The sequence below is a fragment of the Bactrocera neohumeralis genome, unplaced genomic scaffold (genome assembly GCF_024586455.1).
Source record: "Bactrocera neohumeralis isolate Rockhampton unplaced genomic scaffold, APGP_CSIRO_Bneo_wtdbg2-racon-allhic-juicebox.fasta_v2 ctg752, whole genome shotgun sequence".
NCBI lineage: Eukaryota > Metazoa > Arthropoda > Insecta > Diptera > Tephritidae > Bactrocera > Bactrocera neohumeralis.
In genome coordinates this window covers 812-72,900 of record NW_026094306.1, presented here as the reverse complement: position 1 = coordinate 72,900, position 72,089 = coordinate 812, and the positions used below count along the sequence as shown (strand labels likewise).

General features: G+C 38.0%; 1 protein-coding gene across 1 annotated transcript; it reads left to right on the top strand.

Annotated features, from left to right (window-relative positions):
- Positions 1 to 34,846: 34,846 nt before the first annotated feature.
- On the top strand, positions 34,847 to 36,834 carry LOC126767526 (uncharacterized). The gene is made up of 2 exons (XM_050484999.1): positions 34,847 to 34,961; positions 35,391 to 36,834. The coding sequence occupies exons 1-2, from the start codon at positions 34,847 to 34,849 to the stop codon at positions 36,725 to 36,727; spliced, it is 1,452 nt and encodes a 483-aa protein (XP_050340956.1). The 3' UTR covers positions 36,728 to 36,834.
- The last annotated feature ends 35,255 nt before the right edge of the window (positions 36,835 to 72,089 follow it).

The window sequence follows — 72,089 nt, the reverse complement described above, 5'->3', positions numbered from 1 at the left end:
ATCGTAACAAAATACCAGATTTAATTGATTTTGCTGTAATCAAAAATATAGATAAATTGCACATAACAGTTGATACATGTACTGACATATCTTCTGATCACTCTCCTGTACTAATAAAGTTATTTGAATAACCCATATTCGTTGATCCAAAAGTGGGTCTAACATCTTATAAAACAAATTGGCTAAAGTATAAAAAATACGTGAGTAGCTACATTAATGTTGAGTACAAAATAAATACAGGAAGAGATATTGACGAAAACATAAGAAAAGTCAATGATATAATAACTAGCGCAGCTGCCTTAGCAAAACCAACCAAAAACTATAAGACAAGTTGGTCCCAGAAAAATCACTAATAAAGAAATAGAAAAGCTTGTAAATGAAAAAAAGCGTGCAAAACGTGAATGGCATATAAATTGCTTCCTTTCCACTCAGCTTCAATTGAAATCTCCTGTACGTAAATTAAAAAAAGCCTTAAACACGAGGAAGAATTCAACACTGAAATATATATACGAGTAATGATACTGTGTACAAATTCAAACAAGCAAAATTCTCTTAGGAAAGCCCAAAAAGTGCATTAAGTCACCAACTGACTGCAACATGCCTATACGAGACATGGGTGTAAATGGGGCTCGAAGTGACGAGGAAAAGGAAAGTCATGGAAAAAGTCGCAGATTATCTTAATAGATAAACCTGGGAAAGACTTAACACAGCGTCTTCATATAGACTAATTGGAGTCTTATATAAAAAATAGACAATTTATGGTAAAAGTGGGAGATTTGGTGTACCACAGGGCAATGCAATAAGCCCACCTCTAATTAGGGAAATGCTCCATAGGTTCGATATCTCTGCGGGCATATATGTCTCATACTGTACAATTAGTACTATTGAGTATAAAAACATTCGACGCATGGTGACGTTTCATTTAAATCCGTTTATCTCGCCAAAAACGCCTCAACTTGACTGTCCAATAGAACCACGCTATGCCCAGCTGAGCGGAATCATCTATATAGTAACTATAAGTTGCCCAAGTTACCCATTTCATTTTCGTCAATTTCTGTGAAGTTATACCTTATTCTGGAAAATAAAGTGTCCAAATTTGAATATCTAAAATAGTAAGTATCGATGTTGTTTCGATTTTACCGTGGGTAGAGAGGCACAATGCTGTCCTTCAATGTGTTGCGAAGTTACCGTTGATCATCGAAGCTCTGTCAAAAAACAGTGAGTGGAAGCAGCAGGCAAAGCAACAATTCTCATATCGGCTTGGTGCAAGTTCGAATTTATCGTCGGGCTCTTCTGTCTCAGCGACGTTCTATCGCTCACCCATTCGCTCAGCGTAGTTCTTCAAAAGGAAGCAATTGATTTGGCGAAGGCATCAAAAATGATTGGGACGTTGCTTGCCACGTTGGAAAAAAAGAGGAAAAAAGTTGATGAAATATTCCGATTGATTTATTCAGAAGCCAAGAAAATGGCGGAAAAACTCGATGTTGACGAAGCGAAACCGAGAACATGTGGTCGACAAACGAAACGCGAAAATTACGACGGGAAAACTTGCCAAGATTACTACAGGGTCTCTGTCTACATACCTCTGCTGGATACCATCAAAGAAGATTTGGAAGCTCGTTTTTCACAAGAAGTTTTGGATGGTTATCAATTGAGTGTGTTGCTCCCAGAAAAAGCAAGTCTTTTAAAAGAAAACGAAATCGATGATCTAATCGGATACTTGATAGAAAATTTCGGGAATCTTCTGGATGATGAAAAAAGCGTAAAAACATGCTTCAAGAAAGACTAGTTGGATTAGCGTTGCTTCGTACGCATCATAACATCGAAATCACCGCCGAAGAAGTCATCGAAAGATTCGCAAAACTTGGCAGTCATCGTTTTGCGTTATGAAACACACAATGTAAAAGGATTTTTCTGTTTGAATTTTTAATAAAATGAGCCACTATGTAATATATGCATATGGTTGACTTTTCGATTATAACCACTTTGTTTACCTAAAAATTGGAATTGATAATTTTTGATTCATAATTTGTACTGTATTTCTCTCGCAATAATAAGTTTGAAACCCAAATCCAAAAATAAATCCAATTTCCCCCCCCCCCCCATGAGTCGTCTCTGGATCCGCCGCTGTATATAACATATAATATATTTAGTAAAATAACTTGCATGAAGATAAGAGCTGCAAATTTAAATTGGCTTTTAAATAAAAACTCCAAACTTAGCCTAGACAACAAAGTGCTTTTTTTTAGTGCGGTCATACAGCCGATTTGGATGTATGGCATTCAACTGTGGGGTACGACCGGTGCAACTAATATTGGTATAATACAAAGGTTCTAAACGAAAATGCTTAGAACAATCACGTGTTCACCATGGTACATGCATGAAAATATCCATAAGGACCTTGGGATTCCTATGGTAAAGAAAGAAGTAGAAGATAGTAGAATTAAATACATATCTAACTCCAAGATCACCCAAACCTTTTGGCTAATGCTTTGGTACATTCCAGCGATCAAACACGCCTTAAAAGAAGAGATATGCCTGCGTACCAAAGAGCAAGGTATCACCAAAACAGCTCAATCACTTGCTTGAGCCTGTCTAGATTTTAATTAGATTTAAGATTTTATAAGATATTGTTAGGCTTTTAAAACAAAAAGTAGATTCAATAAATAAAAAGACATTGCAAAAAAAGGAGCATTTACAATGCCTCTTAGCACCTTGGTTTCAAAATGTTGTACTATATAATATTCATACTTCTATTATTGGCACATCCCCACAGTTGCATACTTAATGACTGGCTTGATTATTTGTTTTTAAAGAAGTAATTTGTTGTGTATGGACAGGTTTGACCTTACGCTATTACAGTAGAATCGCGTAAAAATTAAAAAAGTTGACTGTTTGTTAACTCTTCTGAGCTTATCTATTTTTTTAGAATTCAACCGTTTGTTTGGCAAGAAAAACAATTAAATTTTTGTGTAAAAGATTATTGTCGGAGTGTCGGAATATCTCGTTATTGAAGCAAGGTTGCATAAATGGTTATTAAGCCAAAGACAACGTAAATGTGCAATGAGTGGCCCAATTTTATAGGCAAGAGCCAAGCTTGAATTTGCCAATTGCATTATGGAAAATAATTTCATGCAAGTGATGAATGACTACTAAATTTCAAGAAACGATTCGGTATTCACTGCCTCAAAATTTGTGGAGAATTCCTCTCAAGCAACAAGTCAGAAATAACACCGTTCAAAATAAATGAAATGGAAATTTACAATTTTCTTCCCGATAAAACATTTGTCGAGGCAAAAAAAAAGATGGCACCTGGTCAAAAAAGATCTAGGATAAATTCCCATTTATGTTACGAGTGAACGCAGATGGTTCGAATAAGTTGAATTGGTAAATCCGCAAACCGCCGTGGCATCGAAGGGTTTGAAAACCTACTGGAATATGCTAACTCGCAAAAGTCTTGGATAAATTCAGAGCTATTCTTTCGCTGGTTCCATAATTCGTCAATATATCTCATACAGCTCGTCGTTCCATCGAATGCGATATTCGCCGTGGCCAAGTCGCAATGGACCATAAATCTTTCACAGATCCTTTCTCTCGAAAACTCGTAGCAAAAGTTATTCTGCGTTGGATTTCGAGGCTGACGTTGTTGTTTGTGTTGATGCATTCAGCAGGCTTCATCAGTCACTAGCTGCGACACGGCACTTCTCGACGTACCAGCTGTTCTATGTCTTTTCCGAAAATCAACGATTTCGTTGCTGTACGTAAGGATTTTGAAATGCTGTCTCACAGTTCCCTTATACCGAGTTGCTGACGAGTGCTCTCAGAAAGCAGGACTGCAAGTCTAGTAGAAAATCTTTCACCTGTTTGTTGTGGTTGTAGCTTCTCAACATTTATATTTGTAGACATTCATTTTTTCTGCACAGAGCTCTTCGTACTCAAGCATTCGCTCTCTCTTTTTTCTTTGCAAATGCGTCCCACTTCCCTCTTCAAATCTCGGTGTCTATCCCATCTCGTACGTGGTCGATTGTAACATTGCGAGATAGGCAGTCTATTTTCTCTCCATTGCGACGCATAGCTGGTACAATGTGTCACAATGAATAGAACATAGACTGCCTACCTACACCGTGACATTTCATTGATTCGAAGTGAAGTTATTGCGTTTTAAGTGTCAGTATGTTTGTGTTATCGGTCCGAAAATGAGCTTCGAACAAAGAGCCAACATTAAATTTTGTTTTAAAATTGGTAAAGCTTTTACCGAAACGTTTCAATTGATGAAACAAGTTTATGGCGATGATTGCCTATCCCGTAACAGAGTGCACGAGTGGTTTCAACGTTTTCAAGGTGGTCCTCAGGACATAAATGACGACGAACATGTGGGCCATTCCAAATCCGTTATCAGTGGAAATTCCATCGAAACTGTGCGTGAATTCATCAAAAATCAGCCGGAATTATCAAATAAATTAATGGAAATGGAATTAAACATCTCCAAAGCATCGATTTACCGCATTTTGACCGAACATTTGGGATTACGAAAGATGTGGACACTGTTTGTTTCGCACAAACTGACTGACGACCAAAAATTGCTCAGCTGTGACCGATTATTTGACCAAAAATCACATTTTAACTATTAACCACTCTCCGTATTCACCTGATATGGCACCGTGCGACTTCTTCCTTTTCGGAAAAATGCATGCGCCCATGAAAGGAAAGTGTTATGCAGACGTAACGGCCGTTCAAAAGGCTTGTACCGGCATACTGGTGGCCATACCGGCCAACTCGCCCGACATGCTTTTGGGCCGTGCAAAAACGTAGTGAAGCAGAAAGAGACTGTTTTGAAAAAAATAAATCAGTTTATTTTGGCGAAATAGCCATCTGTTCTGTTTTTTTTAAGTCCTGTTTACTTTGCTCCTTGTACAGTAGGTTAATTTTTTTCGTCACTTTTTTAGAGTATAAATTTTAGACGCGTTTTTCTCAAAATTACAAAGTCCGCGTTCACTGTCATTTCAAAACTACTTGACCGATACATTTCAAACTTAGAACACATTTTTGACATATAAAATTCCTCTCCTCATCATTTAGTAAATTGTTTTTTCTTTATATTAAGGGTGTTTTTCTCCCACAAAATGGCGGAATTTTGTAGTGGAAAATAGCAGTTTTCACTATAAATGGCCGTCAAAAATTTTTAAATGAAGAAACAAATTATCAGAGATCGATTATAATTTGACTAAGTTTTCTAGGCTTTTTATTTTCGGATAACTTCCGGCCAAGTTATTGTGAACACCGCAAAGTGTTTTTTTCTCAGGACGTGCTGATTGTCAAAAGTATACTCAATAATGTACAAAAGGTCCGAATAAAATTTCTTAATCCATATTTAAAAAACAAATTCGCAAAAAAAAGCATTTTTTTACCTTAAAATATTAGAAACTAGCTGACCCTGTGTAGAAGTTCACGCAAGTGAGGAAAGTTCTCTGATCGCCATTCACTTGGGAGTGGCCAGAAACGATTCTTTTACATATGACTCAAGCAGCTCACGACTTCCGGTCTTTGACCAAGTATCCTCTGGGTAGCCTAAGAACATCCGTTCGAAGGTGAGCTAAAGTGAGAAGGCGAAACACCCCTGCAAAGGGTTGTGCGCTGGGTTTGGGACCCGCCACGTAAAAGCTCACCCCAATGAAAAACCAACAGCAGCCTCGGATGAGAGACCCCCCTTTTGATGACGACCATGGCAAACGAAAGAAGGACTACGAATTAAGGGCATGCACCTGGAATGTCCGGTCCCTTAATTGGGAAGGTGCCGCTGCCCAGCTGGTTGATGTCCTCGTAAAAACAAAGGCTGACATCACCGCCGTCCAAGAAATGCGATGGACGGGACAAGGACAGAGACGAGTAGGTCCTTGTGACATTTACTAGTTTGGAGTGGGATTCGTGGTGGGAGAGAGACTCCGTCGCCGAGTACTATCATTCACTCCGGTGAATGAACGTCTAGCCACAATCCGCATCAAAGCGAGGTTCTTCAACATATCGCTGATCTGCGCCCACGCTCGGACGGATGAGAAGGACGATGTGACCAAAGATGCCTTTTATGAGTGCTTGGAACGCACTTATGAGAGATGCCCCCGCCACGATGTCAAAATCGTGCTTGGCGACTTCAACGCCAGGGTGGGCAAAGAAGGTATCTTTGGCACTACGGTCGGTAAATTCAGCCTCCACGAGGAAACATCCCCAAATGGGTTGAGGCTGATCGACTTCGCCGGGGCCCGAAATATGGTTATCTGTAGTACTAGATTCCAGCACAAAAAAATTCATCAAGCTACCTGGCTGTCTCCGGATCGAAAAACTACCAACCAGATCGATCATGTTGTGATAGACGGAAGACACGTCTCCAGTGTTTTAGATGTGCGTGCGCTCCGAGGTCCTAACATCGACTCGGACCACTACCTTGTTGCAGCCAAGATTCGCACCCGCCTCTGTGCAGCAAAAAACGCACGCCAACAAACACAAGGAAGGTTCGACGTCGAAAAGCTGCAATCACAACAGACTGCCGAACGATTTTCTACTCGGCTTGCACTCCTGCTCTCTGAGAGCACTCATCAACAACTCGGTATAAGGGAACTGTGGGACGGCATTTCAAACTCCTTACGTACAGCTGCATCCGAAACCATTGGTTTTCGGAAAGTGCAAAAGAACAACTGGTACGACGAGGAGTGCCGCGCCGCAGCGGAGAGAAAACAGGCTGCCTACCTCGCAACGTTACGATCGACCACAACACGTGCGGGATGGGATAGATACCGAGAATTGAAGAAGGAAGCGAGACGCATCTGCAGACAGAAAAAAAAGAGACCGAAATGCGTGAGTATGAAGAGCTTGATAAGCTGGCCGACAGGGGTAATGCTCGAAAATTCTACGAAAAAATGCGGCGGCTTACAGAAGGTTTCAAGACCGGAGCATACTCTTGTAGAACCCCCAAAGGTGATCTAGTCACTGATGCCCAGAGTATACTTAAATTATGGAGGGAACACTTCTCCAGCCTGCTGAATGGCAGTGAACGCACAACACCAGGAGAAGGAGAACCCGATTCCCCAATCGATGACGATGGAGCAGACGTACCATTACCCGACCATGAAGAAGTTCGAATAGCAATTGCCCGCCTGAAGAACAACAAAGCGGCAGGGGCCGACGGATTGCCGGCCGAGCTATTCAAACATGGCGGCGAAGAACTGATAAGGAGCATGCATCAGCTTCTTTGTAAAATATGGTCGGACGAAAGCATGCCCAACGATTGGAATTTAAGTGTGCTATGCTCAATCCATAAAAAAGGAGACCCCACAATCTGCGCCAACTACCGTGGGATTAGCCTCCTCAACATCGCATATAAGGTTCTATCGAGCGTATTGTGTGAAAGATTAAAGCCCACCGTCAACAAACTGATTGGACCTTATCAGTGTGGCTTCAGACCTGGAAAATCAACAACCGACCAGATATTCACCATGCGCCAAATCTTGGAAAAGACCCGTGAAAGGAGAATCGACACACACCACCTCTTCGTCGATTTCAAAGCTGCTTTCGACAGCACGAAAAGGAGCTGCCTTTATGCCGCGATGTCTGAATTTGGTATCCCCGCAAAACTAATACGGCTGTGTAAACTGACGTTGAGCAACACCAAAAGCTCCGTATTGATATCTCGGCCGTTCGATACCAAACCGCGCCGTTTCAGTTATCGTGCTTTCTGCTTCTGGAGGCTGGAACTAAACAGAGAAGCACCATCATCTATAAGAGTGTAAATGGGTCTGGCGTAGCCGACGATATTGAATCATCGGCAAACACCGCGCCGTTAGTTCTGCTTTCTCCAGGCTGGACAAGGAAGCACAGAAAATGGGTCATCAAACAAAAATATCATCAAACAAACAGTCGTCGCACTCGCGACTTGGCTCTCACGTCACTATTGACAGTCATAACTTTGAAGTCGTAGATAATTTCGTCTATCTTGGAACCAGCGTAAACACCACCAACAATGTCAGCCTAGAAATCCAACGCAGGATAACTCTTGCCAACAGGTGCTACTTCGGACTGAGTAGGCAATTGAAAAGTAAAGTCCTCTCTCGACGAACAAAAGCCAAACTCTATAAGTCGCTCATAATTCCCGTCCTGCTATATGGTGCAGAGGCTTGGACGTTGTCAACAACTGATGAGTCGACGTTGCGAGTTTTCGAGAGAAAAGTTCTGCGAAAGATTTATGGTCCTTTGCGCGTTGGCCACGGCGAATATCGCATTCGATGGAACGATGAGCTGTACGAGATATACGACGACATTGACATAGTTCAGCGAATTAAAAGACAGCGGCTACGCTGGCTAGGTCATGTTGTCCGAATGGACGAAAACACTCCAGCTCTGAAAGTATTCGACGCTGTACCCGCCGGGGGAAGCAGAGGAAGAGGAAGACCTCCACTCCGTTGGAAGGACCAAGTGGAGAAGGACCTGGCTACGCTTGGAATATCCAATTGGCGCCACGTAGCGAAAGAAGAAACGACTGGCGCGCTGTTGTTAGCTCGGCTATAATCGCGTAAGCGGTGTCTACGCCAATTAAGAAGAAGAAGAAGCTGACCCCGCAGCCGTTACCCTGCGTGAAATTATGTGTTTTGAAATGAAAAAAAGTTGAAATTATATTCTGTCGAAAATGATTTATTTACGATTTTTCTACATTTTTTTTATGTAGCGCAACTTAATAAACATAATTTTTTGATTTCTGTTCTGGTGCGTAAATATATAGAGAAGATGGGTTTCCAACTCGTCAACACACCACATATATCTGGCCGTGTGAAAAACATAGCATTTCCCGATTTCCTTGTGTCCTGTTGATTGTCAACGCAAAGGCAATTTTCCCTGGAAATTGAATACGTTTGAACTGAAATGGCTGTCCCTTGTATTCGATAACTACGTCATAATCATTCGGGTTCCATTACACAGTTTCGGCGCATGAAGAGTGTTAAACATAATAATGACAGATCCAACTTTAAGACGCAAATGATGCTGGGGCAGGCTTGGTATGGTATTTGGAAATTCCACTGGATAATTTACGGTTTCGTCTTCCATGTCAAGACGATCGATCGATTTATATGAGCGCAAACCTCCCGGAACTTGACTTTGAATCTTCCAGTTTAAATCACTAACATCGGTAATTTTGGCAGCTGAAATTACTCGTGCACTCAAGCTATCGCAGTTACGATAATTTGGCCAATGTTCGGATAAACATTCGTGATGAGTTCATCTTCCGTTGAAGTGAATTGACAAAAGGGAGGTGAAATTGATATCAAACCACTGGAAGTATCAACCGAAATTTGCCCATTTCCAATTCTTAGCGAATACAATGTAAAATGTCATCGGCAATGTCATTTTTTCGTATCCCATAATTAACGCGAATTTAAAGGCTGATATGTCGAAATGATCTTCGCGAAAAGTATGCGATCTTCAGTGGCATGCGAACTACTATCGCATTGTCCTTCGTCTGTTTCCAGTGATTATCATGTTCCAGCAAATGCTACTGCTGGCATGCTTCTCGAAATGTTGCACACACTGTACCATTCACAATACGCGATGACTTAAATGAAGTTGAACCGCGAGACGCAAAACAGTCGGAAAACTTTCATGGATTGCAAAAGTAAATATCCTATAAAGCGCTTTATTGCAGTTCACATATCGACCCATTTGATACTGCTGATCTCATATCGTTCAAGGCCAATAACCGCTATGTTGCTTTCTTTGGTGACGTACTTGCAAACGTATTTGATCGATTACACCAATCTGCAATATTCAACATTGACATGAGTTTTGAATGTGAATTAAACAAAAGGGGCGAATATGGTACGACCCATGTGTTGTCAACTTCGATGTGTTGTTAACGTCGATATTCACGCCTCTAAATGCTAAATGTTCTGCCATTGTTGTCTGGTGAGTGACGCCGATACAGTTAATATCCATCATTTCCCATTCCCGTTTCCGAAAGAAAAGCACATGAGTAGTGTTTCGTGCATTTATTGTCAAACATACAAACCAAAGTGGGATTGTAAGGTTCGCAAGGTCCATGAATCATATTGGTTTTCACCACTTCGTATAATTCTGGATCTATCTATGAATCAGGATTTTCCGCAGAAATGATTTCATCAATTTGATCTGGTGTAATCACCATCTGCATCCAAAGAAGAATGTGTGCGTGCGGCAAACCTCTTTTTTGCTACTCAACAGAACACATTCAGCATCTAACAGCATCATACATACCATAGGTTGCTTCAAGATAAAGACCATCAAACATCGCAGCTATTGTTTAAAAAGTCGTGCTGTGATATCGTTACGATCGCTAGCTTATTGACCGCGATCCATAATTCCGCACGTATGTCATCGCATTTTGGGAGTACTTCTTGCCTTTCTTTGGGCTGCCATACGTTGATGGCAAAAAGAACGCCGACCAATATTAGCGCCACCTCTTCGTGGCTTCGTAACAAATTTCAATCTGTAATTGATCACATCGTCTCAAACATACATAAAGTTTTCACTGAATAATTTTTCCTTTGGATAGCCGGAATAAAAAAGTAAGCGACCGCAATTGAACGATTCAAATAATTTACAAATCAAAATATTGAAAAACAAAACAAACAAAAATTGAAAAAAATGTGTATGGAAAATGTTACTTTTTGGAATTGTCCAATTTTCCGACTTCTCCTCATGAAAAGTATAAGGTATTTTGTTTCTAAACCTTTCCCGATCCACAACAAACAACCTTTAAAAATTTCATTAAGATTGGTTCAACCGTTCTCTTAGTGTTACTAACAAACAAACATTCATATTTATTGTAACGTTTGTATGGGGAAAAGAAAAGGGCTGTTTTTAGGGGTTTTCCGGAAACTATTCGAATTTTTCTCGCCGTAAAAACCATCCTTGAACTTCAACAAACATTTAAGAAAAAGAATTGGCCAAATTGGTCCAGGCGTTATTGAGTTATGCGCGTACATACATTTTTGGTATTCAGGCAGTCGAGCTCTTAGCTCAACGACTAGAGGTCGTCATCGAGTTTTAGCTAATACATTAGTAACAGATTGGCTTTCAGATACGATCCACAGATTTATTTTGCTTAACAGCTCATCTACTATAAGTGTTCTGTCAAAAAATGGGCCGATGAACCTATGGTATATGCTGTGCTTTTAGAAAAGTCAATCTGCCCAATATGTAAGAGTCGCTACAGCCAATCAAAAATTTATTGACAAATAATCACACACATTATGTATACGGTTTAAAAAATATACAAGTACGTAGGTACAATAACCTTTTTAAATGACGTCGTTTGGCGCGAAAGAAATAAGGGAAGCTAGTTTTATGCCTACTTTTAAAATAGAGAGACAAGTGTATTATCTAATAGGTAGCCTTCTACCATCATCAGGTCAAAGTCCACAATTCCTGCAAATCTATTTCATTTCAGACGCAGATCAACTATCGTTACGGTCAAAAATAGCTTCAATGTTAAATATTTATTTAATTAACGAACACCAAACCGCACTGAATAGCAAAAATATTTACATAATAAACAAAAGATGTTTTAAACAAAACTTAGATCGTAACTCTTCAGATAATTTAAAGTTAGTTATTCACTCCGCCCGGCCGCCAAAAACAACACACCCGGGTAAATATAATGCTCCAGTTGTAAACGAGGTAGCCATCCTCTTGGTTGAAGAAGGAAAAAAGGCCCAAGAGATATAGCTGCTGCAAACTTAAAAAGGTCTCTGAGTTACGCTGATTGTATGATCCTACACAGTATCCCTTAATGTTTGTAATGGGAGAAGACGGCTATTATTTGACCATACACCAGCAAGGCATAGCGCGTAACAAAACAGTGACTTGCATGCAATTTTATGCATTTAGGTTGATGGTTAGAGCTAATTGTTTCAATCCATTACATTACTACAGATATTTATTTAGTCAATATAATGTCGATATGATGACAAAACACTGTCATTTACTGTTTTGAAGAAATAGTTTCTAAAATAGAAAGATAAATAGCCCAGTAAGAAGAATTTACCACCTCCACCCACCAAACATGCACTGCACTGCTGCTGCGGATGTGCGACTTAAAGGTTTTTTAAGATTGGAAGTCATAAAGAAATAAAATATAATGTTCCTTTAAAGTTTTATCAACTACTTATTTTTTGACTTTGGGTACTTCTGGCGTAAAAATAGTGACCCGACGTTATGTTTACGATAAAATACAACATAAATTTGGATGAAAAACTAAATTCTTTTGAAAATTACTTTTTGGCCTGAAACAAACATTTTGGTATTTTAAAACATCCAACAAAGAAAAATGGTCTAAAGCACACAGAAAAGAAGATGTGTTCCTTAAAACGAATGAGTGTTAGTTAAACGGAACGTTGGAACTTCCGACAAATGTTGGAAATCGACCGGGCCGGCCATCAAAATCATTTACCGATTGTTATGAAAGAACTAAACGCAGAATAACGGAAAAAATAGATACACATATGTATTTTTAGTGGGAACGCCATAGTTCACGCAGCACACACAGGAAAAAATAAACGATTCGAAAATACTTCGAGACATTAAAAATTATCCAACACGTGCAGGGAAATACAGAAGAGCTTTCAAAATAGCAAAATCAGATCGAACAAAAATTTTTTGTCTTACACCACTGCAAGCCCTATCAATGTTTGTTGGAGTCGATTTAACAAAGCGACAATATGAAACCAATAGAAACACAAATAAATCACTTTACCCGTACTATGATCTATTAATCAAGGCAAAAAAGAGTGTTATCCACCCAAGGATTGTATAAAGATCACAAGCACCTGTGCGAAAGCAGTTTACAAAACCTAGTTGATAACACAATTACGCGCTATATATAGCGAATGAAATAATCCTTTGTTACTTAAAAATAATTTGTAAGTGGGGTTGTGACGTATCGCAATGGGCTAAGTATAAGCAAAGTTTCGAAGATGCCGCAGACACAGACTCCAATATGTTTCTGAGCTCGTTTATTCCTCTTAGAATAACTTGTGGCAAAGAAGGAATATAAGTTATATGGCAAAACTACACCGTCATCGCCTAGATATTGTAGACCAATTAGGTTTGTTAAAGAATCTGTAAATGTAACAAAAAAGGAAATAAGTTATGTTGAAGATACAGTCAAAAAGTTTACGCAAACAGAAGTTCCATAGCTTTCGAACTTGGACTATCTGTACTGCACGCCAGGATTCGATTTTTTGAAAGCATTTTATATCTGGCATTCAAGTTACCCGTAAAAAAGTATAGACAAAAGGGATCGAAAGAAAAAAATGGTGAAACCATTATCACATATTTCTTACAAGGAGTTACCATTAGTATGGTTGATCATTTGTTTGTTTAGAATACGCACTTTTAATATTTTCAAAGAAAAACTAATGACTAATGACCACTGTAGGATGTCTATTCTGGACATGTTTTTTTAAATTTGTTAAAGATGTTTTGTATGAAATTTTTGATTTGCGAATATTGCATTTTGCATATATTTCATCTACCACTTCAAACATCTGCCATACTTTACTTCTTTTCCTTGATACATTTCCTGCCATTATTAAAAATTATAAGAACGTTACACTCAAAACTTCAAACCGCTATGACGAAAAATAGCATATACGCATATATGTATATATACAATACCCTGAAGAAAGCTGCTACTTTTCTGCAATTTGCTATTGTGATCACATGTACTGTACTATTAAAAAACCACAGTTTCACAAGTTTATTTTGAACCGCTATCGCAATTCACAAAATCGAATTCTTATCGCAATTTACTGCTATCGCAATTCACAGCTTCGAACTGCTATCGCAATCGCAGTTCATAGAAGCGAACTGATATTTATAAAATGTAATCGCAGTTGCGATATGCGTTTTTTCAATCACAGTGAAAAAAATCCCCGGTAGTGAAATATCGCTCATCACTATTATGCACTGGATTGTTGGTAGACACGCCGAAAGCTCATTTGCTGATGGCAATACAAGTGGGAGATTTTTTGAAAACCCGCAATTAGAAAGCTGATTTTAATGTCATCTATAGATTAAAAGTTATATTGGAAACTATCTTGAGTGGACACAAAATAGACACCAAAAGATTTGATGAGTATGCTATGGCAAGGGCCAGATTGTAATGTGATCTCTATGGGTGGCATGCGACTATGCATAAAATATTCATGTATAATAGTAATAATAATACCCAACGATTCCCCTCCTCCCGCCCAAACGACGCAACGGCAGCAATCCGCGAACGAGCGGAATTAGCCGAGTCATAAAAGACAAGAGAGTTTTAAGCGTTGCGATCTTAAGCTGCTCAGCTATAGAAACAAAAATTTCAACAGCCAAAATTAAGATTTATATTAAAGTTTATTATTCTTAAATGTTACTTTTTAAGAGTAGATAAAATAATTTTTTTAATGGTAAAGAGTGAGTCTGTTAGATCAAATGTGCTGGGATGAGAATTGAATTTAAAAGTAAGGGTCTAAACTGCCTGGAAGAGCGAGCGGTAACGTTAAAATTAATATCAGATAAGAGAGATGGGCTACAGACTGACACATTCATGAGTTTTACAAGAAATATTATACCAAGAATCTCCCTACGACTAGCGAGTGTCGGGAGGCGAAAGATTTAAACTGGAATCCCAATGCAAATGATTTAAGGCAAAAAGCAAAAATTTTTTTTGAACGGACTCGAACTTATCCGAATTCGCGGAAATTATTGAAAATACATTGTTGCCAATACGACAGTTGTCGGAGGAGGCGGCCGAGGCAAGAAATGAGCATTTACGATTATAGCGAGAAAATTATGCTAGGAAATTTTGTAGGAAATAATACAACTTTGTCATTTGCAATAGATTATTGTTGAGCTCAGATCCACTATTAAGCAATAATACACAAACAAAAAGAAACAAAAAAACTAAGATAATTTTGTGTAGAAACAATCTTAAACACAGAATCTGATATATTATATAAGAGGCAGAAAGCGAGGAATATATAAATAATTTTATATATATTTGCTTTAATCTATAACTGATGGGTAGGGCGTTAATTATTTGTACTACCTTATATTTTAAATTGAAATACATACAATAAAAAATTTTATTTTTTTCTTACACACCCAACTTGTGGTTTCTTTTTACACAGATTTGAAGTTACACGGTTTGTAAAAAAAATTTTAATCTAGTACGGTTTCAAAATCACTGTCTTGTAATTATGTTTGTTTTTACCACATTTGGCACCATTGCTGAAATGAAGATATGTATATAGTAGTAACTGGGAAATCCCCTTATTCGACAACTCTTACTTACACATTTTGTTCGCATGATATTTACATAAAATATTGCTTAATTAAAGTGTTTAAAGTTTATAATCTCGCAACATTTTATCAGTTATTCGTGCTATCAATTAGATTTGAAAAAGTATTTTATCTATACATTTTTAGTTAACTACATTTAAAAAAAGTCAAAATTTCAAAGATTCGTCAAAGGCAAGACATTTCTTTGGAAGAAAAATTAAAAATCCTGGACTTCTGGCAAGAGGTGAAGGTCCCACATCTGTGGCCAAGAATTTTGGTTTTAACGAAGCCACTATCAGGACCATTAAGAAAAATGAGAATGCAATAGGGAAATTTGTCATCAGTTCATCAAAACATAGTTCCAAAACATCGTCATACATTGAAGATGAAGTGTTAGTTAAAATGTGTAGTGTTTTGGATTGAGTATTTATTGCAAAAGAAATATTATAAAATAGAAATCATTACGAATTTATTAGTAACTATCGGAACCATCAACAAGTCGTCAAGATAAGAGAAAGGAATTTTCTGCTAGTGATGGAGTCATGTGTAGAAGTTCACGCAAGTGAGGAAAGTTCTCTGATCGCCATTCACTTGGGAGTGGCCAGAAACGATTCTTTTACACATGGCTCAAGCAGCTCACTACTTCCGGTCTTCGACGAAGTATCCTCTGGGTAGCCTAAGAACATCCGTTCGAAGGCGAGCTAATGTGAGAAGGCGAAACATTCCCTACATAGGGTTGTGCGCTGGAATTGGGACCCGCCACGTAAAAAAAAATACCAATGAAGAAGTTTAAACAGCCTCAGATGAGAGACCCCCGTTTTGATGACGACCATGGCAAACGGAATAAGGACTACGATTTGAGGGCATGCACCTGGAATATCCGGACCCTTAATTGGGAAGGTGCCGCTGCCCAGCTGGTTGATGTCCTCGCAAAAATAAAGGCTGACATCACCGCCGTCCAAGAAATGCGATGGACGGGACAAGGACAGAGACGAGTAGGTCCTTGTAACATTTACTAGGTGGCCATATAAAAGAGCGCAAGTTTGGTGTTGGATTCGTGGTGGGAGAGAGACTTCGTCGCCGAGTACTATCATTCACTCCGGTGAATGAACGTCTAGCCACAATCCGCATCAAAGCGAGGTTCTTCAACATATCGCTGATTTGCGCCCACGCCCCGACGGAAGAGAAGGACGATGTGACAAAAGATGCCTTCTATGAGCGCTTGGAGCGCGCTCATGAGAGCTGCCCCCGCCACGATGTCAAAATTGTGCTTGGCGACTTTAACGCCAGGGTGGGCAAAGAAGGTATATTTGGCACTACGGTCGGTAAATTCAGCCTCCACGACGAAACATCCCCAAATGGGTTGAAGCTGATTGACTTCGCCGGGGCCCGAAATATGGTTATACGAAGACACGTCTCCAGTGTTTTAGATGTGCGTGCGCTCCGAGGTCCTAACATCGACTCGGACCACTATCTTGTTGCAGCCAAGATTCGCACCCGCCCCTGTGCAGTAAAAAACGCACGCCAACAAACACAAGGAAGGTTCAACGTCGAGAAGCTGCAATCACAGCAGACAGCCGAACGATTTTCTACTCGGCTTGCACTCCTGCTCTCTGAGAGCACTAGTCAACAACTCGGTATAAGGGAACTGTGGGACGGCATTTCAAATTCCTTACGTACAGCTGCAACCGAAACCATTGGTTTTCGGAAAGAGCAAAAGAACAGCTGGTACGACGAGGAGTGCCGTGTCGCAGCAGAGAGAAAACAGGCTGCCTACCTCGCAACGTTACGATCGACCACTACACGTGCGGGATGGGATAGATACCGAGAGTTGAAGAGGGAATCGAGACGCATTTGCAGACAGAAGAAGAAAGAGGCCGAAATGCGTGAGTACGAAGAGTTTGATAAGCTGGCCGACAGGGGTAATGCTCGAAAATTCTACGAAAAAATGCGGCGGCTTACAGAAGGTTTCAAGACCGGAGCATACTCTTGTAGAACCCCCAAAGGTGATCTAGTTACTGATGCCCAGAGCATAGTTAAATTATGGAGGGAACACTTCTCCAGCCTGCTGAATGGCAGTGAACGCACAACACCAGGAGAAGGAGAACTCGATTCCCCAATCGATGACGATGGAGCAGACGTTCCATTACCCGACCATGAAGAAGTTCGAATAGCAATTGCCCGCCTCAAGAACAACAAAGCGGCAGGGGCCGACGGATTGCCGGCCGAGCTATTCAAACATGGCGGCGAAGAACTAATAGGGAGCGTGCATCAGCTTCTTTGTAAAATATGGTCGGACGAAAGCATGCCCAACGATTGGAATTTAAGTGTGCTATGCCCAATCCATAAAAAGGAGACCCCACAATCCGCGCCAACTACCGTGGGATTAGCCTCCTCAACATCACATATAAGGTCCTATAGAGCGTATTGTGTGAAAGATTAAAGCCCACCGTCAACAAACTGATTGGACTTTATCAATGTGGCTTTAGACCTGGAAAATCAACAACCGACCAGGTATTCACCATGCGCTAAATCTTGGAAAAGACCCGTGAAAGGAAAATCGACACACACCACCTCTTCGTCGATTTCAAAGCTGCTTTCGACAGCACGAAAAGGAGCTGCCTTTATGCCGCGATGTCTGAATTTGGTATCCCCGCAAAACTATTACGGCTGTGTAAACTGACGTTGAGCAACACGAACAGCTCCGTCAGGATCGGGAAGGACCTCTCCGAGCCGTTCGATATCAAACGAGGTTTCAGACAAGGCGACTCCCTATCGTGCGACTTCTTCAACCTGCTTCTGGAGAAAATAGTTCGAGCTGCAGAACTAAACAGAGAAGGTACCATCTTCTATAAGAGTGTACAGCTGCTGGCGTATGCCGACGATATTGATATCATCGGCCTCAACACCCGCGTCGTTAGTTCTGCTTTCTCCAGGCTGGACAAGGAAGCACAGAAAATGGGTGAACGAGGGCAAAACGCTCTCTCCTGTCATCAAACAAACAGTCGTCGCACTCGCGACTTGGCTCTCACGTCACTGTTGACAGTCATAACTTTGAAGTTGTAGATAATTTCGTCTATTTAGGAACCAGCATTAACACCACTAATGATGTCAGCCTGGAAATCCAACGCAGGATTGCTCTTGCCAACAGGTGCTACTTCGGACTGAGTAGGCAATTGAAAAGTAAAGTCCTCTCTCGACGAACAAAAGCTAAACTCTATAAGTCGCTCATAATTCCCGTCCTGCTATATGGTGCAGAGGCTTGGGCGATGACAGCAACCGATGAGTCGACGTTACGAGTTTTCGAGAGAAAAATTCTGCGAAAGATTTATGGTCCTTTGCGCATTGGCCACGGCGAATATCGCATTCGATGGAACGATGAGCGGTACGAGATATACGACGACATTGACATAGTTCAGCGAATTAAAAGACAGCGGCTACGCTGGCTAGGTGATGTTGTCCGGATGGACGAAAACACTCCAGCTCTGAAAGTATTCGACGCAGTACCCGCCGGGGAAGCAGAGGAAGAGGAAGACCTCCACTCCGTTGGAAGGACCAAGTGGAGAAGGACCTGGCTTCGCTTGGAATGTCCAATTGGCGCCACGTAGCGAAAAGAAGAAACGACTGGCGCGCTGTTGTTAACTCGGCTATAATCGCGTAAGCGGTGTCTATGCCAATTAAGAAGAAGAAGAAGAGGAAGATGGATGGCTAGCATAATTTCTTTAAAGAAACGCATTTCATCATTTAAAAGTTAAAGAAGAAATCGCATCAGCAGATGAAAAGGCAGCTAAAACCTAAAATAATTGAAGATGGGGTTTATGTCCCCGACCAAATTTTCAATACCAATGAAACGGGTTTGTTTGGGAAAAAATGCCTTCCAGAACTTTTATAGAAAAATCCGAAAAAAATGCTGTTGGTTTTAAAGTTGCTAAAGATCGGGTAACATTTTTATTGTGTACCAACGCTCTTGGTGACAAAATTTTAAAGCCTCTTTTAATTAACCGATCATTAAGGCCACATGCTTTGAGAGAAAAAAACATTCAAAAGTTGCCGGTGCATTGGAGGGCGAATTAAAAGGCCTGGATGACAGCAGATCTATTTATAGAATGATTTGCTTCTAAAGTTAAAATATATGTATATGGAACAGAGATGTCTTGATTTAAAAGTATTTTTGCTCATAGATAATGCGCCAAGTCATCTTTCCCACCTTAATTCAACAATTATATCAGGGTATAATTGCTGTATTATATTCAATGAACATCCTAAAATATTTTAGATGAAGTATAGAAGGACAACCTTACGATCGTTGATGCATGGAAAAAATATTGCACTTGGGGTTGCATTCCCCCAATAACCAAAGAAAAATTAAGAGTATCAACATTAAATTCCCGCTGGAAAGCACTTTGGTCAGAATGCGTCAAGAGAAATCGGAAGAGAAGGATTTGAGGATCTACAAATTGAAGATGTAAACGAATTAATGATAGATAAACCTCTAGATGATGATTGTCTGATTAAATTAATAACAGATAACGGCAAAACTGAGAACCATAATAGCGATAACGACGAGGTGACCGAAATATTGATGACGGTCTAACATTTGGTAAAAGGATGATAAATCATTTCTTAAAAAATTATCCTAATATGGTTCGTGCCCTAAAACTTGAAACTTAAAAAACAAAAAGGTTAACTTTCTATAAACGATTTTTTTATAAAAAGTCGACGGCGCAAGACCTTTCGGAAAGTAGTCCGACAGTTCAAAACTCTATTACCGGGCGAAAGTCACCATTGGATAATTTGATGGATATCTCAAGTGATGATACCGACTTTAGTCTAATTCGTTGAAAACAATTGCGCTAGTAATCAAGTAGCAACGAATAATTACATATATAGCTATTTAAATATTTTTTCTTTATTTCTATTCTAATTTTTCTATTAGACGTATGTGCGATGTTGTTTGATATTGTAACTGAATAATGTATATGGTGCACGGACCATGCGGATAGCTTAAAAATTATTTGTACAAAAAAAGTAACCCAGACGTTTCGTCAACGATACCCAAACCGGAGAAGATAAATATTCAGTTTATCGTCGCCGTGACGCAGAAAATGAATGACAGATCGCTACACTAAATATTAGAGTGAGTAGGTTCAATATAGATAATAGATGGATTGTTCCTTATTTTCCACTATTGTGTAGGACGTTTAACGCTCGCATAAAAGTGGAGTACTGGCACTCAGTTCAAGCCATCAAATGTATTTGTAAATAGTATATCTATAAAGGATCCGACTAGGCAACTTTTAGCGTTAGAAACCCAATAATGGAATGGAAAACTGTGTGAATGGCCGGAAGCTGTCTGGAATTTCCGATGCACGAGCGGTATACTAGAGTCCAGCAGTTAGCTGTACACTTAGAAAACGCCCAAAGGGTGTATTCCACCGCAGAAACGGCTGAACAGGTGGCCCAAAACCCACGTAAAACCACTTTGCTGACTTTCTTTAAGCTCTGTAATGAAGATGAATTTGCAATACCACGAAACCCCCAAAACTATATAAGGTGAAATAAGAAATTTAAAAGAAGAAAGCGTGTTAAGAACATACTTAGCCATCCAGGCATAAAAAGAGATCCCGCTTTAGGTAGAGTTTACGATGTACATCGTTCACAATCAAAGTGTTTTTAACTTAGGATGATACTACATCACGTACGCCGTCCAACCGCATTCGACTACTTAAAAACCGTTGACAGAGTTCTCAAAGAGACCTATCAGGCAGCTTGAAGTGACACAGGTTTACTAGAAAACAATGATCATTGGAAAAATACTCCTCTAAAGTGCAACTGAGGGTTCCATTAAAACTACAGGAACATTTCAAAGGCGATTTATGTCAAGATTTTATACACAGACTCCAACAGCAAAATCAAGATTTCACCTTACCATACAGTGAGGACATTTATAACGAAGGTTTGATACAAAGAGAAAATAAATTATTGCATCTAATTGATAAAAATAGAGCTACAAACACAATGACAAACCAATATAATACAAATAATTCTACCGGTTTTTTCAATGAAAGTCTGCCAAAATTAGTCCCAGATCAAAAATAACACATATGTACAAAATTTTGGGATGCGCCAGGTGGCACTGACAAGACGTTTTTTGCTAATTTAATACTTGCTAAAATAGGAAAATGAGGGAAGATAGCGATAGCAATTGCTTCGTCAGGAGTTGTTGCAACTCTTCTAAAGGATGGAAAAACTGCTCATTCAAGTTTTAAATTTCCGCTATCCGTAAATCTTGAGCAACAATCAATATGTTTTATCCGCAAAAATGAGCCCCTTGGTAAACTATTTCAAAACACTTCTTTGATTATGTGGTATGAATGTACCATGTGCCATAAAGCACTTATAGAGGCCGTGGTCAGACCATAGAAACTCCTCTGATTTCACGGGCGGGATAATTTTTGTATTTTCTGGAAATTTCCGACAGACTCTTCCTGTCATTAACAGAGGTACGCGAGCAGATATCATCAAAACATGCTTAATATAGCTGCCATTATGAATTTCGATTGAAAGTATAAAATTACAGAAGGAGTTTTTCCCACTTCAAATTTAAGCAGTAATTTTAATATTCTTCTGTATGAATCTCTAGGCCAAATAGTCCATAGTTTAGGAATTTTAATAGATGCAGTATGCCCTAACATCGACAATTTGCACGAAAATGAATTTCATTGGTTGTGGTCTAGGGCAATAGTGTCACCCAGGAACGATAGTGTCAACGAAATAAACGATCTAATTATTCAAACAGTTCCCGGACAATTAAAAAATACAAATCGATAGACACCGTGACCAATATCGAAGATGCAGGAGTTTTTAAATTCATTAAACTCTTCTCGAACCATTATTACCGGGCCAGCAGCTGGTCAACTAGCTTATACTATATACCGAGGATACCGATAATCCCAAGTGATCTGCCAATCCCATTTAAACGGCTTAATTTTTCGGTGAAAACTTCTTTCGCTCTAACTATAAACAAGTCCCAAGGCCAAACTTTTGAATTAGTAGGGATTGGCATGCGAAAAGAATCTTTTACTCATGACCAACTGTATGTTGGTCTATCGCGGGTCGGAGGTCCTGAAAATTAGTTTATATTGCTGACACAAAATAAATTAATATCAAATATCGTTTACACGGAAGCTCTGAAACAATAAATTATGATTGTTTAATACCCGTGCGAAGCCGGAGCGGGCTATTAGTCTATATATAAGTTTAAAAGCTTTAATTTCAAACGGGCTTTACTTTTAGCAACAAAGTCTTTAAAAGCTGTAAACTCTAGTGAGTAAACTGGACAGTTAAAACCATATAAACATATAAAGGCAACTGAATGTATTATAAATAAACGTCGCTGTACATAGCCTTTATTTTTTACTTTCTGCATTGGCAGCCGTGCTTATTTCCCATATAAAACATATATAGCTTGACAATATTCTAAGGAATTTTCAAACGGAACTTTTTTAAAATACATATTTATATCTTTCAGAAAATCATTTCGCATAATTTCTTTAGATTTGCCTTTGCTAATATGTCTTGGGGAATCAATGTATTAGCAGTATGAAACATTTTCCAAAATAATTTCCGCTCTAACAATAAATTGTAGTCGTATGTATGATGCCCTGAGCTGTAGAAGTAATGAAAGCATCAAATAAATGTAGTTGTTCCATTACTATTCACTTCTATATTGCTTCTGATCATAAAGGCGAAACCATCTTCTGGTTGATATGTAGTAGCAATTAAGCGCATTTAAGCCTATTTTGGCTTAACGTCAATATTTACTACCGCCCTTAAAACTTTGGTACTGGGGTCTTTACTTGCATTTCTTAGTTTTAATTCGTAATCAAGAAGACGATTTTTTGCCAAAGTTTAATTCAATTCGTGCAATTGTTTGATTTCCACTCTTTGTCCACTGTTCAGTCATTTTCATGGCACATAATCAATCACTTGCAGTTCATCATTTTATTCTAAAGGTGATGCACACGAAATTTCCAAAAGCTTTATTTGTCCCAATCGAAAAGCTTAATATTTCTTTTGTTTTTGTTCATGTTCATAAATTTTAAACAAAAATATTATCGCGTCCATTACAGAACAAGTAAGGAAATGCTAAGTTGGGGTGCAACCAAACATTTTATATTTCGCAACTTGGAAGAATCAATGCCAAGGAAATATATTAATGTGTAAAACGTCAACGAGAGCATCGGAATCCAAGCAATATACTATATATAACTCATACACTGACCGACGTATTAGGCATACGCTTTTTTAGAAAAACGAAAATCATTATTTGTGAGTTGGAGAATTATCGACCCGATTTTATCTATTGACTCATATCATGCCAAATAATAAAAAAATAATATATAATAATAAGATATTATTGTCAGGAAAGGATTCTCTCTGCTTTAATAGTATATCTATACCAAATATTGACCAAAATTTTCGGTCAAAAGTTATTTATAGATACTGGTAGGATTTGGGCAATTTTTCGTCATAAGATGACATACTTTAAAGGAATTAATACCAAGTTTTTTCAATATAACTAAATTTTTACTCAAGTTGCAGCTTTCGCGGATGCACGGACGGATAGACAGACTGACAGTCAGCCGGATTTCAACTATTCTCGTCATCCTGATCATTTATATATGTATATAACCCCATATATATCTGAATTAGTTTTAGATGATACGTTCAACAATACTTGCAAGAGTATAAAAAATAGTACACTTATACTTACTTTTACTATTTGCAAATACTCAGTTTAATTTAAAATTTCTCGTACACATACATTCATACACATTTCACACATATCAGACACAATTTTTTCATTTTAGTCACTTAGTCTCTAACTAATTACAACAAATAATTACAACTGCAGTCATTCAAATAAAACACCAATGTACACTTCAGTATATTTCATACCTTTGGATTTGTACTCTGCCCTACCGCCCGGTTTGATAGTAAAAAAGTAAAGTAAGAAGAACTCACGTCAAGCATATTACAAAAAAATTGTACCCAAGCGAAAGGAACCATTAAGTCTCCGATGCTGCTTTTGTCTACACATGATTAGGTCACAATATATAACTCGTACAACAATGTTGCTATCCGTATTCATGTGTTCACAAAGGAGACTGCGAATTTCTTCAAAGCCTGGGTTCTTTGATGAAATATTTTGCAGTCATTTTATCTCGAAATAAAATACCTTTTCAGTGATTTGTTTTTGTGTTTTTAGCTCCTATTTATTATAACAATTTTTAACATATTAATATTACTAGCAATGTGAGACTTGAACTATTTAAGCCCTTAGAGTGTTCCATAATGCTTCCGTAAATAAACAAGATTGGAGCGTGATGTGCAGTTTAATATTTTAGGAAGACAAATATCAAAATTTCTAAGGCACAATTCCACATCCTAATTCTATAACTAAGCATGTAAGGAAGGGCTAAGTTCGGGTGCAACCGAACATTTTATACTCTTGCAACTTGCGCAAATCAAAACAAGGGAAATACTCTAAGGTGTAAAACCATTCATATAGAGTAAAGTCAGCCGGATGTTCGAAAATCCCGATATTAGTTATATAGGGGCTAGGCCAAGTTTTCTCTCAAAATTATCTATTTTAGGCACAAAGATACATACACTGTTATGAGTAAAACACGCTCTCTTATTTTCACTGCGATAACTCCCATATTGGCCGATATATACTGTACAAAGTCACCCGGAATACCATTAAAAGAAAAGGGTTATCCCTGAAATTCAGTTATATTTATCACACATTGATCGACATTTTCGATCAAAAGTGAACTACCGGGGTATCGGGGTCTAAATATTCGGTACCTAGGGTCTTGCACTGTTTTCATTGGATTTAAACCATGCCATCATAAGATGGCACATACTATGGACATTATTCGTGCAAAGTTTCATCACGTTATATTAATTGGTTTTTGCTTTGTGTTTTGGCCAAGTGGAATTTAAAAATGTGCTCTATTGGTCGAGTCCCGAAATATAGAATTTCACCAAAAAATGGGCGGTGCCACGCCCATAAGGCTCTGCTGTACCGTCTAGATAGTAAACTTTAATGTTTCTGAGATATTTAGTTACTGATTTATCGCGCTATTAGCAGTTTTTGACAGTATCGTTTTATGGGGCGGAAGAGGGGTTATCCCTCGATTTCATCTATTTTCATACTGAAGTTCTTATAAGGTTCCTACTCAGCAGATTTGGTTGTTGTTGCTTAAGTGGCTTAGAATATATCCTCGGGTCCTCTGTACCAAATTAAAGCTTCATATACAAAGTTTGGAACACACAGGACGTAAAAAAAAAACAAAACAGAACAAATGGGTTTTTCGGCTAAATCAATTTATTTTATTCAAAAAAGTCTCCCTCTACTTCAATACAGCTTTTTGCACGGTGCAAAAGCAAGCAGAATTAGTGTTTTAGCTCGTTGACCGGTATGGCCGCCAGTATGACTGTGCAAGCCTTTTAAAAGGCATAACGCATTCCTTTCATGGGCAAATGCATATTTCCGAAAAGGAAGAAGTCGCACCGTGCGAATGAATACGGGGAGTGGTTAATGGTTAAAATGTCATTTTTGGTCAAATAATCGGTCACAGCTGAGCAATTTTTGGTCGTCAGTCGATTTGTGCGAAACAAACCGTGCACACATCTTTCGTAATCCCAAATGTTTGGTCAAAATGCGATAAATCGATGTTTTGGAGATGTTCAGTTCCATTTCCATGAATTTCAATGATGATTTCGGATGATTGTTGATGAATTCACTCACAGTTTCGATGGAATTTCCGGTGATCACGGATTTTGATTGGCCCATATGTGGATCGTCATTTATGTCCTCACGACCACTTTGAAAACGTTGAAGGCAATCGTGCACTCTGGTACGGAATAGGCAATCATCGCCATAAACTTGTTTCATCAATGAAACGTTTCGGTGAAAGCTTTACCAATTTTGAAACAAAATTTAATGTTGGCACTTTGTTCGAAGCTCATTTTCGGACCGATAACACGAGCATACTGACACTTAGAACGCAATAACTTCACTTCCAATTAATGAAATGTCAGGAAATTCTCACTGTACAATCGATAAGGTTAGCAGATTCTTACGCAATAATCCACATATATATGGCGCCGACAGGGAGCGCTTTATTCAAAAAGTCCTGTTTACTTTGGAAAGATCCTTTTAGTACATTTATTTAGTGCTTAGTTATGGCACTTTATATGTTTTCGGTTATTGGCGATTTGTGGGTGTGGCAGTGTTCCAATTACGTCCTTCGAAGAACTTTTTTACTAGGAAACTCACATACCAAGTTTCATCGAGATATCTCAATTTTTACTCAAGGTACAGCTTCCACGGACGGACGGATGGACGGATCATTTATATATATATATATAATAATTTTTTTTCATTGAGTTATAAAATTCATAAGAAATAAAAAAATTTCCCAAAAATAATGAAACTTTAACTGTTAATATCTTTTAAACGTTTGGGTTTACGAAGAAATCATAATGGATCTTTTTTCCTACAAAATCTAAGGAACAAGATATTTCTTCAAGTAGTTGGAAGCGAGATATAAATTTTTCTATCTGATAATAAGAAAAAATAGAAAACTGTATGTAGGAGGACCTTCCCGTTACAATTAAAAACTCATGTTTGGAAAGGTTCTCTTAGAGGTGTCTAGGAACCTATTTTCCCGAGTACCAAACGAAAAAAAAATTTTTTTTTGTGAATCACTCTCGTATACGTATATGTCTCTATCTCGATTAGTCTTAGGCGATACGTACAACCGTTAAGTGAAAAAAACTATAATACTCTGTAGCAACTGGTTGCAAGAGTATAAAAAGTAAGAAACGGCTATGTGTGTTAATGAACATTTATGCTCTTGCAATTTTCATATAAAATAAGTAAAGACTTAAATTTTAGTCTGATAAAAATTTGAATTTTGGCTGTCATAAAAGATGATGTTTATGGGCAAAATTAAATTTTTTATAAATGCGTTTTGTATATTTTCGACCGTAGGGGATTGAACGTACAATTATGATTTTACTGCCGTGTAGAACGTTTGTTATTAATGCCGTCGGCAATCGTGCGTACCTTTAAATATATTTGATTTTTTTTATGTTTGTTCGTAAAATATATAATTAATACTGTGTTTTTTCTTAACTGTCACACTAGGCGTACACCTTAACCACATAAAGAAGAGCTCATTTCGTCTGTAATCGAACATTTTATGCTATATAATAGACGTTATATGTATGTGGTTATATAGTATTACAACCATTATGTGCTATTATTTACTTACTCTGTAGGACATAGTCACACACGGTTTAATACGGGGAAATATTCTCAAAACAATTTTGCAAATTAATTCAAATTTCATTATTCGACGACAACATGTATGGATTTCGATTATATTTGTTATCTTATTAATTTAAATTACAGGGCGTAGCCTCACTTTCATTATATAGTATTTTACCCCATGTACGAGATTATTACAGATAGTCAGACACACATCTATCTACTAATTTCAATTTCGGGTCTTGCGGGATTATAAAATAAGAAAATTCATCACATTCAAGAATGCTCATGAAACTAAAAGCCTTGGCCTAACAATGTAATAATAATGTTTTGTTCGTTAAAATCTGGATTTAACTTTCGACGTAACCAATATATACTTGCATAGTAAGAGGGTTGAAGTTAAACCTAATTGCCGAATGGAAACAATACCAGCGATAGCCGGAATCAAACCCAAAGCCAAAGTAACATGATGTGACCCGGAATTACATTATCATCGGTGTGCTGGATAAGGGCGAACCTGAAGGAAAAATCCCCAAATCCCCATGGAATTAGCCGCAAGCTGCGCTGACTCACGTGGCACTTAAAGTGCTACTCAGCAATCCGGGTCCGCTTCCGTCATGCACAGATGCCGGCTAGTGTTAGGGCCAGATGATTGCTGGCGACGAGGATAGATCGGTCGCACTAGACAAAGCCGCTATAGATAGAACTGATATATCCCCAAGCTAAACTGGTAGCGGTAAACAAAAAGGCTTTCAAGTCCACAGGCAAGGGTCTAAAGCCCGGTGTAGCCGGTCGCAGTCGGTACTGATAATGCAGCTCATTAGAACCTGCAATCCGAAACTTCCTACAAAGGCGTGGAAATTCGTTAAGACATTCGAGGACCCCGCATCGGAATCTGGCGTGAAGATCAAAAAGAAACACAATGCAGACCCTCTTACTGTTTACAAAGGGATCCATTGAACCCCTGGCGAAAAGTGGCTGGAAGATAAACTATGGATTCACGAAAACTATGGAAATCACTACCGAGGACGACAACGTTTAGAGAGAACAATAGTAGTTCACTCAACGAATTTACGGACTGTTAAAAATACAATCGCCCGATTGACAGTTGGTCATCAATCCCGCAACTACTTACGAATGCTTATTGCGGTAAGGAATAGCTCTGTTCGACTTACATTTTCTAAAACATACTTATCTGGCGGAGAGCAGAAGCCCGTGTATTGGTGGTATGGTTGATTTCATTAGAGCAATATGTTTTGGGCCATACATTTTAATGAAACAGTTGCAAGTATAAGTTGAAATTTAGTTATTCCCTAGTCCCATTTTAATCCTTAGACCAGCTAAGTTCTGTATCGACTGAACTGTGGCCAAACTTTGAGTCAATTTTTAACACAAAAATATTAATATAAGAAACACACTTCGAGTACATACATACATAAGTACAAACAAATTAATTATAATATTATGGTTTACGTTTGGCGCTCACCCGAACAAGAACTATCATACAGGTGCACTCTACCCACAGTTAAGTCGGTGGAAAAAGGCTTAATGGTTTGGGGATGCTTATCTGCGAATGGCCCTGGCAATATTGTAGTCCTGGAGGGAAAAGTTACTGCTGCAGTTTATTTAAATATTTTAAAGGAGCACGCGATTCCCGAGGGTCACCGCTTAATTGGCCATGATTTCCTTCTTCAACAAGACAATGCGCCAATTCATACTGCAAAAGTCATCACAGAACATCTACAAAATGAAAATGTGAGTGTATTGAAATAGCCTCCTCAAAGCCCTGACTTGTCACCAATTGAAAATGCTTGGGCAATCCTAAAGATGCGTATAGCTGAAGAGAAACCCCAAAACCTGACTGATTTGAAGGACTGCATCTATAACATTTGGAATAATTTTCCTCAAAATGAGTGTTTGAAGCTTGTCAACTCCATGAAACAACGATTGGGTCAACTAGCTACACGAAATTATAGACATTGTGGATATTAAAGATTTTGATAACTTACTTTTTCTACATGCAATTTACTGTATGTGTTTATGTATTCCTTTTATAAAAGCAAAAAACTAATTTTTGGTTTTAAAATTACTTTCATTAGATACTTTGAAATATGGTCTCAATAAAAAAAAAAAATATTTTGTTTGAAAAATGTAAACTTTAAAATTTTATTAACTTCGCTGATTTATATTTCACTTTGATAACTTACTTTTTATAGCTACTGTAAGTACAAACAAATTAATTATAATATTCAAGCGTACTCGTACTGTCAAATATGCATTGATCAGAGTGCTGCGAGCACCAATCAGAAACCAGTTACATATCGACGGTACAGTATGTTTAACAAACTAAGTTTTAAATTAAGACATGTAAGTTAGCACATATATAAACTATACAGACAATTTTGTAAGTAAAATCTAATTCAGCAATATTTTGCATTGCTCAAGTAAAATTAAATCAAATAAAATTAATTTCCAAAAATTGCAATAACAAAAACACATTTCGTCGGCACTATAACAAGCGGAAACCGAAGCGGAAACCGTGCCGCCGCAATGTGAGCCGTTTCACAACCAAACTGAGGTTCGCACTGGTTTTAGCTTACGTTATGATTATTTGATGTAAAGAAATAAGTTCTAGCTAGTAAGAACTCATACATATGTAAGTTTTTAGTAAGTAAGCAAAATTTGATTATAAAAACTAAGTAAATTTGTTGAATAAAGAGAGTTCAATTTTTGCCAGCAGCAAAGGTGCGTGTTGATATTATTGGTGGGCAGCATTAACTGGCGCCCGAGACTTCAAATTTAAATTGTCTATATCGGTTGAAAAAAGCAGCGTTAGAAAACTCTAAATCGCGCATTGATAAAATTGTTGTTGCCCGCGAGCAGAAAAAAAAAACAGCGTTAGGAAACTGCTGTTATCTAAACAGAGTGTTTAAAGTAACTCTAATCGCACATTTATAAAACTTCTGTTATCCGCGTGTAAGTAACTAAGCAGCTTAACAAAACTGCTGTTATCTAAAAACGTGCTCAAAGAGACTCAAAACTGTGCATTAATAAAAACTATTGTTGCCCCTAAACAAGAAGGAATCAACGTAGAAAAGCTGCCATAACACCAAGTGCTCAAGGTGACTCTAATACGACAATAATAACTGTGCAACTGAGAAAATTATTCTCGCAGCATATTCAACTGTGTAGACAAAAGTGCAAAACCACCAAGACAACAATCAAAGCCTGAACTGTGACGTCATCCACTCCCAAGTAGAGGAGTAAAACACCTCAAAAAGGAACAAGTGGACCGCCCGAAATCAGGATGCAGAAGCTGATACTCCCGATACTGTTGTAAGAATTAAAATTAAGTTATTCACCTTTTTGTAATCAAATTTATGTATTGAGCAATTTAAAATAAATTGTAATAAGAGCAAGATTATAACAATTAGCAATAGAAAAAATTGTAAAAACTGGTGAGCCTCAGTATGGAGCAAGTACAAGAAGCCATCACACACTTGACAGGCGCTATAAACGCGCAAATCGAGCAAGCTAAGATATTAAACAATAGAATAAATCAATTAGAAGCTAGAATCAACCCACACAGCGAAAGCGCTAACCCAAATAACCTTATTCACTTAACAGAGGCAGACCTAGCCGAAATTAGCAGATTGCCTGATAGTGTAAAGAACCTACCGACATTCGAAGGAGACCCGATCCAATTTATCTCCTGGATCCACAATGTAGAATCTATTTTACAGGACTATGAGGTGATAAGGACGAAGCCACTCTATAGAGCCATCTTACGGCACATTAGGCAAAAAGTGAAAGGTCCTGCGGATACGGCCTTAATATCATATAATATATTTGATGACGACTGGGGGACAATCAAGAGTTGTTTGTCACTGCACTACGCAGACAAACGCGACCTAAGGACCCTAGAACACGAACTAGGATCCTTATCTCAAAAGCACTTTAGCGTAGATCGAGCGTTCTATGCTCGAATTAATCACCAATTATCTTTGATAATCAATAAAATAAAGGGACAGGACTATTCCAGAGAAACAAGTAGCGTGCTACTAGAAACTTATAGGAACCGAGCCCTTGACGTATTCATCAGAGGCCTAAACGGTGAACTATCCAGGATGCTAGTCATCCAACGACCCAAGAACTTACCCGAAGCATACGCTTCCTGTCTTGAAATACAAAACATTAACTTAAGAAACTATTCAATCTACCCAAGGAATATAGGTAGCTTAAGCCAAACGCAAAGAAACCAAATGAACCAAAAACAGGTATTTGTACCAAGGGAATTAAACTCGTTCGAAAAAAATCAAATCTATAATAAAAATATTCAAACTCAAGCGCTACCTCCACCTAGGCCAACCCAACCCAAGCCTGCGGTCCCGATGGAGGTAGACCCTTCAATACATTCACAAAAAATAAATTATATGAACCGACCGATAAATATACCTTTAGTAAGGCCATCCAACAGTTCTTCAAATATTCCTAGGAAACACCCAAAATTATTTAATATTCAAACAGAGGACCAAGAATTTACTGAAGGTGGAGAGTGCGAAGAAATAAATTTTATGACAGACGCCTCTCTAGTTTACCCCATCTAGAACTCACCTTAAAAAATGGGGGTACCTTAAAGTTCCTTATAGATACAGGAGCTAATAAAAATTTTGTGTGTGAAAAACTTTCAAGGAATTCCAGTAAACTTAGATGTCCTTTTGAAGTCCAATCAGCCGCGGGTCCAGTAAAAATAACCCATAAACTGTGTGGATCATTTTTTAAAAGTATAGGTATAACAAATAAGATTGATTTCTTTATATTACCTAATTTAAAGTCCTTTGATGGCATCATAGGTGATGATACCCTCAAAGAATTGGGAGCGATTATAAACAGAAAAAATGACACGCTAACCCTCGGGGATGTGGTACTGCCACTAAAACAAAAAGTATCAAAACAAATAAATAATATTCAAGAAACGACCCATGAACAGGAGGTTAGGGAAATAATAAATAAGTACTCGGAACTTTTCGGACCAGTCTCTGACAGTGGGACAATCAATACAACCGTGTTAGCAGAAATAAGAACAACAAGTGAAGAGCCGATCTATACAAAATCATACCCTTACCCAACCAACCTCCGGAGTGAGGTAGAAAGACAGATAGCAGAACTTCTGGACAATGGTGTAATAAGGCCTTCAAAGAGCCCATATAACTCACCATTGTGGATTGTACCAAAAAAATCAGGACCGACAGGGGAAAAGAAGTACAGAGTTGTCGTCGATTTTAAACGACTAAATGCAGTAACGATACCTGACTCCTACCCAATACCTGATATAAACAACACTCTTGCTAGCTTAGGCGAGTGCAGTTATTTTACCACACTCGACCTTACATCCGGATTCCACCAAATCAGGATGAAGGAAAAGGACATAGAAAAGACAGCCTTTTCAACAGCCAATGGTAAATACGAATTTACTAGGTTGCCGTTCGGCTTAAAAAATGCCCCTTCCATTTTTCAGAGAATGATCAATGACGTTCTCAAACCTCTTATAGAGAAGTCCTGCTACGTCTATATTGATGATATATAATAACAGGGAAAACTAAAGAAGAACATCTAAACAATATTAAAGATGTATTCGCGCTCTTGTGTAAAGCAAATCTAAAGGTCAATCTAGAAAAATCCAAATTTTTCAAGACGAAAGTGGAATTTTTAGGGCATATCGTTACAGGAGAAGGTATTTTGCCAGATCCTGAAAAGATATCCGCTATTAAAAAGATTCCTGCACCTGCTAACCTTAAGGAATTAAAAGGTTTCCTAGGTTTAGCGTCATATTACAGGAGATTTATAAAAGACTTTGCGAAAATTGTCAAACCACTTACAAATTTAACTAGAGGCGAAAATGCGCAAGTGAAAGCAAGTCAATCTAAAAGAATACAAATTTCGCTAACAGAGGAATGCTTAAAATCATTTCATGATATAAAATATCTGATTATGTCTTCCGAAATCCTGGTATTCCCAGACTTCAATAAACCATTTATTTTGACGACAGATTCTTCCAATACAGCAATTGGGGCAGTCCTTTCACAAGGAGAAATCGGTAAAGATAGACCCATAACTTACATATCTAGATCACTCAATAAAACCGAGGAGAATTACTCCACAATTGAAAAAGAAATGCTCGCCATAGTATGGTCCCTCGACAAGTTAAGGACCTACTTATATGGAGCTAAGGAAATAAAAATCCTTACCGACCACCAGCCGCTGACGTTTGCACTAAGTAACAGTAACAACAACGCCAAGCTCAAAAGGTGGAAAGCAAGGATAGAAGAGTATAATTATAAACTCATTTATAAACCGGGAAAAACTAACGTAGTCGCTGATGCGTTATCACGGTTACCAATAGAAATAAATACGCTCACATCCACAGATGAAAATTCACAACATAGCGCAGAAGAGGATAGCTCAAAACTCATTCCTCACTGTGAAGCGCCATTAAATGTTTTCAAAAATCAAATTGTATTCTTAGAAGGAAAGGAGGAGATAATTCACGAAGAACCTCATCCAAGGTACCACAGGCACCGCATTACATGTGAAGCTTACAATAAGGAAAAACTAATTGAAATCTTAAAAAGCGTTCTCAACCCAAATATAATCAATGGTATTAAAATCCACGAAAAATATATTTCATTATTACAGCAGGTATACCAAGAATATTTCTCACAATTTCGTATCAGGATAACACAGAAAGTGGTTACTGATATCCCTGATGAGGAAGTTAAATTTAAAATAATAGAACAGGAACACAAAAGAGCTCATCGAAACGGTAAGGAAAATAAAGACCAGATATTGGAAAGATATTACTTCCCGCAGATGACTAAACTTATTAAAAAATATACTAAGTCATGTGAAATTTGTGGATGTAATAAATACGACCGACATCCACAAAAACCCAAGTTACAAGCAACTCCCATACCTTCATACCCAACAGAAATACTGCATATAGACATTATAGAAATATCCGGTGAAAAGTTTATTACGTGCGTTGACAAATTCTCTAAATTTGCGAAATTTTTTAGAATCAAGAATAAATCAGTATTGCATATCAGGGATAAGCTGATAAAGCTTCTTCACTATTTTACTGTACCAAAGACATTAGTCATGGATAACGAGGGCAGCTTTATAAGCCCAATAACATTGAATTATTTAGAAGGATTAGGAATAGAGATCTATTTAGCACCACCCCAAAAGAGTGAGGTTAATGGTGCAATAGAACGTGTGCATTCCACTATTGTTGAAATAACCAGATGCCTCCAAGTGGAATACTCTGAATGCTCTATTAAAGAAATCATCAACATTGCAGTTGACAGATACAATAACACTATACACTCAGTTACGAAAAAAAAGCCAGCCGACATTTTCTTTGGAAGAACGCAGAGAATTAATTTCCAAGATCTAACAAACTTTAAAGAAATAGTTAATTCTGACCTCCGAAATGAAATAGCCAGAAACCAAAAAAATATGTTAAGTTATCATAACAAAAAGAGATCAAAAATAAAGAATTACGAACCAGGTGATACTGTATTTAAAAAGAATAAACAGATTAAGGGTAAAACTAAACCTATTTTTATAAAACTGTCGCTAAAGACAATACCGTAACAATAACTACTAAAAATAATAGAAAGATTCATAAATCGCATTTAAGAAACTAACAGGCATTTATCTTTTAGACTCTTACCGTACTGGACGACTGCGACGGTAGACACTTACGAATATAACAGCCCGCTCGTAACGATCAAACAAGGACAAGGAAAAGTCAGTAAAGGAACATATAAAATTATTCATACTATTGACTTGAACGAATACGAAAAAATTGCCCATGACATCAGACTTACTATAAACCACGAAATTAGGAAAACAAGTATTTTACTTCCACAACTAAAACATCAACTTTCCCAAATAGATAACCTTCTAAGCCAACTACGAACAAAAAACACAACCATACAGAAGAGATCAATCAATTGGATTGGATCCGCCTGGAAATGGTTAGCAGGAAACCCCGATGCTACGGACTGGGACCGAATTCTTTCTACAACACATGAACTGACTGAAAACAGTAACATACAATATACCACAAACGAATACCTTATCAAGACAAATAATAAAATACTAGATAGTTATAACACAATAATGGACGAAATAAGTAAGGATAACAGGGAATTGTTCGAACAGACATTATATAATAGGTTAGGTATAGTAAAAGATGAAATTGCGAAAATTATAATGGCAAGGAAGATATCGCTAATGTTCTTTCTCAAACCGAGACACTACCATTCAGAAATGAACTATCTACAAGCACTCAAATACGCAGAACCCTCTATGATTGTCAAAGATTCACTTCTTTTATATGTAATTTCACTACCACAAACCGAAGATACCATATTCAATAATATTATTATACGTTCAACTGTAAAACACCTTAAGCGAGTTTATTTAGAATTCACTAACCTTTTCATATCCCAAAATGACAAATACGGCATACTTGGGAAATGCATTGAAATAGATGACACTAAAATATGCAAGAGAAACCAACTTCAAAAACTGGACAAAACCCACTGCATCGCACAAATTCTTAGCGGAGAGAAAGCGCTATGCGATTACCAATACGAAAATAAAGAAGGAACATTATTTCTTTCAAATTTCATTGGAAATATTACTTATAATAATACATCTCTTAAACTAAATGGTACATTTTTTATAAACTTCTTTAATGAAACTATAACCTTGAACAACGTTACTTACACAAACTGGCAAACAAGTTCCTACCAGGTCTTACCCGCAATATTTCAGAATAACCTAACAGAAAATGAAATTAAATTAGATCTAAACTATTTACATCAACTTCATTTAAATAATGTAAATAAGCTAGAACGCATAACAGCAAAAAACATTCTTTCAGTTAGCTCAAGCTTCGTAGCAATTCTTGTTGCAGTAACACTATCATTAGCTTTGTATGTATATCATACTAAAACCAAAAAATAGGAATTCGTTTTTTATTCCATCAATAGTAGATTATCCACAGATTTCAGTAGCAAATGAAATTTTATCAGCGAGACGCTGATGCTTAAGAAAGGGGGAGTTAGCACATATATAAAATATACAGACAATTTTGTAAGTAAAATCTAATTCAGCAATATTTTGCATTGCTCAAGTAAAATTAAATCAAATAAAATTAATTTCCAAAAATTGCAATAACAAAAACACATTTCGTCGGCACTATAACAAGCGGAAACCGAAGCGGAAACCGTGCCGCCGCAATGTGAGCCGTTTCACAACCAAACTGAGGTTCGCACTGGTTTTAGCTTACGTTATGATTATTTGATGTATAGAAATAAGTTCTAGCTAGTAAGAACTCGTACATATGTAAGTTTTTAGTAAGTAAGCAAAATTTGATTATAAAAACTAAGTAAATTTGTTGAATAAAGAGAGTTCAATTTTTGCCAGCAGCAAAGGTGCGTGTTGATATTATTGGTGGGCAGCATTAACTTGTATATACACATGTACATATGTATGTATATAAATAAACTAACTCTCACCTCAAAAAATTATAGAATACTTTTTTTATTATCCACTCGTATATGAAAGAGCGAAATAGATTTTTTAACAGAAAATATATAATATTCCAGCTGATGCAGAATGGTGAGATTTCTTAATTCAACTCTTCCACCAGATCATGTGTATGCCTAACCATCCAATTTTAGTGCAAAAGTGTGAGGTTATATTTTGGGATATTGATAAATAAGTTACCAATAAATATATCTGTACCAGATAACTGCAAGGAGTAATGCGTTTTTGTTATTACTGGAGCTGATTCTGCCAGTTACACGAATCGAATCGTTTGCCCAAAATTTTTTTGCAGATTATTAAAGGTGAACATTTTCCACGATGTGTTTAAATATTATTATTTAAACAAGTGGATCTCGAAAAAGTGCTTATAATATAGCACGACTTCACTAAATTTCTTAGATTTATGTCCAATAGTGTAATAATTTATTTAATAATTTTATTATACTCTAAATTTTATGCGTGGGTATGCGACTCGTCCCTCTCCAAATGAACTGCTAATTTTCAAAATCGGAGATTTTGCGAAATTTTCATGAACCACTTTACGATGTTTGGCCCAAGTAAAACTTAAGAATTGTTTGCTTAAAATTTAGGATTTTCTTGTTTGCCATTTATACTAACTAAAAACCAGTCAAGAATTTTTATCGGCGCAGTTGTTTAATTGCATGCATCGAATTAAAGAAATAGGGGCTCATGGACATGCAAATACTGCCGTTTTACTTTAAATAATATTGACCTGCTTTTTTTTTGGTTTGCAAAACAATAAAGTACATAAACCTCATGCTGTATGCGAAAAAAATTATATCGCAGTCATGTAAATGAAATCCTAAACTTTCACGACATGTCAATTAACAACTTGAAAATGTTAGTGTTGTTATAGCGATTATCTAATCCCCACTTAGGTGGTAGGGTTCACTTTTCTTTGTCATTGAAGTCACCTAACGGTAGGTCTAGGAAATTGCTGTTTTGGCGGAGTCGGACTATAGAAGAGGAGTGTTAGATGAGTTTGTCATGCAAAAAGGTTGTTAGGGGAATAACGGCTAAAATCTTATGCCAAAGACAGACAGTGTGCTAAGGAAACCATATGTGAGTCCACAGAATTTAAAATTTTTGTTCTAAATCAAATCGAGTTCTGTACTACAACAGAGTTTAAGAATTTATGTGGTATTGATTAATGTACTACGATGAATTGCATTGAACACACCCAAAGCTTTAAGCTCTTCCGCCACAATCACATGTTTTCTGTCATTTTGACAGAATTGTCGATTGGCTTGAAGAATAGGAAGTGTATTAATTGTAATTCACCTCTAATGTTTATTTGTATTAAATGTATTCCAAATATGAAGTGAAATAAAAATCAATGTTTTGATGATAAGAAAATTTGTTTGTTTTGTAGCTGATTTGGTAGTCACATAGGTAGGTGCTTGACGCGATCAACAATGTTTGCTTGTGTTTTCGGCTCTTGTATTTAATCTCATGTAATCATACTAGGTCCAGCTTGCTGGCCATTATATCCTGATCTCCTAGATTAAGGGAATAAAACTTTACGTAATAGCTGCTTCGAAATTAAGACATTAATGCGGACAATCGAAAACTTTCTAACTCAAGAACTCAAGACCTGGGAAATAAACTATTGACCAGATATTCCCTGTGCCCTAAGTCTTGGAGAAGATCCAGCTTCGTCGATTTTAAAGCCGCCTTCGACAGTACTAAAAGAACTTCCTCTATACTGTTATATCTGAATTTGGTATCCCGCAAAGCTTATACGATTGTGTAAGGAAACGTTGAGAAACAAACACTCTGTCAGTGTCGGGAAAAACCTCTCCGAGCCGTTGGTTACCAAGCGAGGCTTTAGAGAAGGAGACTCCCTATTGGGTTACTTCTTCAATCTATATCTATACCAAAATTTAAATAAAAAAGGCACAATCTTCTTTAAGAGTGTACAGCTGCTGGCGTGCGCTGGTGGTATTGATATCATATTATATGGAAGCAAAAAAAGAGGAACGCCTGCACTTCGTTGGAAAGATCAGGTGGAGAAGGACCTGTCTGTACTTGGTATCTCAAATTGACGTCAAATAGCGAAATGAAGAAACAATTTACGCGCTGCTGTTAACTCGGCTATAACCTCGTAAGCGGTGTCTACGCCAGTAAAGAAGAAGATGTATTTATAAATAATTGATTAAACGGTCACATTTTGTTATTTTCGTAGTTTTTTATTATATTTTCTTCATAAAATTATGGCAAAAATCGTTACTAGGTGATTCAGTGGTACCATTCTACGAATTTCTTATGTCCTAGATCTTCGACTTCCCTAATTGCAGTTTCCAAATTTAATGAAAAATCAAACATAGTTTAACATAAATACATACTTTATGATAGCAAAAGCTTAAAATTTTATACTAACGTATGTATGTACGGATATGTAGTGATTCGTAATAAATAAAAAACTAAACTTCGAGTTTTTGAATGATTTGCATTTTAGATAAGTACATTTTGTATTTAGTATATGTACATAGGAATGCACACGAATATTAAATAAAGTCTACTAAACAGTTACGTTGTTTGCCAGGCACTATTTGTGTATTTTTATATATAAAAATATGCATGTATATATGTATGTACATATATGCATGTTTACACATATCCGTATTCATGGTTCTGCGAAGAACAATTATGCTCGAGCGTACACCAATCTACAACAATAAATGAGCCACGCCTCAACCTAATTTTACATTGATTTCATTTAAAGCTTAAACCAATCAGTACTAAGGCGTGGCCAAATGTGATTGTTATTGGTTAGTTTTCCAAACGTTATTCCTATATGTACTTGTAAGTTATTAACAATCCTTTAGGGGTGAACTCATTTTAGATGTTGTATACTTCGCTACATAAAGTGAAATAGCAAAAAAATAATTCTGTCGCCAAAAATTTTATAAGGCTATTTTACAGTGAGTCATTCATTTTGGGGAGGACTTATATTCCATAGTTCGTTAAACAGACTCAAATCAATTAATTCCATAGCCAATTTTCATTTAAAAACACTAAAAGAAAACCTTTGAGGATATCCTTGCATATATGTACATATGTATGTATTATGAGCCACAGATAATGTCGATGGTGCAAAAGTAATAACAACAAATTATAATAATAAAGAATGGAATGTTTGGATCGTAAAAGATTTATCGAAAGTTATTAACTTGTAATGTATAGTATCATTGACTCACTTAGCAACTTTACCGAATTCGGTTTTATATCCAACAAATTTGTAATGAAATCAAAATTACTAATACAAATCACTCTAGTCGTCATATACATATGTACATATGTAAGTGCTATGGGAAAATATATATCACTGATGGTATTTTTAAATGTTCTTAACATCAAATAGCAAAATACTATATATCAGTTGATATATGAATTCTTTCAAAACAATAAAAAAACAATTATAATTCTATTTAGCTCTTTACGCTAGCTGCAATAGTTTTGTTTTTAGTAACAGAAATAAATATTTTCAGTTTTATTTGGCTACTCTCGCAACATGTTGCAATAGAAATACATATAATAGTTTAATTCACCTAACGGCTGTTAGTATCACCTAAAAGTAATTTAAGTAGAAATAGGGCAAGATGAGTTGAACACCGAGTGACTTCTGTCTGTCCGTTCGCAAACGATAACTTGAGTAAATTTTGTACACATGTTCCTTGGCACTCAAGGATCGGTATTGCTGATGGGCGGAATCGGATCGAATAAAGCCTCCACTTCCCATGTAAGAGTTATTTAGAAAACTGCTAAACGCGCGATAAGTCACTGAATAAATGTGCCATAAACATTAGATTTCACAATCAAGATCGTAAGAAAGGGCTCTGTAGGAGTAGACATAAAAATTAGGGGTTGGGCGTGGCACCGACCACCTTTAGATGAAATCCAACATTTGCGGTCAATAAAAACCATTTTTGCAGGACATCTTGAGCTAATTACTGTAAATTTGAAAATTGATTCCGGACACTGGGAAATTAATTATTTTTATTAAATATATAAATATAAATATATTTATTTTCAAATATGCCGCGTTTTGGTTGTGTATTTGAAAAGTTGTACAAAAAATTTGCATATTGGCTTTAGATGAAGAAAAGTAATCTTCTCGGCAACTAGCAGCTAGAATTGGTTGCAGCCATTCATATAGTGTTCGTCTTTTACAAAAAAACAGAGAATAGTCATATTTTGGAGCGCAAAAAAGGATCTGGTCGTCCTCGGAGTTCAACTGAGAGAACAGACAACTTATTTCGGCGGATAAGTTTAAGCGACCGCTATAAATGTGCACTTTCTATAAAGGCGGAGATGCAAAATTTTATGTGTCGAAACAAGACGCCGACGGCTTAGAAATGTGGTTTTATATGGAAGGCGCCCCACCAAAAAATCACTATTAACACAAAAACGTGCGCCGTTCAGGTAGTGAGAGGATCAAGAATCATTGGGTAGAAAAGAAAATTACTACTACATTATCAAAAAGAAATTATTTCGAGCCATGTTTTGGGACCACTACACCTTGTTGGTGGGATAATGAAGGCATTCAAATATGCGACAGTGGTTAACTATTGCTTAGAAGGATGACTGACCGTCATGCCATCGAGCAAAATGGCTAAGTTTTATTAGGAAACAAATATTGTATAAAACATTTGTACAATATTGGTTTATGTGATCCTATTCAGCTTGAATTTTCAGTTGAAGTATGCAAATACATTTAACGATATAACTTTTGGATTGACCTGGGAACTCGCCCGATTTAAACCCATTGATCAGTTATGGCACATTATGATGAGTGAAGTTGCTAAACAGAAGCCAACAAATAAAAGTCAGTTGATAAAGATTTTAGAACTAGTTGAGGTCCTAGTAAAATTCAGTCACTCGTTGATAAACGATTCGTTATTGTAAATTCTATATTTCTACCGTTAGCGGTGAAAATGATTTAGTCGGTTTAAATTAAATTCACATTGTTTTGTGTTTTTACTGACAGCAAGAGTGCATCTCAGGAACTACCTTATCAATTTCAACCAATTTTAGTGTGTGAGGTACTCCAAATATTCCTATTACATATTGCGAAAATTTGCCGAAATGGGTTGAGAACCATGCATACTTTCCATATAACAATCATCCAAATCTATCTAATTCTACCTACTTACAGTACAATAATCAAATATTAATAAAGTTATCAGAATAAAAATGTCACAAATAGAGTCCTCAAGCCACACTACGGATTATAACTTTACACAAAATACGTGGATCCCATTGCATATGGCTTTACCGAATATATATGTAGGTCAATTAGGGGCCTATTATTGAAAATTGGGAGACTGTTCAAAAAAGTGAAAGAAAAGGATTACGTGAGTCATTTGACTTCGATGGTCTTTACATCTACAAATAATTTACTTCGCGTGAGAGCCAAGTCGCGAGTGCGACGACTGTTTGTTTGATGACAGGAGATATTCTCGGATAGGTCCTTTCCGATCTTGACTGAGCTTTTGGTGTTATTCAACGTCAGTTTACACAACCGTATTAGTTTTGCGGGGATACCAAATTCAGACATCGTGGCATAAAGGTAGACCTATTTCGTGTTGTCGAAGGCAGCTTTGAAATCGAAGAAAAGGTGGTGTGCGTTGATTCTCCTCTCACAGGTCTTTTCTAAAATGTAGCGCATGGTGAATAACTGGTCGGATGTTGATTTGGCAGGTATAAAGCCAAACTGATAAGGTTCAATCAGTTTGTTGACGGTGGGCTTTAATTTTCACACAATTCGCCCGATAGGACCTTATACGCGATGTTTAAGAGGCTTATCCCACAGTAGTTGGCGTATATTGTGAGTTCTCCACTTTTGAAGTTTGAACAGAGCACATTTAAATTCCATTCGTTGGGCATGCTTTCGTCCGACCAAAGAACAAAATATAAATGAACAAACTAAACTTTATAGAAAATAAAGTTCAAGAAATACAAGACAACATAGCGGCGGCCAAGTACAATATGGTGCACCTAAGTAAGTTAACTGGGGAAGAAATTGAAAAATATGAAATTGATTTTTACAAATTAAAAGCAAAAGCAAGAGTAGGAGTAGTAGTTTACAAAAATAAATAATACAAAACTTACAATTCAAATACCAAAGACCTTTTTTTTAAATAAAATTCAATTAATATAATAACTCCATTGCTGAATACAAATAAATTACAGATTAGTAAAAAAAAAGTTGTTACCAAGATTGATGGCGGGCAAAGTCGAATCAGCACAGCGTTTCTAAGTAAAGTAAGCTAAGTATAGTTTAAGAATGAAATGCTCTTTTTCATAAAAGGCCAGACGGCAAACCGCTCGGTTTATTCAAAAGAATAAATTTTCTGTAAATTAACAGAATTCTTAACTCGCGCGAAACACATTCTTTACAGAACGTGAATTTTCGTAAGAAAATTAAACGATTTGTGAACGTTATTCAAACGTAAGTCTCTCCATGATGAAATGCCTCACCCGTGATCTATCAAAAAACAAGTAAGGAAGGGATAAGTTCGGGTGTCACCGAACATTTTATACTCTCGCATGATAAAGTGATAATCGAGATTTCATTATCCGTCATTTACATATTTTTTTTTATTTTGCTGTAAAATTAATTAGATTAGATCAATTTGTGTACTTTGAGTATTGAATTGTATTTTCATTTCCTAATGTATATACTATCCGTATTATACAGAGAAGGCATCAGATGGAATTAAAAATAGCGTTATATTGGAAGAAGGCGTGGTTGTTAACCGATTTCACCTATATTTCGTACATGTCATTAGGGTGTTAAGAAAATATTATATACCGAATTTCATTGAAATCGGTGGAGTAATTCCTGAGATATGGTTTTTGGTTCATAAGTGGGCAACGCCAACCTCATTTTCAATTTTTAAAAAAAGCCTGGATGCAGCTTCCTTCTGCCATTTCTTCCGTAGAATTTAGTGTTTCTGACGTTTTTTGTTAGTCGGTTAACGCACTTTTAGTGATTTTCAACATAACCTTTGTATGGGAGGTGGGCGTTGGTATTATCCGATTTCTTCCATTTTTGAACTGTATATGGAAATGCCATAAGGAAACGACTCTATAGAGTTTGGTTGACATAGCTATAATAGTTTCCGGAATATGTACAAAAAACTTAGTAGGGGGCGGGGCCACACCCACTTTTCCAAAAAAATTACGTCCAAATATGCCCCTCCTTAATGCGATCCTTTGTGCCTAATTTCACTTCAATATCTTTATTTATGGCTTACTTATGACACTTTATAGGTTTTTGGTTTTCACCATTTTGTGGGCGTGGCAGTGGGCCGATTTATCCCACTTATTAACTTATTCTTAAGGTCATTGACTCCCGTAGTTTAATTACGTTATTTTACTTCTCGTCAGCGAAAACTATACTAAAATCATCTATAAATGAGGTATACTGGGCTTGCCCGGTAAGTAATAAGACTGATTTTCTTCCGCCGCGACTGTACTTCAGAGCAAACGCGCACCGACTGGATTTGTGAAAAATTTAATGGACCGAATTAACATCTGCGATTCTTTACTGAAAAAATTTAAATCGAACCATTTCTAAAGCGAATGGTAACCCGAGACGAAAAGTGGATCAAGTACGACAATAATGTGCGAAAAGGATCATGGTTCAAGCGTGGTGAAGCTCAACAAATGGTCGCAAAGTCAACCCTGGCTTCGCCTCGAAAGGTTATACTGAGTTCGATTGTAGTATAAAGCCAACTGGAAGTTCGAAAATCTTTATACAATATAAGGTATATGGAGGTTAAGAGAAGTATTGAACTACATTGATATATGTATCTTGCAGATTGACCAAGATATTTTCGATAAAAACTTCACAATAGGAACTGAGGTCCACATATTCAGTATCTGGGGACTTGTATAGCTGTAAGTCGTTTTTGGACAAGTTTTGGTATTAGAGGCACTATTCGTGCAAAGTTTTATTCCAATACATTTATTAGTGCCTGAATTGTATATTCGAACTTGAAAGAATCAGTTGGAATTTAAGGTTGTGTTATATGGAAATTTTTGCCATTTTTGTAGTGTAATATAAGAGAGTTGGAGTAATTTTCTGTACTAAATCTGGTTGAAATTGGCCGAGCACGTCCAGAGATATGGGTTTGTCTCTAATTATGGGAAGTGCTACGTTCAAATTTGATACCTTTATATGGGGAGTGAGCGCTTAGACAGATATCGGAACTCAACTCGTCTCGTCATTCTGATCATTTATGTTATGACGAACACGGATACCGAAACAAAACAGAACTGACGATAAGTTACTAGACAGGGATATTCGCAGTTTTCCGACTGATCGAGTTGCGAAGCTTTATTAACCATCTAGTATATTAAGCGAAGGATGGAGTCATGTGTAGAGGTTCAGTGAAGAAAGTTCTCTGATCGCCATTTACTTGGGAGTGGAGTGGTGAAAGTACAACATTTGAAGGATACTTAAAAAAAGTTTTATCGAAAAATAGCGAGGAATAACGGAATTAATAGTTTATCTTTCAACTGACGTCGAGTTTTTTTTTAATTTTTAAATTTTTCAATTTTTGGTACCGTTTTCAAGCCAAAATGACGATTTTAGACGAAAAAATCGACCTATTTGTTGTTGTAAAATTCTTAGAAATTAAGGTTTTTGGAAAAACTCGACGTCATTCGAGAGCTAGATATATGTAGAATATTTGTACAAAATTTCAAAACGATCGATGCAGTAGTTTTTTCTGTAGGCTGGTCACCGACTTTAAAAATGACATATGTATTTGGGAAAATCGATTCAAAGTTTTGTACACTCAGCGCAGGTAGCTGGAGGTACCGTTATTCAACCTGCTGTAACTTCGTTAGTTTTTCTCCGAATGACCTAAAACTTTAACACAATATTCTTGAGATGTTGATGGTTCAGAAAAAAATTAAAAAAAATGGAAAAAAAAGTTGTCAAAACTTAAAAATCCACCCCCCCCCTCTTAAAACAAAGCAAATATATTTAAGCAAACAATATATATGTAAACAACCTAAACAAATAATATTATCTGTATTTACAAAAACTATCAACTAGTAATAATAAATCATATTAGTTAGTAAGAACGACGTAATAAGTTAGTCTTAAGAGTACAAATAAAGAGTACACATTTCTGTACAGCTCAAAATATATGGGCCATTCCATCAATTGGCGACATGGTTTTGTATTTTCAAAATCCAAAAAAATTTTCAAATTCCAAAAAAAAAAACATTTCTTTCCAAAAATCCCGTTTTTTGTGCTTTTCGCCCAATTTTTTTTCAAAATTGACTTTTTCATTCGATTCCTTGTTAAATTTTACATAAGAATCAGTGTTCAAAAATATGGGACTCTGATCCCATGAACAGCAAAAAAAATTCAAAGTTGTCGCTCAAAATCCTAAAAAAAAACAACTTTTTTTTTTAAAATCCCATTTTTTGTGCTTTTCCACAAACTTTTTTTCAAAATTGACTTTTTCATTCGATTCCTACTTAAATTTAACATAAGAATCAGTGTTCAAAAGTATGGGACTCTGATCCCATGAACAGCAAAAAAATGCAAAGTTGTCGCTATACGGCCCAGTCTGTTCGCTTAGAAGGTTGTGTGAAGGAGGTAAACATGTAAATTGTATTCTAGCGCCTCGAGCGCACATATGAGAGTTGCCCTGCAAGGGCATCTTTGGCACAACGGTCGATAAGTTCAGCCTCCACGATGAAACATCCCCAAAGGGTAGAGACTGATCAACTTTGTCGGGACCCGAAATATGAATATTAGATTCTACCTGGCTGTCTCTGGATCCACAGCCACCAACAAGATCGATCATGTTGGGTTAGACGGAATATTGGACGTTTGTACGCTCCAAGACCCTAAAATTGAGTCGGACCATTATCTTGTTATAGCTAAGATACGCACTCGCCTCTGTGTCACAAAAAAACGCATATCAACAAACATAAGAAAGGTTCAACGTAGATAAGCTGCAACGACAACAGACAGCCGAACGATTTTTTAATCGACTTGTACTTCTGCTCTCTGAGAACACCCATCATCAACTCAGCATAGAGGAACTGTGGGACGGCATTTCAATCTTCTTACGTAAAGCTTCAAACGAAACCAATGATTTTCGGAAAATGCAAAAAAAAATAGCTGGTGCGATGAGGAGTGCCGTGTTGTAACGGAGAGAAATCTGACTGCCTACGCAACGTTGATCAGCGCCCCAAAGCATAAATGCATTCAGTACTCATACTTTGGAGAACCAAAGCATGACTGCATTCTACTTATACCTTGGTTCCAATTGGTTCGAGTGGGACGCCCTAGCCGCTTTGGTCGGGTTCGAGGCCGACCTAAAACCTCTGTCGTACTCTGGGTCCGGCACCCGGCCGCAATGCGGCTCCACATTGGACAAATGCCCTGCATTTAGGTTTAAGCCACAGCCACCACGAATCTCCACAAATGGCCAAACATAATGAGCAGATTGGAGTTACATCCAGCGGCTAACTGCTCCCCGTGCTACCAGGTTAAAGCCTTTGGTGTGACCTTGTAACATTTGCTACTTCCAGTTTGAGCATTTCACAGTCCCAACTCAATGACTGGTGACATTTGTCGCTTGAACAACAAACGCCTTTATATTAGGAATTAATATAAAGTCTTTAATATCATTTCAAGCTGAGTATTATAGCATTTGTTCTGACTTAGACTATGATGGCATTCAAACCAAGACCTGTAAATGTCATACACAGTGCATGTGGATTTTAGTCGCCTCTTACGACAGGCATGCCTACCCGCAGGGGTAGTCACTGCTGACAGTCATAACTTCGAAGTCGTAGATAATTTTGTCTATCTTGGAACCTGTATTAACACCAACAACAATGTCAGCCTCGAAATGCAACGCAGAATAACTCTTGCCAACTCGGACTGAGTAGGCAGTTGAGAAGTAAAGTCTCCTCTCGACTAACAAAAACCAAAATCTATAAGTCACTCATTATTCCCGTCCTGCTATATGGTGCAGAGGTATGGCCAATGGTAACTTGGTATCTTGAATTGGCGCCAAATTGCGAAAAGAAGAAACGACTGGGGCGATGTTGTAACTAAACTAACCTGAAACCTCGTACGTGGTATCATCGCCAATTAAGAAGAAGAATATATAAGGGAATAATGGAATGTTTTTGGTTTTTTTAATATTAGATGAACCAATAACAAGTTATGCTGTCCACGTTGAGAGGATGTTTTTTGTGAGACACCCAGGGAGTTGATGTCTCAAAATTTTTATATCAAAATTTCAGGAGATATTGTTTAAATATGTAATTTATATTTTTAAAATATATGGCTGTTTAATGAAACTCACGTAATCCCTTGACATTCCAGTGATCGAACTCAACAATGAGTTACAGGGTGCACGTTTTATTGAGAAATCCGTTACAATTGGTGTGAAAAGTGGGATTGTCAAATAAATTTCCATGGAGAAAACTAGTTTAAAATGGCAAAGCTTTACGACCTCGTGATTCCACACACACTCAAAAAGGAGCTGGAGCAACGCGGTTTGGCGACAAATGGAGTAAAGTCCAATTTACATTCACGGTTACGAGAAACCATAGAAGCCCACAACGTCAGGGTTGAGAATATGGCTTTCCATTATAATTGGAGGAATCTACTATGAAGATAGCGAAAAAAAGAGGCTCAAAGCTGGTCAAGGTTGTGGAAACGAACATGATTGTTGCCGCAATATCGAATAATATCAAATGTCATAATTTTCATCAAAATTGTTGGTATAACAATCCTTAATGTATTCACAGTTAGAAGCGTGGTTGTTAGCACGGTTTAAAACGATTGGGTCGCATATGTCAGCGCAATGGGTGGCGTACGAGACGCATACATATATCAACACAGATCTCCTCCCAGTCGAAAGAGCACAATAAAATTAAGGCAGAAGTGGATGAGCCTTTGAAGAAGATACAGATTTGCAAGGTGTAATGCATAAAGAGGAGTTTAATAAATGTACAACGAGTGGAGAAATAGCTGCAGTAAACCCAGTCGTAAAATCATATTAGGCAGAGCGGAGCAATTTAAATTTGGTATGTGGCTGCTTGCATCGAGTATGGAAAAGCTCAGATGGGCGCGGCTCCCGAGAAATAATAATTAATTGCCAGAAATAATTAGACAGGGCTATTCGAAGTTGGCAGAATGCTCGAGTGGCGAAGTTTTGTTAACGATCTAGTATAAAAGAGCTTCCGGATTATGCAGCAGATAAAATACTAGTAAGACTACTTATATTTATATATGAAAACCGTGGGAAATAAACAAAAATCAGCTGATCAGCATTGATGAGCCAAAAATATAGCGTTCGGAATTGTATTTGTGTAAACTTATTTTTGTATGCAATCGAAAAACATATTCTCTAAGTAGTGTAAAAGTTTATGTTATTATGATTTTACGAAGCATTATGACAACTTATGAGCTCCCTAATACTTGTAAAATTTCCACACATTTTGAGCTGCCAACTACACCATAGCGATCGGTACCTTCATTAAGCATCTATGATCTGTGAAGAGTCAGCGGTGTATGGTTAATTCAATGGGATGTAAGATAATTACAACCAGCGGAAGGCAGCATGACAGCCGAAGAGTAACATTTTTCAAATCGAAGCAGACAACTTGCCAACAGTGTTAATGAGAGAATAATATACGAGTATAGTTATATGCCATCTATTTGCATACATTATTTTCGCGAGAAATATATTGTATCGAATGTGCAATGCCGTCACACCTTTTTTTCGAAGTATCTGGGGTCCTATTAAGTAACTCGATTCGAAAATGGTATTCGAACTTCGGATCTACTTTATCATTATGCGAAAGTTGTACCACCCTGTGCCAGAAAAAATACGTACAATTTTCGTTTTTGCTTTCTACAACTCAAAAGCTATCGAATATTTTAATCGAAAATTGGCTTGAAAATCCGAAAATCGAGTTACAGAATATAAAAAATCCGAATTCGAGAAAAATGATTTTCGAATCGAGTTACAGAATAGGCTTCCTGGCTTCTTTGTTCCTTTTCCCCCTACACCTCATCCGCAACCATCGAGTATATAACAAGTGGACCAGATCAGACAATGTTAACAACAGTAGTTATTCTGATGAGAACCAACTAAGGAACTTTAAAACGGGGATGTGAAACTTTAAGAACTACGAATATAACGTCAAACCTGGTTAAAATTAATAACATTATAGTACCATAAGCAATTGATGTAACTTATCTTAGCCCTTAAACACCTGGATGTTCCTTCAGGCACCAGATGGTAAAATTTAAGATAAAATTTCTAAACTTTTTATCAACACTTACATCAAATTAAATTGTAATAACGATGAAGATTCCAAATTTTCTCGAGTAATTAAATTGTCATTACTTTCACAATAGTCACTTGAAAACATAAAATTATTTAAAACGTAAATGACTTCAAAGTTTACACACAAGTGGCGACTGAGCTTAAAGATAACGGATATATCAAAGCAACATGTGGCGTGATGTAATATTAAAAATTCATGTTCATACTTGAAAATTTTACAAAAAATTAGTAGTTCATGGAGGAACCGCCAGGTGTTTAACACTGCAGTGGGTGCGCTCCTATTTGTGGCGTTAGTAGTCGCGCGTACTACATGTGTAGAACATTTTAGATATAAGGGTTTGAAACGAAATATTCGTAAATAAAAAAATATGTTTTAATAATAATAAGTAACAGTTTATTATAAAACCAAATCAACCAAAAAATACTCATTTAAACATATTAGGAACTTAAAATCAGACTTCTTGCGAATAACTAAAAAATAACGTAAAATTTTGACTTCCAATCCAAAATGACTAATTTTTTATTCGCTTATATCTAACAACTCCGATTCTTCATTTTCAGTGCAGTCTGGACAAAGAAGAAACTGATGATCAGGACAAATCCATTTTTTACATGTGTAGCATTGCTTTCTTGTCGACTTGTGTCGCGCTCTGCCACAAAAGAAACATTTTCCGACTCGACCGGTATTTGGGGGTTTTGCTGGACCGGGATTCATTTCCGGTGGATCGTTTAGGCCCAAAAGAATTTTAGCTTTCATTTTTATAGATTTTGTAACACTTCCAGTATACATTCTCCGCTTTATGCAAGGAGCCACGAGCTCGAAACCAATTTCATTTAAATAGTCTTTTCGTGGCTTGTTACTGTAGTCATGGTTTATTTTATGTATAACATAACCGTTTATGGCACAAATCGAAGAATACAGTAAGAGGCCAGCGTCTAGAATTTCTGGAGACATCGTAAGAACCGCACATCTTGTCCACAATATCCACGCCATATTTGGTATTATTATAAAATGTAATCATTTCTGACTTACGTTTATCTCCTGTGCGCGAGTCGACTGTTCATATGGACCTATTAGACTGTTCATATGGACCTGGCGGCTGGGCACCTGCATATATTTCCAAATGGTAAGAGTACGGTACTTTAGCGTCAGCTAACAAAAAGATTTTTTTACCATACTTGGCAGGTTTGTTTGGGATATATTGCCTGAAACTGCAACGTCCACGAAAAGATATAAGCTGTTCATCTAAAGTCAGGTATTCACCAGGTATAAATTGTTTTTGAAAGTTGGCAACAAGTTTCTCAAAAATTTCTCTCACAGGAGCCAGCTTGTCATGCTCTTGACGTATTCTTCGGTCTCTTATATCGTCGAATCTGATTGCTCTTAGCAGGAATCTAAATCTGTTTTGTGACATGCAAAAATAAATTAATTCGGTACCTGTACCTCGCTTCATGTTCCAAAACTCTTTCAAATTCAGTCTTCCAGATTTCTGACTACCCATCACAATCAGCATACCAAGAAATGCTCTAATTTCCAAAATATCTGTTAGTTTAGCATCTCTATCTCTGGAAAATTTAGATTTTACTTGTTCAATGTATATATTAGTGGAGTTTACTATGATTTCCATGACGGAGTGGTCAAAATACAGTTCACAACATTCTAGCTCAGTCTTTTTTGCTGCGTCTTTAGGCCCTGCATGTTCTCTTAGAATGTTACAAGCCCGAGTTCTTGTGACTGGGTAAGGATTTTTCCTCCACTTAGTACCATTTTTAGATGTGAAATATAGATTTCCGAGGAAACTTAGTGGTATATCATCATCGGATTCTATATCGGATTGCTGAGTGACTTGTTCAACATTTTCTAAGTCAGACTCGCTGTTACCTGCTTCCTGTTCTGTGTCCGTACTATGTGGAGATTCTTCCAAGCAGTCTTCGTCTAACAAATCATCTTCATAATCACTCTCCACTAAATCTTCACAATCAGTGTCTTCTTCTTCCAGCCATCTACAAATTCTTTCTTCTTCACTGCGTGAAGCCATTTTTCTGAAAAAAAATCCCCGCTCTAGTTACTGCTAACCTTCCAATTATCTGTATATATCATAACAACTTCAATAAAGGGTAATAAATATACTTACAACAAATAAACATATACCGCAGCTTGCAAAAAAAAAATGTCACGCCAGTGGTCGCGTGTACTACAATATTAGAATTTTTCTTTTGGCTTCAAAAATCTCCAACACTCGCTAGCATCGGTCGCCGAAAACACACTGAATGTGTTTGTTGTTTACTAATAGAGGATTAATGAGACTGTCGGTGTAACGGTACATGAATATGCGAAAATATTCAGGTATATACACAAGTAGTACGCGCGACTACTGGAGTGTTAAGGGTTAGCATTCCCTTGGACAGAAGGCGCATATGAATAAAATCTATATCCAGCAAAATAACTAGCAAAAATTATACTATATTTAAAAATTCAAATCTTTGCCTTGACAAGTTCTGCTATACAAGGCGGTGATAAAGCCGATATGGATGTATGATAATCAGCTGTGGGGCCTGTGCAACCAACATAAACAAATCTAGGCATTCCTATGATAAGAAAATAATGAAATAAGTAGAGGACAGCAGAACGACTTTCTAAATTCCAAGAACATCCGGGAAGATTAATTTGCTAATGGCCTGCTACAATCCTTTAATCAAACCTGTTTGAAAAGAATGGATCTACCAGATTCATCTTCTAAAGAGCAGAAGACTATCAAAAGGGCTCAATCAAAATAACGTTTTCATTCATGGTTGCATTCATGTGGTTTGAAATTATTAAATTAAATTTAACTATTTATGACACGTTTTTAGGTGTTGGATGTGTTAAACGGAATGATGCGGGAATATGTACAATTAGGTAACTATTTCCAATGTTCTCATGCAGCTGAAATTCAGAACTTTTGACGACACGGTTTTCCAGAATTTTAATGTGAACACAATATACTATATACATACATACATATGGTACACCCAGAGTCAGCTTATCGTGCGTATAATGTACTTACTTGTAAACGAGCATCTTTTTAACTAATTTCAATTTTAAAGAGCCAGAGATAATAATCCGCTAAGCTGGATTGCTAATATCTGATAGGAGAAGAGAAAAATAACTGGCGTTTTAAGGAATAAAATGCTCTAGCGAAATGTATTTTATTTTCTCAAAACAATTTTTACAGTAAATAGAAATTTTTATTTGTAGCTTTAATATTATTTTTTGTTTTTTCCTTAATTCCTCATATTTTGTCTTGTAAATAATTTAAAAGATTATTTCATAAATATGAGGTATACAAAGCCAAAGTCTCTTAATTTAAAAAGTAAGATGGGTACAACACAATCGATCATATTTTTTAAAGCTATCGAAACCATCGAGTTGTGGGACTATCGATAGATTTGCAGCTATACTTCAAATCGTCGACGGTTTATTTCCAGCTCAGTTACAGCAGTCCTAGAACTACATAATAACCTGGTTAACAACCAATCTTAAAGCGGTGGTAAGTTAAACTTTATGGAAGACAGTTAAGGTAATACATACTTAAGTATGTATATAGGCAATCAAAAGCTCAGAAGAGGTTGAAAGTTTTCTGGGCGTAAAAGAATACACCCTCATAGCCTTCTTAGATATATGTACAAGTAGAAGGAGCTTTTAAATTCATATCTATTCAAAAGCCATAATAAGCGAACTTTAAGGTTAAGGCATCTCCGAACTTCTCGGAAAGTAAACTGAATAAATAGATGCTCATGAGGGGTACACTTGAAAAAGACGGGACATATTTTGTAGCGTACGCCGAAGATGTGGCACTTTCGGTTAGAGGTATATTCCCGAATATCTCGTTAATCTTGTGCAGACATTACTAAATACTTGGGACAAATTTTAGACAGGAAGCATTCACAGAAACCAAACTTAGAAACTAGGGTATAGAAAGCAGCTTCAGCACTTTACACCTGTAAAAGGATGGTGCGGCCCAAAGGAGGAGTAGCGCCTTGTGCTGCTGAACACAGCAGCCGTAAGGCCGATTATCTTCTTCTTAATTGGAGTAGACACCGCTTACGCGATTATAGCCGAGTTAATAACAGCGCGCTAGTCGTTTCTTCTTTTCGCTACGTGGCGCCAATTGGATATTCCAAGCGAAGCCAGGTCCTTCCCCACTTGGTCCTTCCAACGGAGTGGAAGTCTTCCTCTTCCTCTGCTTCCCCCGGCGGGTACTGCGTCGAATACTTTCCGAGCTGGAGTGTTTTCGTCCATCCGGACAACATGACCTAGCCAGCGTAGCCGCTGTCTTTTAATTCGCTGAACTATGCCAATGTCATCGTATATCTCATACAGCTCATCGTTCCATCGAATGCGATATTCGTCGTGGCCAACGCGCAAAGGACCATAAATCTTTCGCAGAACCTTTCTCTCGAAAACTCTTAACGTCGACTTATCGGTTGCTGTCATCGTGGACGGGACGGGATTATGAGCGACTTATAGAGTTTGGATTTTGTTCATCGAGAGACGACTTTGCTTCTCAATTGCCTACTCAGTCCGAAGTAGCACCTTTTAGGCTGACATTGTTGGTGGTGTTAATACTGGTTCCCAACTATACGAAACTATCTACAACTTCAAAGTTATGACTGTCAACAGTGACGTGAGAGCCAAGTTGCGAGTGCGACAACAGTTTGTTTGATGGCAGGAGATATTTCGTCTTGCCCTCATTCACTGCCAGACCCATTTTCTGTGCTACCTTTTCCAGTCTGTAGAAAGCAGAACTAACGGCGCGGGTGTTGAGGCCGATGATATCAATAATCTTTCACACAATCGAGTTCGCCTTCTGCTGGCGTTGTACGTTCACTGCCATTCAGCAGGCTGGAGAAGTGTTCCCTCCATAATTTAAGTATGCTCTGGGCATCGGTGACTAGATCACTTTTGGGGGTTCTACAAGAGGATGTCGGCCAGCTTATCAAGCTCTTCACACTCACACCTCTTTCTTTTTCTCTCTGCAAATGCGTCTCGCTTCCCTCTTCAGCTCTCGGTATCTATCCCATCCCGCACGTGTTGTGGTCGATCGTAACGTTGCGAGGTAGGCAGTCTATTTTCTCTCCGCTGCGTCACGGGACTCCTCGTCATATCAGCTGTGCTTTTGCAATTTCCGAATAAAAATGGTTTCGGTTGCAGCTGTACGTAAGGAGCCTGAAATGCCGTCCCACAGTTCCCTTTTCCAAGTTGTTGACGAGTGCTCTCAGAGAGCAGGAGTTCAAGCCGAGTAGAAAATCGTTCGGCTGTCTGTTGTGATTGCAGCTTCTCGACGTTGAACCTTCCTTGTGTTTGTTGACCTGCGTTTTTTGCTGCACGGAGGCAGGTGCGAATCTTTGCTGCAACAAGATAGTGGTCCGAGTCGATGTTAGAAACTCGGAGGGTACGCACGTCTAGAACACTGGAGACGTGTCTTCCGTCTATCACAACATGATCGATATGGTTGCTGGCTTTTCGATCCGGAGACAGCCAGGTAGCTTGATGTATCTTCTTGTGCTGGAATCTAGTACCACAGATAACCATATTTCGGGCCCCGGCGAAGTCAATCAGCCTCAACCCATTTGGGGCTGTTTCGTCGTGGAGACTGAGTTTACCGACCGTAATGCTAAATATACCTTCTTTGCCCACCCTGGCGTTAAAGTCGCCAAGCATGATTTTGACATCGTGGCGGGGGCAGCTCTCATAAGCGCATTCCAAGCGCTCATAGAAGGCATCTTTGGTCACATCGTCCTTCTCTTACGTCGGGGCGTGGGCGCAAATCAGCGATATGTTGAAGAACATCGCTTTGATGCGGATTGTGGCTAGACGTTCATTCACCGGGGTGAATGATTGTACTCGGCGACGGAGTCTCTCTCTCACCACGAATCCAACACCAAACTTGCGCTCCTTTATATGGCCACTGTAGTAAATGTCACAAGGACCTACTCGTCTCTGTCCTTGTCCCGTCCATCGTATTTCTTGGACGGCGGTGATGTCAGCCTTTATTTTTGCGAGGACATCAGCCAGCTGGGTAGCGGCTCCTTCCCAATTAAGGGTCCGGACATTCCAGGTGCATGTCCTCAATTCGTAGTCCTTATTTCGTTTGTCATGGTCGTCATCAAAAAGGTTTCTCTCATTCGAGGCTTGTTGTTCCTTTTCATTGAGGGTGTTTTTTACGTGGCGGGTCCCAAACCAAGCGCATAACCCTATGTGTGGGATGTTTCACCTTCTCACTTTAGCTCGCCTTCGAACGGAGGTCCTTAGGCTACCCAGAGGATACTTGGTCAAAGACCGGAAGTTGTGTGTGTTGAGCCATGTGTAAAAGAATCATTTCTAGCCACTCCCAAGTGAATGGCGATCAGAGAACTTTCCTCACTTGCGTGAACTTCTACACATGTGTCCATCCTCCCGAGGACGATTATCACTTACGCTTTATTAGTATGATAGCCAATAATGGAAAACAAATACGCAGTAAGGCATATTGAAAGCTTTCAAAGATCAGTTAATATTAGCATCAGTGGAGCTCCCATTTTACACCTACTGCTAAATATTAGTTTAGTCGCCAGCTACAAAGGGCATTAACGTTTCTATCTGAATCTACGGATTTTCGAAATCCTACAGAATTGAGTTTTAAATTCGGTCCCCATTATTACCTTTCTTTCCAGAGAATAATGGGAAAGGAGCGAGGTGTATAAGGAGGCAAAGATAAGCATTTACGCAGATTGGTCCAAGCAAAGTCATCGGGTGCGAGGTGGTATATTTTCAGCAAAACTACATAGATACAAAATCGCCTTCTGCCTACCAGGCCAATGCAGTGTCTTCCAAACCGAGACCACAGCAACTAAAGAAAATCTTTGTGTTCTGACAAGGAGTGTGTGCACCACAAGAAATATATTTATATTTACAGATAGCCAGGCGGCTATGAAATCACTAAAGTCTCTTAAGGCTTCGTTAAAAAGAGTGAAATAATACCTTGATCTCGTAGTTGATCTTTCCTCCTATTTCACGATAAACCTGCGATGGGTTTCAGGACATAGTAATATCCCTGGCAACTCTGAAGCACATGAACTAGCCAGAATGGATACAACTCTACAATTACACTCCGAAAAGAAGAAATTTATGTGTCTGTGGCTAATTGAAGATATTTAATCGACAAAAATGTTATATATGTACATGAGGGTGTCCGTTATTTACCAAATTGATTATTTTTGACGAGACGCCCCTTAAACTTTTAGTTTTCCATCTAAAAAAAAATATCAGACCATAAAAAGCCCTTAATTTTCATAATAAACCTTGCCCCAAACACGATACATTTCCCATTGAAATTACATGGGATTTTGCAACTTTTTACGAATATTTTTTTTCTCTGGAACTTTCTCGTTTGTAGCAATAAAAAAGTCATATTCTTGTACAGAATTGAATGCTCTACAAAATAAGTCTGGACAATTTTTCGATATACTCACTCCTTTAAAAGTTATTCAAGGTTAAAGTTAACTTCTGATTAATTTCTGGAATTTTCGAACTTTTACGGCAAATTGAATTTTTTTGTAAAATTCAATTGTTTATTCTAAAAAATATAATATCTCTGATGTTACGGCAGAAAAACTCTGAAACATGAAGAGTAATTAGTCACATGCTGCTAGCGATTAATAATAAGTTCATTTAATTTATATGAGTTATACTGTGCAATTTGGCATCAGCATTATCCAGGACACCCTAATGTACATATATAGCTGAGATTCGTTGGGATCAATGCCTGACTTGCCCAACAAGCAAGCGAAAGTGGCATGAATAGAATATTGGCTGCACATGCCCACTATTAAAATTTAAAAGAACTCTAATAGGTGTGGTAAAAGGACTATAAGCCCTCTTCTATGTGAATGTAAGTCTTTATGTGGAGAAAGCATTCATAGATATAACTTTTTGTACTCGTGCCAAAAACACAATCAAATCAATTCAGTTCAGTCTAGACAACATTGTTGATCAGTTCGAGTACCAACCATCGTCAACAGATCTGATCTCTTCGTGTACATGAACCGAACTGACAGAATCAGACGGAGTAACGGGTCAGTACTTAAGTATAAACACAAATTTATTACTCGTTGCAGCTCTCTGGTACTGATGAACTTCATCAGAATCATGGGGTGGGTCAAAGAGGAGGGAATATATTAAGGGGAGTTTATTCCCGGTGGCATCACAATGAACTTCCTAAGGCCTACAAAGCCAAAAAGTACATCGGGCATTTATACCAAATTCATTCATTTGACTAGCATACCAGTATGAGCCCGATGTTAAGTATGATGCTCATTTCAAAGTGGTCATTGGACAAGGAATGCCCGCATTTTCGGTCATTTAAATTTAAAAATTAACAAGTAGGCATTTGTTGCAAAGTGGACAATTATCATTCAAGATAAATTCAGTATTTCACACATAAATTCGATGGAAGCATTGGCTAATATATACCAGGATATAAAAACCAACGACAAATCATTTCTCAACTCTCTGTTACTCCTTACAAAAGATTTTAGATATACACTTCCCGTTATTCCACGTTCAACATACGCTGATAAAATCAACACAAAATCATCGAGAATGTAGCGTAATATTGAAAAAAGTGCAACTCGTAGCGAATAGTGCAGCAACTTTCTCAAAACAATTGTTAGATATTGGCAACGGAAAAGTTGCTGTATAAGAAAATACGAAATGTTTAAAATTACTGACAGATTTTGAGTACCTGGCCGATAGAACGATTTTGAAAGCAAAAATGTGGAGATATGGGTCTCATGCATAAAACGTGTGCTTGTGTTCGGATTCGATTTTTTTAGTAAAAGAGCTTGACGTATGCATAACAAAATTTGATGTATTTGCTTTTACTCACTGCTCAGGTTTGATCTCGTCTTGCTCAGTTTGAATTAAGTTCGATAAGCTTGTGCTCATTGTGCATTGTGCTCAATTTTGTTGAGCCTGCCTTATATAGTAGTTGACTCGCGTACACTAAAAAGGAATCATGGCTGAATATTTTGTGCTATAAAACATTGCTAAACTTGTTTTACGCTGTTGATAACATGGATAACAAAATTATACAGGTTTATACTCTTAATTATTATTATTTTGTATATAAATAATAATAAAATGATAAATACATAGGTTTGATGATAGTAGCATCTGCTGGTTGGCTAATTATTTTTTTGCGGAGTCAGAAGAAACGCGTGGTGGTGCCCTCAGCAACATTGATAAAATTCGACTGCATTTAAGATTTTATTCAGATCTTGGATTCCAAAATGGTATAAATGGTATGGCAAACAAATTATTGATTTCCATTTGCAATTGGAGTGATTGATTGTACTCATATAAAAATTAAAAAACCCACAAATCAAAGCGTTAACCTTTTTGTTAACCTTCAAAAATAAACAACATATAGCAAAATGTAAAATAAAATAAAAAAATTACAGCTTGATCATCGCTATCAGTGCAACGACGCTTTCTTTGCTGTTAATTTTGTTAATGATGTTGTTGTTGCTGATATCTTTTCTAATGTATTAATCGTACAGTTGTCACCATTGGTTCCAAGAAAGAGATGAACTGTAAAAAATAAGCGAAATCAACAACAAAATTGGAATTCGGTTACAGTGCACTTACCTGAAATTTATTTGTTGAGGGATTAGAATTATTTGTGATAAATCAGTTTCCAAGTTTTTTAAAATATTTTTTTTATCGCCTGTTTTATTCATATCTATTTTACTTTTTATGCGACATTTCATGTTAACTATTTTTATACCCTGAACAGGGTATATTAAGTTTGTCACGAAGTTTGTAACACCCAGGAGGAAGCGTCGTAGAGCCTATAAAGTATATATATAAATGATCAATATGTCGAGCTGAGTCGATTTAGCCATGTCCGTCTGTCTGCATCCATTTCATTCAAGGTTTGGTGCTTGGTGGATTCCAAGTGTTTTGTGTCGGATCTGTGCTAGAGCTGGGCATTCGCAGAAAAAGTGGAAAATTGTTTCCTTGTTCCCTGCTACTCCGCAGCCTCGGCAAATGTCGTTGTAGGGCATACCCATTTTGGACGCATGTTCCCCAAATGGCCAGTGCCCTGTTGTGGTAGCTGTTACTCTGTAGATGCATTTTCTTGACCTATTTAATAAGTCGTGGGTTCTTTTCCTATCATATGTTGGCCATAATTGTTTAGTTATGACGCATTTTGTAATGTTTTTCCACCTGTTATTTGCAACTTGTTGAAATTGTCTATTGATCTCTCCTTTGATCGATCCCAGCGGGCTTGGTAATAGCTCAGCCTCGGATTCGTTGAGGAAAGCTCCTGCCTTTGTCAACTCGTCTGCTTTTTCATTACCGAAAATGTTCCTGTGGCCGGGAACCCAGATCAAGTCTAGTTGGAGCTTGTCTTTTATTGAGCTTAGTGCTCTCTTGCAGTTGTCGACTATGCTGAAATTTGTCATTGGTGAAGACAAGGCCAGGAGTGCCGCCTGGCTATCTGTAAATATAGTTACCTCATGTATATTCCCGTGGTTTTCTAATAGAACTTTTCAGGCTTTTTCTATGTCTAGTACTTCTGCTTGGAAGATGCTAGCCGAGTTCGGTAGACGTATAGAGAGAGATATGCCTAGATCAGCGGAGAATATCCCCGTACCTACTCCAAAGTCCATTTTGGACCCGTCGGTATAGACTGAGATCCTCTCCTCCTATTGAACCTCTTCTCCATTCTCGTCTAGATGGTATCCTCACCTGGAAGTGTCTATTGAAATCCAGCTTTGGGAGAATGTAGTCTGATTTACTAATGGTGAGCTTGTTTAGGATTACACTATGTTCGTAGTTCTGCTGATTCCAACCTCACAATTCTTTTATTCTTATCGCCGCAATAGCTGCTTTTTTGTGAATAAAAATGTCCATTGGTAGTGGATGCAGAATCATATTGAGCGCATCAGTCGGACATGACCTGAATGCACCAGTAACCCCGGCACATGCTGCTCTTTGTATTCCATTTAATTTTTTAATGTTGTATTGTTTGTTTAGCGCTCGCCACCATACTCTCCATATGTAAGTATAGGTCTTATGACAGCCGAATAGATCCACATGATTATACTCGGTTTGAGGCCCCAATTCTTGTTGACGATTCTCTTAAAAGTAGTAGACAGTTTTGTGTCAATCTCCACCCCCAAGTATTTAGCTGTGGGGGATAGAGTGAGTGTTGTACCGTTTAGTACCGGAAGTTGAAACTGAGGTATTTTGGTTCTGCTTCGGAATAGCACATGAAAACAGAGCTGATTTGCTCGGGTTAACTCCTAGTCCATTGTTTTTAGCCCATAGGTTTAACCTTCGAAGTGCTTTTTCCAAAATCTCGCTGACTGTTGAAGGAAACATGCCTGATACCAACAACACTATATCGTCTGCATACGCTACTGCTTTCACTCCTCCACCGTTTAGTTGGAGTAGTATTTCGTTCAGCGCTACAACCCATAGAAGCGGAGAGAGGACCCCTCCTTGAGGCGTCCCTCTACTCACATAACTTGTTTGTGTTGCAGAGCCGCTTGAAGCTATAATCTTCCTATTCTCAAGCATCGATAGTATCCATCTGCACACAGTGTCATCTATGCCACCATGTGCCAGAGAATGAATTATAGCATTTACTTCTATGTTATTCAAGGCGCCCTCTATGTCTAGAAAAGCAGCCATGGTGTATTGGTTGTGGTGTAGTGATTTTTCAATTACACTTATCACCTCGTGAAGGGCAGTTTCGGTTGATCGGCCTTTTATGTACGCACGTTGGGACTTTGATAACTTCTCCGCCAGGTAAGGCTTATAGGTCTTAAATCCTTAGCATTCTGGTGTGTTCTTCTACCTGGTTTTTGAAGAAACACAACTTTACTTCTTTTCCAACTTTCTGGGATGTAAGATAGTTGAATGCTAGCTTTGTATATATTTTCAACCCTTTGGCCCATTGGTTCTACCAGTTTTTGCAGTATTATGGGCATAATCCCGTCAGGGCTTACCGCTTTAAATGGTGCAAAACTATTTATGGCATATTTCATTTTACTTCTGTCTACTCTTTGGCTGATTATCGCGTTCAACGGTGGTTCTGGTTGAACCTCGCTGAAGGTGTTTGCTGACTTCCGGGGAAGTGCGTTGTAATTAGTATCTCCAGAGACTCTTTTGCCGAGGAGGTCCAAATTACTTCCCTCCGCTCTAATGTAGGCAGTATTAATATGATCTTTGGATAGCATTTTGCTTAGCCTAGCGTTTTTTTCCAACTTTCTATCGATGTGCAGAAAGATCGCCATGAGTCCTTTTTAGCTTTCCAGACTACTTTTTTGTATCTTTTCATAATATCTTTATATGGCTGCCAGATTTTGGTTCTAAAACTCTCTTAGAAAGCTTTCCTTAGTTGTGTTCTCAAGCTCTTGAGTTCACTGTTCCACCCAGGAAGAGACTTTCTCTTTTTCAAAACTGTTAGCAACTTCTCTACTTCTGAATCTTGTTCCTGAGGATTTCTAATACTCTTATTGCCTCCCTTTTCAAGGCATTTCTTTGCTATACTGGTAAATTTTTCCCACGCTGTTCTTCTGGGGTTCCGATATGTGAGAGGAGCACTGTATTTCTCGCGGATGCTGAAGAGTTTCCAGGAGTGATCCGACATGGAAGGCTCATCGGATACCCTCCAGTTATCCCCAACGAGACTGTCTGTGTCTGTTGATAGCGTGAGGTCCAGCACTTCCTCCCACCCCGGAAACCTATCAGAGCTTGGGAAAATAAAGGTTGGCTTATCGCCCTTGTTGCATATACTTAGATTACTATTCAGAATATACTGCAAGAGTGACTAACCTCTGGTGTTTATACTGGAGCTACCCCATACGGTGTGCCTTGCGTTAGCATCACATTAGGACATCTTCCTTCCTCTTCTCCTCTACTAGTCTGGTGAGCGGGGCCGGTGGTATATCTTCGTCATGGGCGAAGTAGGCCGAGACCGAGAAGAAGGGCTTTTCCTTCTGTTCCACCTTTACCACTGTGATATCTGCTGTGCTGTAATTAGGACAAAGAAATGCATTTATACTTCTATTGATAAGAATGCATGCCCTAGGTTAACCTTTGTTCCGTGTGTAAAAAAGGTTATAGTTGCTGCTGTTTAGTCCTTAAATAGTGTCTTCATTGACCCAGGGCTCCTAAACTAGGATGATGTCTATGCCCCCCTCGTTCATGAGGGTTGTCAGATTCGCTGTAGCACTCTTCGAGTGCTGCAGGTTTATCTGCACGCAGCTTAAGTTATTGGGCATCTCGGGTTTCTTCGATGCCCACATTCCTTTTCAACTGGCTGGCGTCGTCGACCTCTTCCGTGTCGTCTTCGTCAGCCGCTTTGTCGCCTTGGAAGATTTTTAGTCTGGCCATGCGAATTCCGAAGCTGATTTTTTAGTCAGTCTTCTTGAGAGCTTCAATGGACTCATCGCATATGGCCACCAGTGTTGGTCTACTTGCTTTATTTGCTTTTTACTCCTTGATCAGCTGCCACTCATCTATACGAGGTATAGATTTGTTCTGCAGTTTGATGCACCTCAGGAGTTTTTCGCCTGGCTCCTCTAGAAGGGGTAGCCAAATGCGAGCACGAGGTCTCTTCGGAATGTCCCTGGCGGGTATAAGCCTCGGGTGGAGGCCTACAATGGCGTTGCTGATTTTAGCAACACTACCCGTCAGGAAATCTAGCGAGGCCTGGTCCGTGCACTTGATGACCCTGTAGTCCCTGAGGGTCTTAGAGGAGTCAAACTCCGCGTGAGGACCCGCAGGATTTTCGAGTACAAAGCTTACCACCATACTCGACAACCTGACGTCGATCTCCACCCATCTTTCCTGTAGAGTGCTCGGGGAGGAGGAATTTCCATCTATGATGGCCACTTGCAGGCTATCCCTGGCTACATCGCAGAAATGCCTTGCCGTTGTTGTGCTGCTGTGTTCACCTTCACTCCGCCTAGGTTTTTTGGGCAGAGTTTCTGGTATTTCTGTGATAGAGCATTTCTTTTTGGTGAAGTGCTCTTTTGTAGAGGTTCTGATTGCTTCCTTTTTGGGTAGCTTTCATATTCCTCTACTATTGTTTTGAGAAGGCTTTTATACCTCCGACCTCGCCCGGGCATCGGAGCGGACCGTTCGCGATCAGCTATTTATTACCCCCCGCTGACCAATCAGTTGTGGTGTTGGTGCGGGTATCCTCATACGTACACAATAGGAGATGGGCGTTAAATCTAGGGTTTATTAATCCATGTCACTATTGTGGGAATTATGAGGTGTCCCTCTTAGTTCGTAAGATTAGAGGGCGTTTCCTTTGGGATGCACACTTTACTCTTTCTTAAGCCCCTTCGCCACGACATGGCGCCCAACTTGAAAGAGAACACATAGTTACTAACAGAAATGCACCTGTGAAGGGTATTTAGCTTCGGCGTAACCGAAGTTAACGCTTTTTCTTGGTTTTATTATGTTTTTCTCCATAAGCTTAATGCCAAATTTTTGCCTACACATGTTTCTATTGTTTTTTGTTTTTTTTTTTTTAACTTGGAAACTGAAACTTTTCTCAAATAATTATTTATTTTCTTTTATTTTTTCTATCAACAATTTTGAAGTTTGCACTCAAAAAATGATTAGACGTTTGATATCATTTTGCGCAAGTAATTGAAATTGGGTGGACCACATTTTTTTGTATACGAAATTGAGCAAAAGCTGTTGTTGTTTGATCGAACTCAACTTACGAGCAATTTCTCACCTGACTCAACTCAGCGCTTTTGCTCGTTTTTATGCATGAGACCCTATAGCTTAAATTAACTTGGTGCCATCGTTTTTGCTGTTTTCGAAGCGGCGAATTATAGAATTGAGGTTTAGAATCCTTTGGCTATGCCACTGCACCACTTCCAACTAAAGGTAGAATCTTCGGTTATTTAGCTTCATAATTTGGACCCGTCATGGCTTTGCAAGGGAAAAAGATTAGTCATTAAAAAATTAATGTACAATATTATCAAAACCGCCGTTTTGACTGGCAACTTCGGAGATAGAAATGTATTACTAGTGAGATTCCCTCATATTCTTACAGTAGTGCCAATTGAATTCAAACGCACCAAATTTTCCATTAGTGTCTGGCGCTTTCAAATATGTTTTTTGGCGTATGCAAACCATATAGTTTGTTTGCATTCGCCAAAGACGGACTGAACAAATATATTGTACAATTAGTCGTGGTAAATATTAATAATATAATATTAATTTCTATTAGTTTATCTTTCATTCCCATAATTCTTCTTTTGTTTTACTGGCGTAGACACCGCTTCCGCGGTTATAGCCGAGTTAAAACATCGCATCTCGCACGTGTTGTGGTCGATTATAACATTCCGAGGGAGGCAGTCTGTCTTCTCTCCGTTGCGACATAGCACTCCTCATCGTACCAGCTATTCTTTTGCCTTTTCCGAAAACCAATGGTTTTCGTAGTTGCTGATGAGTGCTCTCAGAGCAGAAGTGCAAGCCGTGTAGAAAATCGTTCGGCTGTCTGTTGTTACTGCAGCTTCTTCACGTCGAACTTTCCACGTGTTTGTTGATGTGCGTTTTTTTGCTATACAGAGGCGAGCGCTTATTTTGGCGACAACAAGATAGTGCTCCGAGTCGATGACGTGTCGTCCGTCCATCACAACATGGTTAGTGGCTTTTCGATCCGAAGACAGCCAGCTATCTTGTTGAATATTTCGGTCGCTGGCGAAGTCAATCGACCTCCACCCATTTGGAGATGTTTCATGGAGGCTGAATTTACCGACCGTTGTACCACCGATACGTTCTGTGCTCACTCTGGCGTTAAAGTCACGATTTTGACATCGTGATGGGGGCATCTCTCATAGGTGCGCTTCAAGCGCTCATAGAAGGCATCTTTGTTCACACCGTCCTTCTCCTCCGTCGGGGTGTGAACGCAAATGAGCGATATGTTGAAGAATTTCGGTTTGATGGGGATTGTGGCTAGACGTTCATCCACTGTGGTGCATGCGCATAGATCCATGATTCGTCACCTGTGACGATCATATAAACGTCTTTTGAAGCACCGCGATCGTATTTTTTCAACATTTCTTTACACCAATCCACACGAGTCTTTTTTTGAGCGATTGTCAAATTGTGCGGGATCCAACGAGAACAAACCTTTTTTACGGCCAGGTGTTCATGCAATATCGAATGTATGCTGGTGGGAGAAATGCATAGGCATGCCTCTATCTGAAGGTATGTTACATGACGGTTTTGCATTATCAGTTCTCCTACGGCATCTATGTTTTCTGGCACAACGTCTGTTTTTGGACGACCTTCACGGAATTCGTCTTTGAGCGAGCGTCGGCCACGATTGAATTCGTTGTACCAGTTTTTCACAGTGCTATAAGATGGTGCTTCATAGCCATACAAAGATTTTAGTTCATCGATGCACTCTTGTCGTGATAATCCACGTCGAAAGTTGTGAAAAATGATCGCACGAAAATGTTCAGGAGTTAATTCCATTTTTTGGCCGAGATGAATGTTTTAATTCCCTGTAAATAATACAATTCACGATTAAATGACAAAACGTTCTGAGTTATGTTATGCTAAAAAATGTTAAACTTTCCAATGGAAATGTCAGATTGCACCTGGCAACACTTAGTGTTGCCCTAGATCAGAATATATGTAGCAGCCCTCGTATCAGGTATATGGTGGCTATAGGAAGTATTGACCCATCAGGAAACGATTATCTCTGAATTTCAATTATAAATCTAATACATTGACCGAAATATTTAGTAAAAGTCAACTATAGATACTGGGCTCCAAATATTCGTTACTTAGGGGCTCGAACAGTTCACCTAACGGTTGTTTTTCTTATACCAATGCATTTTTATGCCTAGAATGAATAAAATCGGCCAGGACCCCATATAAATAACAAGCCTTATGTACCTGAAGGTACTTCCCTAGCTTTAATCTTGCAAGTTGCAAGAGTATGAAATGTTCGGTTATACCCCAACTTTGCTCTTTCTTAAAAACCAAAAACCAAACTCTATAAATCACTCATTATTCCCGTCCTACTTGAACGATGACAACAACTGATGAGTCGGCGTTGCGAGTTTTCGAGAGAAAGGAATATCCAATTGGCGCCACGTAGCGAAAAGAAGAAACGACTGGCGCGCTGTTGTTGACTCGGCTATAATCGCGTAAGCGGTGTCTACGCCGGTAAAAAAGAATAAGAAGCTCTTCCTTACTTGTTTTGACTAACTTCTTTTAAGCGTTTGTGCATTGAATTCAACGATTTCTTCTTAACATTTTAACTAACTTTCACCCACTCTTCTTGAAATATTTGCCTTAGTTCTTTTTTTATTAACTCGAAGTCTTATAAAGCTTTTCACACAAATAATAGTGCTTACGTAATTGTTACAAATTATTTTGCAAATTACAACATATCATGAAATCGGTTAAAGAAGCTGTTACAATACCCTGAATCGGGAATATTAAGTTTGCCAAGAAGCTTGACCAATTAGAAGGTCGAAGACCCTAAAAATTATTTATATACATATATGTACAAACGTCCTCGAGCTTTGAGATATCAAGAGGCTACTAATTGGTCAGAATCTGCAATAAAACCCGACCAAACAAAATCAAGCTTTTGTGTGTCAAACTTTTTTACTAGGCTTGTTGCCCGAACAAATTGTTCAGGTAGGACGGCTATAGCATATATAAAAACGAACTGAACAAACTGAACAAACTGACCGTTGATATGAAGCATGGGGTATTGTTTAATTAATCAGATCGAACGACTGTAGCATATAGATGCCATTCAAACTGCCGATAAAAGTGAAACTAAAGAAATTTATAAAAGTGGTTTTTTCTTATTAAGTAAACTCAAGTCGCTTTCAAAAAATTGAGCTGCCGAAGTTAAATTAAGTTTTGTAAAATTGTCCAGGTTCAAAAATTGGGATGAAATTCGAAGGCACCAGCCGAATATGTCTCTTTCGATTAAATTTATCTGAATAGTTGGCCGCCTGTTAAACTTACTTGTCCAATATGATGTCATAATTTCCAAAAGTAGGATATAAAATGTTGCGTAAAGTTTTTACTGAGAAATATTAAAAGGTACGATATTGAAAGCTATTAAGGAGCTCAAGAATGCCAAGTGAAAATAAAAGCAAGAAAAAACGCTAACTTCGGCTGCACCGAAGCTAATATACCCTTCACAGGTGCATTTCTTGTAATAACTATGTGTCAAGTTTGTATGGAAGCTATATGCTATAGTTAACCGATCCGAACAATTTCTTCGGAGATTACATTGTTGCCTTAGTAAATAATCTATACCAAATTTCGTGAAGATACCATGTGAAATGCGAAAGTTTTCCATACAAGCACTTGATTCCAATCGTTCGGTTTGTATGGCAGCTATATCCTGTAGTGAGCCGATCTGAAGAATTTCTTCCGATATTACATTGTTGCTTTAGAAAATAACCTGTGCCAAATTTGTGAAAATACATTGTCAAATGTGAAAGTTTTCTATATAAGAACTTGGTTCCGATCGTTCAGTTTGTATGGCAGCTTTATGTTATAGTAGCCCGATATCGGCAGTTATGACAAATGGGCAGCTACGTGAAGAGAAAATGGGGTTTACAAAATTTCAAAACGATATCTTAAAAACTGAGGGACTAGTTTATATAAACATATATACTTATACTTTTGCGAAGATACATTGTCAAATGTAAAAGTTTTCCATACAAGAACTTCATTCCGATTGTTCAATTTTTATGGCAGCTATATGTTATAGTGGTCCGATATCGGCAGTTCCGACAGCTTCTTGAAAAGAAAATAACGTCTGGAATTGAATACAATTAAAAGTTATCAAATACCATCTCTGTATAACAGTTTCTTTACGTGAGTCACGCTCACTTTTATATAATTCTTAGCGATTTACTTTTAGGTGCTATTAGTTAGTAGAATATCTTCTTCTTCTTTATAGCCGAGTTAATAACAGCGAGCCAGTCGTTTCTTCTTTTCGTTACTTGGCGCCAATTAGATATTCCAAGCGGAGCCAGGTCCTTCTCCACCTGGTCCTTTCAACGGAGTAAAGGTCTTCCTCTTCCTCTACTTCCCCCGGCGGGTACAGCGTCGAATACTTTAAGAGCTGGAGTGTTTTCGTCCATTCGGACAACATGACTTAGCCAGCGTAGCCGCTGTCTTTTAATTCGCTGAACTATGTCAATGTCGTCATATATCTCACACAGCTCACCGTTCCATCGAATGCGAAATTCGCCGTTGCCAACGCGCAAAGGACCATAAATCTTTTGTAGAACCTTCCTCTCGAAAACTCGCAACGTCGACTCATCAGTTGTTGTCATCGTCCAAGCCTCTGCACCATATAGCATGACAAGAATAATGAGTGATTTATGGAGTTTGTTTTTTGTTCGTCGAGAGGGGACTTTACTTCTCAATTGCCTGCTCAGTCCGAAGTATTACCTGTTGGCAAGAGTTATCCTGCGGTTGTATTTCAGTCTGACATTGTTGCTGGTGGTTATACTGGTTCCAAAGTAGACGAAATTATCTACGACTTCAAAGTTGTGACTGTCAACAGTGGCGTAAGTGCCAAGTCGCTAGTGCGACGACTGTTTGTTTGATGACTGGGTATATTCTTGCCCTCGTTCACTACCAGACCCATTTGCTTGTCCAGTCTGAAAAAAGCAGAACTAACGGCGCGGATGTTGAGGCCGGGGATATCGATATCAGCTTCCGATCCTGACGGAGCTTTTGGTGTTGATCAACGTCAATTTACACCACCGTATTAGTTTTGCGGGTTTACCAAATTCAGACATCGCGGCATAAAGGCAGCTCCTTTTCGTGCTGTCGAAAGCAGATTTGAAATCGACGAAGAGGTGGTGTGCGTCGATTCTCTTTTCACGGGTCTTTTCCAATATTTGGGACATGCTGAATATTCTGGTCGGTTGTTGATTTGCCAGGTCTAAAGCCACACTAATAGGATCCAGTCAGTTTTCTGACGGTGGGCTTTAATATTTCAACAATACGCTTGCTAAAACCTTATACGCGATATGGAGGAGGCTTATCCCACGGTAGTTGGCAGATTATGTGGTCTATCGTAAAAAAAACATATTTTCGTACCATTAACGTTGAAAAAAGGCCGTGACATTGACACACCTAACACATTAGCTAAATTTTGAAAATTGGTATCCTGGTCACAAACGAAGTGGCAAGAAACCAGCCCTATATTTTGAAGTTGGGTAATGACTTCAAAAATATATTTCGTGAGGACATCCTCTTTGCATGAGCCTTTAACAAAAAAAATTAGCTAATGGGGGTTGTGGCTATTCTGGATGTGCGATTTTCATCGCCATTATCTTCAAGAACTATCAGCCATATCAAATTTCCTATCAAACTGCAATTGACATTTCAGTAACATTTCATCACAAAAAACTGATATGAACTTTTGTTCGTAAGAAAATCTCTTACTCCTAATTTGTAAAGATCAAGTCTTTGGGTGAAACCTGGGAAACGAGACCAGTCTGCGACAACTAAGTTGGTGCTGTAGGTAGCGGTAAGCAATTGGCGAAAAAATATACACCCAAAGCTAAAGTTAAAAAAAAAAATATAATATCGCCGATTTTGGCGATTACTATTTAAAAAACTACTCTTAGTAGAAGCACCTAACTAAGGAGGAACTTTTATGCAAACTACCTCAAGAGGATCTCACTTTTCCCTGGATGAACCACATCTTAACATTTCCCTTTATCTTTTTAATTCAGTTGCGATTTGGACCAACTGAACCTTTAAACTCCTGTTCTTTTTCATCTAATTTTATTTGTAAAATTCTTTCTCTTCCCGCTGTTTTTTTTTTGTCTGTCCCTGCTGTCAGACCCCTACCTGCACGTTTTTTTTACTACGCAGAGGCTCAAAAATTATATCGCAGTCTTCCCTTTCTAAAAGCGGAGGCAGCTGCTTCGATGCCCTGTTTGCATTTGAGGCAGGCCCTTCCATTTGGGTAAAAAAATCTTCTACGCCCATTTTAATGGAATTTTAAAAAAATATTGGCTCAATAATTACGTTAATGTCTCGAACGACTCTCGGACGCAATTTTTTTGTGTTAGGCATTTCTTCAGAAAAATGCCGCTCACACACAAAAATGTGTTTAGGTGTTTTCTCATTGAGATATTCAAAAACACCTAAACGTGTGTGCCAACATTAACGCCTATTAAAAGAAAAAAAAAATAATATACAAAATGTTAAATATAATCATAAAATATGTATAATAATAATAATGATAAACTACTATTTTAATTACAAAATCGAAACACATATTATCTTTCAGCAAATTATCGAAATTTTCCATAAAGGCACATAAATA

What these genes read in the sequence shown, in the direction of transcription:
- LOC126767526 (XM_050484999.1), top strand. Translation starts at nt 34,847, where the DNA reads ATGGATAACGAGGGCAGCTTTATAAGCCCAATAACATTGAATTATTTA. An exon ending in GGTTAATGGTGCAATAGAAC is followed by an intron (nt 34,962 to 35,390) that starts GTGTGCATTCCA and finishes ATCGCATTTAAG; the next exon opens with AAACTAACAGGCATTTATCT.